Source organism: Dermochelys coriacea, chromosome 2 (assembly GCF_009764565.3).
Source record: "Dermochelys coriacea isolate rDerCor1 chromosome 2, rDerCor1.pri.v4, whole genome shotgun sequence".
Classification (NCBI taxonomy): domain Eukaryota; kingdom Metazoa; phylum Chordata; order Testudines; family Dermochelyidae; genus Dermochelys; species Dermochelys coriacea.
The window spans coordinates 136222001-136294089 of NC_050069.1; positions in this window are offsets into that span (position 1 = coordinate 136222001).

A 72089-nucleotide genomic window follows, 5' to 3' on the forward strand; every position below is an offset into this window, starting at 1 on the left:
AATTATGCAAAGAAAGCAGATATTAAAAAGGTACATTTTAAAGGAAAACAAGAAGTAGTGTAACAGGAAAAGAGAAATAGCATGTGTTGTACTTTTGTAAATATTGTGTCAACAAACCAATAACTTTTGTTCTAGTCACTCCCCCATGTAAAGAGATGTTTGTTTCGCTCCTGACACATTGTTAGCGTAGATTCAGCCATTTCCCTTGCACTGTTGAACTAGAACAAATACAGCTCTACTGCTGGTAGTAACATTGGGAGTACTAATGTAGACCATCCACTGGGGTTTAGCTATGGTCGCAGCAAATCAAAACAACACGACTAAAACACTGATTGCCCTTAGCATTCTGTTCACAAACAAAAGAGCTGCACGTGTAGTAGTGAAGAGTGGAAAACTTCAAGAAAAATGCGAGTGTAGACATGGCCATTGAGATCAAGTCCAAGATCCTTTTACATAAGTTGTGTTTTCCAAGGCTAGAGGCAGTTATCTAAAGAGATACCACTTCCAAGGAAAACTTCAGATAAGGGGTACTTTGTTTCAGACTCAATTATTATCAGTTTTCAGACTGAAGCCCAGAAAAACAAGGGAAGTCCATCCTAAAATGTACAATTTATCCACAGCATATAATTCAGATAAACTTCAAACTGATTTCTGCATCTCTATTTGTTAAATTCAAGTAGTCACCAAATACCATGTGAGAAGAAACTTCAGCTATTGGGTTGTCTGCAAACTGTTATTTCAACTACTGGTTATTTATGATCTGTGATTAGTTACATAATGTTGTTTCTGCTCTCTGATCAGAGGACTAAAGCTTGTAAAACAAGAGAATAATGAAGTATGGCTAGCAAAGAATGCACTTCCACCATGAATTTAAGACTAAGAACCACACTTGCTACAAAGTATAAAACACTTTCAGGACTTGCAAACATTTTCATGAAATAACTGGCAAGCCTCCAAATACTCATGAACAACAAATAAAATCCCACAAATCACAGTGAGCTCACCATGTTTATATGTGAAACTATTTGCAAGCCACATCTGTAAAATTTAACAAGCTCTACCCAAATATTAGGTTATTAAAGAATAAATATTTAAAAAGAACCTGATAGTTTATGTACTAGAAGCAAAAAAGGGCACAAACCCAATATTTTAAATCTATTAGGCAGGTCAACTTTAAGAACAGTTTTTTTCTGATGCACAAGATGAAGGTCCCCAAAACACTAGCAATGCCATATCAACAGATTAACTATTCTTCGAAATGAGCAAGAGACAGTAAAAAAGCATAGAACAAAAGCATGTTTTTTGTACATCCTGTTCTATCTATCTTTCCCTCCCCTAATCAGAGGGCTTTGCCTTTTCTTGTAGCTTTATCATTCAAGAGCTCTATACAGACCAATTCTCTGTAGATAATCGAATGACCCACTCTACTTGTGCAAAGAACACTACAATCACCAAGCCATTGGCTTGTCTCCCCTTTGCTCTTCTTTATTTGTGGATCTGATCAATTAGCTCTTGGACAGGGGGATGGAAAAGGAAGTGAAGGTTGGGCTGCTATTAGATCAAAGTTCTCTTTCCAGTTTCAATGGCTTTCTTTATATTGAAAAAGGCATTGTAAAACAGCATAGGTCCTGCCTTTTCACAAGCACTGCAGGGTCTGAACAACCGCTCATTGGAAAATGAGGTTTTACCCATAAAAAAAACTACAAAATGAACACTTTGGGACAAGAACTTTCAGATGAAAGGCAAAAACTGGATTTGGAAATGGTGTCACTGTGCTTCATGGGAGTCATAGTTTGGGAGCCTCATGCCCTCATTCTCCTCTAGGGCTGGCCTCTCTAGCCAGATTGCATCTCATGATTCACCACAGTCCACGCTCTTCCTGAGCCACCACATTTCATTGTGGGAGTTCCTGGCTGCTGTGAATCAGAGAAGATGTAGCCTGAATAGGCAACCTGGCCTACAGGGGAGAAGAGAGGCATCAGGCACCTGAACTACAACTCCCATAAGGCAATGCGGTAAAGCTTCTGAACTGAAATCTTTTGGTAATTTCATGAAGCATGTAGCTCTCGATGGAATGCATTTTCTGATGGAAAATAGTTCCATCAAAGATTTTCTGACCAGCTCTTGTGGAGAGCAATATGCACTAGTCCAGGGATCGGCAATCTTTGGCATGGGGCTCACCAGGCAAAGCCCTTGGCGGGCCGGGTCGGTTTGTTTACCTTCAGCATCCACAGGTTCAGCTGATCGCAGCTCCCACTGGCCACGGTTCATTATCCCAGGCCAATGGGGGCTGTGGGAAGCGGTGTGGGCCGAGGGATGTGCTGGCTGCCCTTCCCGCAGCCCCATTGGCCTGGGACAGCGAACCGTGGCCAGTGGGAGCTGGGATCAGTGCAGACGCTGTAGGTAAACAAACCGGGCCAAAGATTGTTGATCCCTGCACTAGTCTGAGTGACTGAAAAACATGCCAAGCAGCATATTTCCCCTTCCTGCTGACTAACCTGAACTGTCTGGCTTGCATTGGCAGGATGGCTCTCGACAGGACTACTTCACTTCTACTATTGGACTGAGCTGTATGAAAGTAAGGACAGGACTCTTTCCCCTAAGCCTTTAAAAAGGAAGGTGGGAAAAGATCCAAGATGACCTTCAGTCTTGAGTAAATAAAAATCTTGCAAGTCTACTAATGAGTCCACTGTTAAGTACATAATCTGAAAACAACTCTTCTCTACACCTTATAAACTATCTGTGGACAAAATATTCAAGGCACCCTAAAAAAACAACAGGAAGATTTATAAGCCCCATGCAAGTTGTGCAAGTTCTCATGTACAACTTGTTACACTTAGAACATGTTAGTGCATTCTTAGTGGACTCTTGTCTTTTACAGTTTAATTTTACTCATTTCTGTAGATTCACCATTGTTACATGACAACAAGGGCTAGAGAACGGATATCTCCACCTCCTAAAAACAGGGCATCAGATCCTCAGCTGGTATAAACTGGAATAGCTTGATTGGCTTCAAAGGAGCTATGCTGATGTATACGTGCTGAGATCTAATATCCAGTTGCCAGAAGAAAAGCATATGCTAAATTGTACCGAGAATAATGAGAGCCCATGTAATATATGATCAGAAAAGCATTGAGTAGGGGTGAATGAAACAGTTCTGCTAAACTAAGTACTAGGCTGAATTTTAACTCAAAAAACTTCATCCAGAAACAAAAATATCAAAATGCTGCAAGTAAGACTTTCCAAATAGGATTTCCCTCTGGACATTATAGTGCTCCAGTTTACTATGGAGCTCTTTATATCAAAGCACAATCTCTTGATGGAGGTACTCAATATAAACTTTCAGGTTCAGAGTATCCACGCAGCACTGACTATACTCCCAAAGTTATATCCCCACATGCACTGAACTCTGTAAAATCTGGGAGGGGACTATTACAAATAGCTTGTACTTCCAATAGTATTCCAACCTGCATTGGATTTCCTGGAAGGAATATCATCTTTTGTTCCAAAGTCTTGGTGAGGAGTCTGAAAGGGATACACCCACTGTGTTGGAGTCAAATCGGGAAATTGGAGGATTTAATTAGAAATTGCATGAGAGTTCCTGCCCAATTTCAAGATAAGAAAGTTTAAAACAAGTTTGGAATCATGTCAGATATAGCAGCCTGGATTTCTACATAGAGTGCTTCCGCCGACGTGCACGAGCTGAAATTGTGGAAAAGCAAAAAGAAAAGGAGTACTGGTGGCACCTTAGAGACTAACAAATTTATTAGAGCATAAGCTTTCGTGAGCTACAGCTCACTTCATCGGATGCATTTGGTGGAAAAAAACAGAGGAGAGATTTATATACGCACACACAGAGAACATGAAACAATGGGTTTATCATACACACTGTAAGGAGAGTGATCACTTAAGATAAGCCATCACCAGCAGCAGGGGGGGGAAAGGAGGAAAACCTTTCATGGTGACAAGCAAGGTAGGCTAATTCCAGCAGTTAACAAGAATATCAGAGGAACAGTGGGGGGTGGGGTGGGAGGGAGAAATACCATGGGGAAATAGTTTTACTTTGTGTAATGACTCATCCATTCCCAGTCTCTATTCAAGCCTAACTTAATTGTATCCAGTTTGCAAATTAATTCCAATTCAGCAGTCTCTCTTTGGAGTCTGTTTTTGAAGCTTTTTTTGTTGAAGTATAGCCACTCTAAGATCTGTGATCGAGTGACCAGAGAGATTGAAGTGTTCTCCAACTGGTTTTTGAATGTTATAATTCTTGACGTCTGATTTGTGTCCATTCATTCTTTTACGTAGAGACTGTCCAGTTTGGCCAATGTACATGGCAGAGGGGCATTGCTGGCACATGATGGCATATATCACATTGGTAGATGCGCAGGTGAACGAGCCTCTGATAGTGTGGCTGATGTGATTAGGCCCTATGATGGTATCCCCTGAATAGATATGTGGACAGAGTTGGCAACGGGCTTTGTTGCAAGGATAGGTTCCTGGGTTAGTGGTTCTGTTGTGTGGTGTGTGGTTGCTGGTGAGTATTTGCTTCAGATTGGGGGGCTGTCTGTAAGCAAGGACTGGTCTGTCTCCCAAGATCTGTGAGAGTGATGACTCGTCCTTCAGGATAGGTTGTAGATCCTTGATGATGCGTTGGAGAGGTAGACAGACCAGTAGGTTGGAGACAGACCAGTCCTTGCTTACAGACAGCCCCCCAATCTGAAGCAAAAACTCTGACATCATAATCAAAAAGGCTGACAAAGGAGGTGCTGTCGTCATCATGAATAGGTCGGAGTATGAACAAGAGGCTACTAGGCAGCTCTCCAACACCACTTTCTACAAGCCATTACCCTCTGATCCCACTGAGAGTTACCAAAAGAAACTACAGCATTTGCTCAAGAAACTCCCTGAAAAAGCACAAGAACAAATCCGCACAGACACACCCCTAGAACCCCGACCTGGGGCATTCTATCTGCTACCCAAGATCCATAAACCTGGAAATCCTGGACACCCCATCATCTCAGGCATTGGCACCCTGACAGCAGGATTGTCTGGCTATGTAGACTCCCTCCTCAGGCCCTTCGTTACCAGCACTCCCAGCTATCTTCGAGACACCACTGACTTCCTGAGGAAACTACAGTCCATTGGTGATCTTCCTAAAAACACCATCCTAGCCACTATGGATGTAGAAGCCCTCTACACCAACATTCCACACAAAGATGGACTACAAGCCGTCAGGAACAGTATCCCCGATACTGTCACGGCTAACCTGGTGGCAGAACTTTGTGACTTTGTCCTGACCCATAACTATTTCACATTTGGTGACAATGTATACCTTCAAATCAGCGGCACTGCGATGGGTACCCGCATGGCCCCACAGTATGCCAACATTTTTATGGCTGACTTAGAACAACGCTTCCTCAGCTCTCGTCCCCTAATGCCCCTACTCTACTTGCGCTACATTGATGACATCTTCATCATCTGGACCCATGGAAAAGAACCCTTGAGGAATTCCACCATGATTTCAACAATTTCCATCCCACCATCAACCTCAGCCTGGACCAGTCCACACAAGAGATCCACTTCCTGGACACTACGGTGCTAATAAGTGATGGTCACATAAACACCACCCTATATTGGAAACCTACTGACCGCTATTCCTACCTACATGCCTCTAGCTTTCATCCAGATCATACCACTCGATCCATTGTCTACAGCCAAGCTCTACGATATAACCGCATTTGCTCCAACCCCTCAGACAGAGACAAACACCTACAAGATCTCTATCATGCATTCCTACAACTACAATACCCACCTGCTGAAGTGAAGAAACAGGTTGACAGAGCCAGAAGAGTACCCAGAAGTCACCTACTACAGGACAGGCCCAACAAAGAAAAGAACAGAACGCCACTAGCCATCACCTTCAGCCCCCAACTAAAACCTCTCCAACGCATCATCAAGGATCTACAACCTATCCTGAAGGACGACCCATCACTCTCACAGATCTTGGGAGACAGGCCAGTCCTTGCTTACAGACAGCCCCCCAATCTGAAGCAAATACTCACCAGCAACCACACACCTCACAACAGAACCACTAACCCAGGAACCTATCCTTGCAACAAAGCCCGCTGCCAACTCTGTCCACATATCTATTCAGGGGATACCATCATAGGGCTTAATCACATCAGCCACACTATCAGAGGCTCCTTCACCTGCGCATCTACCAATGTGATATATGCCATCATGTGCCAGCAATGCCCCTCTGCCATATACATTGGCCAAACTGGACAGTCTCTACGTAAAAGAATGAATGGACACAAATCAGACGTCAAGAATTATAACATTCAAAAACCAGTTGGAGAACACTTCAATCTCTCTGGTCACTCGATCACAGACCTAAGAGTGGCTATCCTTCAACAAAAAAGCTTCAAAAACAGACTCCAACGAGAGACTGCTGAATTGGAATTAATTTGCAAACTGGATACAATTAACTTAGGCTTGAATAGAGACTGGGAATGGATGAGTCATTAAACAAAGTAAAACTATTTCCCCATGGTATTTCTCCCCCCCACCCTACCCCCCACGGTTCCTCTGATATTCTTGTTAACTGCTGGAATTAGCCTACCTTGCTTGTCACCATGAAAGGTTTTCCTCCTTTCCCCCCCCCCCCCCCCCCCGCTGCTGGTGATGGCTTATCTTAAGTGATCACTCTCCTTACAGTGTGTATGATAAACCCATTGTTTCATGTTCTCTGTGTGTGCGTATATAAATCTCTCCTCTGTTTTTTCCACCAAATGCATCCGATGAAGTGAGCTGTAGCTCACGAAAGCTTATGCTCTAATAAATTTGTTAGTCTCTAAGGTGCCACCAGTACTCCTTTTCTTTTTGCGAATATAGACTAACACGGCTGCTACTCTGAAACCATTCTAAAGCAGTGGTTCTCAACCAGGGGTATGCAGAGGTCTTTTCATTGAGTGCATCAACTCTAGATATTTGCTCAATTTACAACAGGCTACATGAAAGCACTAGCAAAGTCAGCACAAACTAAAATGTCATTCAGACAATGACTTGTTTATACTGCTCTATATGCTATACACTGAAATGTAAGGACAATATTTATATTCCAATTGATTTATTTTATAATTATATGGTAAAAATGGGAAAGTAAACAATTTTTCAGTAACAGAGACTTTTGTATTTTTATTCCTGATTTTGTAAGCAAGTAGTTTTTAAGTGAGGTGTAACTTGCAGGTATGCAAGACAAATCAGACTCCTGAAAGGGGAGCAGTAGTCTGGAAAGGTTGAGAGCCACTGTTCTAAAGCAGGGGTTTCTGTCTCTGTGCCACATTCTCTGGAGAGTCTGAAAGGGCTTCCCTAGGGATCTACAGCACTACCGCTGCCCCTGTACTACTGTGACTGAGCTCCATGCAGCTCTGGCAACCTGTAAATCCTCATTTATACAACTCCCTTCCATTCCATTGAACAGAGAAGGGAAGAGGCTGGAACCAGAGGTCATCCTGATTTCAAATCTTCTCTCCTTTCCTTGACAGGCAAGGAAGAGCAAAAGAAGTCACAAGCTTAACGCCACACAGCATTGTTTTCTGGCAGTAGCCATGATTACAGGCTCCAGAGAATGCACTGAGAGCTAGTCCTGTGAGCACTTCCTAAGTAGGCAGTAGTCAGACCTGGAGAAGGAAAGAAAAGTAGGGTACAGCTGGTATTGGGGAGGGGGAAATACAATAGCTAAATTTTCCCAACTCAGTTTGACAAACAGTCACATAGAGTAGATATAATAAGGCTTGGTGTCAGTGATGGAGTGAATAATAGCCTGGTACTGGAAGTGTATAATGCAGATGATGAAATCCCTCACTGTTGTATAAAGAGAAGGGATGGAAGGAGGGGTGGTAATGGTGAATCAGAGGTCATTTTTACAAGTGCAGGAAGGCGAGGGAGAAATTAGAGTGAGGAGAAATACAGAAACAAATGGGAATGAGGAACAGAAGAGAATGAGGGATGGAAAAAAAGAAAGGAACATTAGACACAGAGAAGGAGGAGATCCAAGATATGTAACTGGAGAGAAAGCAGGAAAAAACTTAAAGCACATGGATGTATTTAAAGATTGATAGCTTTATTGTCAAGAACTCAGAAGCCCTGTAGTCAGTAACAGCTCATATCCCCTTGTAATCTAACAGACAGATTACACCTAAAACAATACAACAGACAAAATGGGTTGCCTATAGCCACCCCACAGATAGATATAGATATATATAGATATATATTCCTATATCTCCATTTGCAAAGAGGAAAAACGAGTATAGTAGCAAAATTAACTACTCTAAGGAGAGCTTGAGCCTGAAGTGCAATGCTCCAAACACTTATCTGGAGTTTGTGTATGTGAGAAACAGAAGGAGAGAGACCCGCAGGTACACTTTCTCACCTCAACTGCTAGAAGACAGCCTCATCCTCCCTGATCGAACTAACCTCATTATCCCTAGCCTGATTCTTGCTTGCATATTTATACCTGCCTCTGGAAATTTCCACTACATGCCTCCGACGAAGTGGGTATTCACCCACAAAAGCTTATGCTCCAATACGTCTGTTAATCTATAAAGTGCCACAGGACTCTTTGCCGCTTTCTCATTATGAACTCCTTTAGTTACAGTTCCCTACCAGGCAAGGACAAGACAGACAGTAACAGGAAAAACATTTCATTTAGATACATTTCCAGCCTAAACTACTATAATGCACCAGTTAACGTAGAAAACAAATTTTGAATACTGTAACCCAGTCATATAAAAGAGAGATCAATTTAGAATGGTATTACATAGAAATTTCCATACTGCATCGAAATCATGATCCATCTGCTCCAGCACCCTGTCTTTGATAGTTGCTAGCACTAGCTACTTCAGAGAAAGGTAGAAGAAGCCCCACACTTGACAGATGTAGGATAAACTGCCCCCCACCCATGAATTTCTCATCCTAATCCCTATTTAGAGATTGTTTTAAACCCTCAAACATAATGGTTTATAGCCTTTTCCAAACTTCTTAGCTTTAACTATTATAATTCTATCTATTCTTGTTACCCATATATGTATCCAATCCTCTTTGAATCTTGCTGTGTTCTTGGCACCAGTAACATGTGGCAATAAGTTCCATACTTTAAATCACATTCTGTGAAATAGTGTTTCCTTTTACCAAGGTTTTGAATTTGCTGCCTTACCATTTCATTGCATATCTCCTAGGCCCTATATTATGAGAGACAGAGAACAGAAACTCCAGCTCTACCTTCTCTAGACTATTCATTATTTTGTATACTGCTACCATGCAGCCTCTTATGTCCTTTTTGAAGAAAGCTCCCAATATTTTCAAATCTCTTTTCATTAGACTATTTCTATTCCCCTAATCATTCTCTGCCCTTCTCTGAACCCCCTCTAATTCTGCAATATTAAGGAAATGGTCCAGCAAACAGCATTAAAAAAAAGTCACTAAAACTCATGCATATAGGGTATGACCCAGTCATCAATGAAATCAATGAGAACACTGTCATTAACTTCAATGGATTGAATCAATTCTTAATTTTGCAAACTATATATATAAAAAAAAAATATCCTCCAGCCTATTTCTTGGACTACTAAAGCCTCAATCATGCAAATACTCGTCCACATGCTTAATTTAATCATATGAATCTTCCCATTAACTTCAGCTGGACTACACACACAAATAAAAAGTTAAGCATGTATGTGTTTGTCTATTTAGACCCTGTTGAGAAAGGGTTGCCTGAACAAGAGGAAATGAGAACCAAAATCCCCAAAGGGTTCGATACTGTTTTAACATTTTGTGTGTAAAGTTTGTTTCTCACTGACACAAACACTAATTATTGTTTATTCACCAAGTTTCTAAAAGTTGGGGAAGCATTCCATGCCCCAGTGACCCTCCAATCTGAAGTTTAGACAACACATAATAAATAAATAAAACCAGGGGTGAGAAGCAGCATAAGAAATGATGTAGTTATTTGTCATACATGCTACATGTGCAAGTCTTGAAGTTTTGACTAGGAGAATAAGTGATAGAAAAGGATAGTAAATTTATAGTTCAGGGTTTAGGCCAATCTCTAATTATAGCTCAGGATGAGACCTAATGTGGGGGACAGATTATCCAACATCTGTCAACTGCAGGGTTCTTACACCTTTGACTGAAGCATCTGGTGTTGGAAGCTGTTGAAAACGAGATACTGTGCTACATGGATCTCAGGTTTGAACCAGTCTGGAAATTACTATGTACCTAAAACACAAATATCAACTTCTAGGTACAGATATACATACTTTTAAAAAAAACCCAAAGCTTAATGACTTGGATAGCTGAGGTCAATCCAGAGCAGACTGTCTACTTTTGAAATGGAGGACAAGGAAGTGAAGAGACAGGGGAAATGGGGGAAAGCAAGTCTCCTTCAGATACAGGAGACATGATTATGAACATAAACAGAGGACTTCAGTCTCCATAATCAACAATCCTTTCAACCTTTCATGAGGAATACATTCACACTTTTTAAAAAAGGTAAAGTAAGTCAATGAGAGTTACTTCAGAGTTTATACTGTTAATCTTATCTGATCTGGATGTGCAGAACCATCAGTTATATGCTCCTAAATACAAAGATCTGATCAATGTGTGGTCCGAGTATGCTGTCCTCCAGGACTTCTCCTGGAGCGGCAGGAAACACTCATGAAAATAAGAGTATTGTACTATTTTTGTTATGTCTTCCATAGAAAATGCTTAAATATTCTGCTGTATAGTTTGGCAAAAAATTAAGTGTTGAAAAGGTAAAACTGAAAACAAACATGAATGTTTTAGTATATATGATTGATAGCATTAGAATTCAGTCTTGTAACTATAATGTAGCCACTCTTGTGGCTAGCAAATTACATTTGCAAAGATTTGAAAAGATGCATCAATACAGTTTTATATTCATTATTTAAAATTGCAATGCCTATATCAATGTAGCTTCTGCACAAAGTGAATCAATAAATCCTCTTCAGTGAAAAATATTGATTTTCTGCCAAAAACAACTCAGCAGGCATAGTTGTGTTATGAAAAAAGCATACAATTTAACATGGGTGCAAAAAAAAAAATATCTTTCCTGGGATGTCCTGAATTTAACTTCTGACACACCCAGCAACAATTTCAGATTACCCTAATTCAGAGGCTGTTTATAGAGTACATTGTGACGTTGCACCCCATAATACTTTATAGAAATATGCTTATGAATGTAAATATGACATAACTGGAATATGTTTTATTCTAGATATGCCATGTAACATATCTGTGCAAAGGTTATGTTCTTCTGCATGTATTCATCCTATTTGTATGAATTTATCATTCTTGTATCTGAAACTAGAAATATGAACTATAACTCTGAGGTCCTACTGTAGTTATGCAAAGTGTGGGCCATTAATGGTGGTTTGGAATCTTGATGGCTCCCATTAACCAGGACAATTGACTGTAGATGGCTCTGTTTACTTGAAAACCTTCCTGTGAGACAGGCCAGGAAGAATGAAGGCTTGGGGTCTCACAGGACATGTGATAATGTCACCTGGTCCTGGAATCCATCTTAAACCTGGTGCTTTTCCATTTAGAAGGAGGGGTGGGAATCCAGAGAGGGACAAAGGATTCCTGCCTTGTACAAAAGATATATAAGTGGGGGAACAGAACAAAGGAGGCTGCAGTCATGAGAAATCCCCTAGCTACCACCTGAGCTGGAACAAGAACTGTACCGGGGAAAGGATTGGGCCCAGGCTAGAAGGAGGCTAGTCTGTCAAAGAAGCTCATTGGAACATTTCTGAGGGTGAGATTTACCTGCATTTAGCTTCCTATTGTATTAGGTTTAGACTTGCATGTTTTATTTTATTTTGTTTGTTAATTTACTTTGTTCTGTCTGTTATTACTTAGAACCACTTAAATCCTACTTTTTGTATTTAATAAAATCACTTTTTACTTATTAATTAACCCAGAGTAAGTATTAATAGCTAGGGGAGCAAAGAACTGTGCATATCTCTCTATCAGTGTTATAGAGGTCAAATAATTTTTGAGTTTACCCTGTGTAAACTTTATACAGGGAAAAACAGATTTATTTGGGGTTTGGACCCCATTGGGAACTGGGTATCTGAGTGCTGGAGATAGGAGCACTTCTTAAACTGTTTTCAGTTAAGCCAGCAGCTTGTGGGGGACGTGGTTCAAACTTGGATCTGTGTTTGCAGCAGGCAAGCGTGTCTAGCTCAAACAAGGCAAGGTACTGAAGTCCCAAGCTGGCAGGGAAAATGGGCTCAGAGGTAGTCTAGGCACATCAGGTGGCATTCCCAAAGGGGTTTCTGTGACCCAACCCATCACATACATTTTCAAAGATCATCTTGATTATGGTAATGTGGGAAACATAGAAAAGATTTGGAGGTTTGGCTTGGTTCAGATAAGGTCATCTGAACCTCATTCAAACTTCTTGAGTCCAAAACATTGAGTTGGAAATTTTGGGAGAACAAGTTTCCATAATATTTCTGGGAGTTTCTGCTTCACCTCACACTGGAAATACAAATTCAAACAGCTTTTTGCTTAGTATTTTGGCCTTTCCCATTTTGATCCTGGTTGGAACCAGAAAGTGCAGATGAGCCAAAAATGGAAAGATATTGTAACAAGTCATTGGTAATCTATGGTGCCACAGTTGTCATTGCTGCACATCACTTCTTAGCAACATCAGGGACAGAATTTATATCCTCTTTCTCCAAAAGCAGAGCCTCTGCTGCTTGAGCTACAAGAGAATCTTCTTTAGCTTTTGGCAATATGTGGCCTGAGCAATCCTGACCCCATCCGGTGGTCACTATACACACTAGCTGGTTCATTTTTATGATATGTATTGTATCAGCTTGGTGACAGTGTTTTTATTCTGAAGATGTTTGTTGAGTAAGTCAGCTAGAAAGTACATGTCATACCATGTTTGGAATTCATGCTCAGCCCCAATTTGAGACTCCGTCCCTGAAGTCCCATTGGCAGAGTTCCAGAGCAGCTGATTGGGCCACTGGCCCTACTTAAGCCAGGAATCTGTCCAAACAATACTTGCTTTGGACTGTGTACCTTGTGCTCCCTGCTCCCGTAGCTTGACTTCGTGGCAGCCCAACCTGGCTTGGCTCCAGATCTCCAATTGTGGTTGTGATCTCCAGGTTGTCTCCTGCTTCTGACCTGCTGGTATTCTTACCTTGGATTCCTTACTCTTGACTCCTGACTGTAGACTCTGGCTCTGACCACTAGGGCTGGCTGCTTATGACCCAGCCCTGACATCATGTGAGCTGAATCTCCCATAGCTAATGTCTAAATTCACAGCCATTATTTTAATTTCTAATAAAAAACACCCCTGTAAAATAGCAACACACTGCATTTCATTGTTTAAGTTTACAAAATAATATTCTCTTACAAACAGATCCAAAGCTCTCTGAAGTCATTTGGAGTCTATTGACTTTTATGGGCTTTGGAGCAGACCAATAAAAAGGATAGACCAGCCAAGACCAGAACCTTGAATCCAGATGTCCTCAAATTGAAGCCATTTCAAACCAAAACCTAAAACTTAATTCAAAGGTCATGGTTAGTGGAAGTTACTGCAGTTGTAGACAGGCCATGCATAGGAGATGTGGAGAGGGAAGCTTGCATTGGAAGAAGACCCTATATGTTCCATACCAAATCATTTACCCCACTTTAGTGGGGAGGCAGACAGTAGTAGGATCTGTATTGTTCAATACATGAATCACCAGCTAGCATGGTAAACTGGCACAGAGTCCAGCACAGCACAAGAAGAGACTGCAGACCCACCATCTCAACAAAGCCTACCCTACACCAGCCTCCTTCTGCTGCCCCCTGAGTAGACACTGGCCCTTCTGCAAAACATCTTCTGCACTGCCAGCAGTCACAGTTCTCTCCATCAATGCCTGATCCCATGCTGCCAGAATTTACATAGCCCTTCAATTGCCTTCTCTCTGCACCTGAGGTCCCAGTCACAGGTCCTTCTCCATCACCACTGTGCCTGACACTACAGCAGTCTTCATCCTCTGGCGGTGGTGGTCCTGTTAGCATTCCCTCTGTTGTTCAACCCTGGTGCCTGGAAGCTCAACCAGTGCTTGTGGCATGGACAGCAGTGACTCCTCTGGTTGGATGTAATGCAGCATAAGCCTCTGAATGCAATTTCTAAAAATTGGTTGCAGGGGGTCTAGTTGTTCCTCCTTCTCACAGCCTGGATATACTCCAGGCATACAGCTGGATGACTAGATGCACCTCACCGTGCCTGAAGTGCTGCCATGACTTAAAGCCTCTCCTGGTTATGGTTGCACCCCTCATCCACCTGATTACTGCTGCACATTTTATTTAGTGGATTTGTTCATTATTCTCTGCAAGAAACTTCATCCTCATGCTTCTAAATCCCCAAACATACTTTTCAAAATGACCATGCAAATATGCAACTATCTTGTAGACATGTTTCCTATCTCACCACAGCTGAGGACTAATGCATTCTTACATCTAGTCTGAGTCATTTATTTTTTTAAAGGTGAGTGCAGGTGTACACACTTCAGCAGCAAATGTCTATTCATCCTAGTAGTCACAACACCTTTGAGTCCTATGATCCGGTTTGTAAATACAACCTTGTACGCTCACACTTCAAGTGCGTATTGGGTGTGGGGGAAGGGTGGGGAGTGTCACAAATATCAGCAAAGCAAATTCATGGATTTTGTTTTTAAGAATAGTTGTGAATAATTTTTGCTGTATTTGCCCAGCTCTCCTGCGATCTTTACCAGAGGCACCGGCACCAGTCATCTCTCCCATCCTGAAAGCTGTGAGCACTGAGGATTCCAAGCAGCTGTTGCAGAGCTCTTGCTGAACCTAAACCTATATTTTAACAGAATTGGGAAATCAGCCAGATTTCCACTGCCACCCCCAGGGAATTTAGTACGACATCCTGTGCCCTCCCCCTGCTTCCCTACCACCTCTTGTTTTTTTATGCCAGAAACAGATAATCATCAAAATAGCCTGGTGTAGAAAGTGTGCAGGTTTTTGAGAAAATGTTAATTCCATTTCTCTGCATGTTAGTTACTGTTCAGTGGCCTATTACAGACCTCCTCTTGATGCATGTCTCAGATAACACCCCTCCCAAAGCACAGAATAATCATCTCTCTTAAATAAAAAGCTGTAGTGCAGCAGTCTTCCAGAGACTAATGCACACGTAGGTTAAGATGTCTGCACTGCCAGCCTTGTTTAAGGACAGCCAAGAAGGGAAATCAATATTCCTCAGGAGAACATTTTGCTGGTACAGCTGCAATTTGCAGATATTGGTTCAGTGCAGTGCTTTCATTAATAGAGTCCAATGGCCACCATAAGATTGAGAATGTGCAGACAGACACAGCATATTAAAATAAAAAACATATAGAAGGTCTGACTGGCTTTGTCTGATTGGGCCCTTTATATCTTCAGAGGATCATGTTTATAAAGTAGAGCCTAATGATATTTATGAATTGCAAAATTAAGCACATCCCTGTAGCAATCATTAGCATGAAAGCAACTGCTGTTCCTTTTTTGCCTCCTTTAGAGCTTCAGTAAAAAGCAACTGACTGAATCTGAAGCAGTAGTGTATTTTAGGGCAAATTACAGTATTGAAAAGAAAATACAATTTTGATTGCATAAAGATAAAACCACATCTTTTGCTAACATTAGTATATCTCTTCCCATCTAAATGTCTCTCACAATAGAGAAAGATGCAAATATTGTAGCCTACCATTTATATCAAGAAAAAATGTTTTTTGTATTCATTGTTATCAGACTCTCTCACTCTTCCTTCAAACACACTCTCTGTCATGTATGCCATTTGCAGTGTTGTTGTGTCTGTGTTGGTCCCAGGATATGAGAACACAAGATAAGTGAGATACAAATTTTTCAAGTTTTTCAGCAAAGAAGAACTCTGTGTAGCTCAAAAGCTTGTACATTCCAGCAACAAAAGTTGCTCCAATAAAAGATATTACCTCACCTATCTTCTCTCTCTCATGTATGTCATTTGTCATTCAGCTATTAGTTTGTCTGCCTGTGCTGTTGAAGTCTGCAAGATGTAGGTGGGAAGCATACAAGAAGCTACTGGAGGAAGTTTGAAAGAAGCAGCCACAGGGAGTTTGAGTAGAGAAAGCAAGATGACTGAGAAATAACATCAAGGGAGTAAAGGAATGGGGGAAGAGAGCTGAAAAGACTAAAAATGACTGAGGATCAAACCCAAGTTACTATTTCCAGACAGACGGCTTAAGGTGGAATGTGACACTTATCTCTAAGAAATGACTATCAAGAAAATTTACTTGGTGAGGTTATTTACTTAACTATAGCCCCAGTCCTGAAATAAGATGTGCATAAGTGTACATCTGTGCCTGCACAGTGCCCCATTGGCTTCACAGGCATGCAACACTTGCCTGTATCAACAATTATTACTGTGATTTGTGTACATTTGTTCAGTTGTGATAGAACTGAAAATCATTTTGGAAAAAGAATTTTTTGCACCTTTATATCTTGAACACCAGTCACCAGCATCACAGAACTCCACATAACACCTTATTTCTATGGACTATTAAAAATGTATGTAAACCTAAGGAGTAATAGTCTCCCAACGTGTTGACAAAAACAGGTGGTATGTTAGCGTTGTATCAATTGAATGTCATGCAGATGTTTTCAATATGGCTTACATTTAAAGAACGTTAAGTTTGCAAAGAGAGACACTTGAAATTGGGAAATGCCAGAATTAAGGTTGCTTGTGGAACTTTAATTAAACACCCTTCTGTATATGCATTAGGATACAGTTTTGAATTACATGATCACATATTTCCTCTCCCCTAGATCCCCTGCCTCACTCAATGTATGGGAACGATAGTGCTCAGGGAACAAATCATAGTTGTGTAACAAAGGAGGTCATTGTCTGTGGTATCCCTACCTCTGCTGTTACACAAGTTGGAAGGCAGATAGCGAAGGAGTCTAGGGACTGCAGGGAGAGAAAGGATGGTCTTGTGATTAAGGCAGTTAAACACCACCCTGAAGAACTGGATCAATACAATGGATGATGGGGAGAGATAGGCACCTAACAATAGGATCAACAAAAGCCAGAATACCAGGTGATTCCCTGGCTAAGCTATGCAATGGAAGATGCTGACAAGAGGTGTGTATTCTAAGCTCTGATCCTTTCATGGAGATAGGTGCCTAAATACAGGCTGTAGGGGAAAGCTCATCTCTGCTGGCGATCCACAACCAGGGACCCCTCACATAGTTAAGGGCACTGAGCATTAACAATACAGCTAATAAAAGTGCATGAAGCTATACAATGAAAGTACTCGCTCACATATCCTGGGACCAACCCCGCTGCAATAGCACTGCAGAATTCTCCCTTCACTAAATCTGGGGAGTTAATTTTTAAAATGCAGGCTTTTAAATTAAGGGATCTAAATCCGATGCCTAAATGGCTATTTGGTGCATACATGACCATTTGAATATCCAAAGTGGAATTCAGCAGCCAAAATTAGGCTTCTAAGTTTCAATATTGGCTTGGAAGAAACACTGGTCCCAGTGTACCCCAACCAAGAATAAATATGAGTTTTTAGACTTAATTCAACCTTGGTAGGAACCTCTGGGAGCCTCTGTTAGAGGTGTCATTCAGCTAATAGCCTCCACTTGTGTGGCAAAGGTAGCACTTAAAAAAATGCTCCCTGTTTGGCAAAATGGGGTGGGGGGGGATTTAAAAATTTATAGGCCAGATTTTCATGTCAGATACAACTATGTAAAGGCACATCACTTCACTGAAGAGACTGACAGCGAAGCATGGCTCACATCTTCACATACAAATAATCAAGTAGCGAAAATTGGTGCTGTAATTTCACGGGGGATAGGCGATCGTGTGCTGTGACTGCGACTTATTGTAGTAAAAAATGACTGTTTTCCTGTTTCTTCTACCCCCCTTTTCCCCACCCATTTGTTTGGTGTATCTACCTGTTATGTCTAATTATATGCTAAGATTGTAAGATCTTTGAAACAAGGGGCTGCTTTTTAATTGTTTGCGTTCAGTTCTTGATAGGGGCCTCTAGGGCTTATCATAATACAAATAATTACTAATACTATAGACAGCTCTGCTTGCAGTTTGTCCCTGAATTCTGTAGGGCTGTTTCTAATAAAACATGAAGGAGTGAGTGAGTTCTTCATGTTCTTTGTTAGGAAAAATCCTTAGTACGTGTTGAAGGATTATTTGATGAAGTTCTAGAAAGCTCAGAGTAATTAATGTTGACGAGTGGCCAAGAAGGAGTAAATGGGTGTGTTATCAAGGCTGCATTATGTTGATTGTGTGTACATGAGAGTGTCAGGGTCTAAAAAAACATTAATGCACTTTAATAATGTTAAGTGTTTGCAGTTCCCTGGCCTCTTTCAAATCTACCACTGAGTGACTGTCCTTCACTCTTACTGCAACAAAGGAGATTCAGAGCAAAATGCTAGAGGGGTAATACAAAGAGGTACAGTAATTGAAACCTCCACGGATACTTCTTTCTAGATATACAGTGTTCAAAGCTACAGCAATATAAACGTTTATTTTTTATCTGTTTGTAATTGAGTAGGAAAAGACAACTGACTCACCAACATGTCTCTAGTGAATATTTTGTCAGCCTGTCCTTTCTAAAGGATTCCAGCAAGATATTCAGTAAACTTGACATGGTCTTTATTTTAACTTGGAGTATTAGGGATACATTTTCAACCCCAGCCTCCTAATGTGTGCATGAAAAATTGCATATATGACCACATATTTTGCAAGTACAAATGTGGACTGTGGACTTGAACTTGAAGAAAGTCAAGTGGCTTTACAAAACCCAGAGCATCATCAGGTTTTCCTATTCGCGTTAAAAAGGAGCATGTTCTTCCTTCAACGTGTACAGTCATTCCCTTTAGTATTAGATTAATTATAGTGGAACCATATGTAGCACTGACACAAGAAATTGGAGCGAGTCTAAAGCATTTTGATAATCTGGGCCTGATTCTCCCATGCCTCACTCCTTGTGGAGTTATTTATACCCACTGTGCAAAGTGGGTATAAAACATCATCTTTCGGATATGGCAGCATTTTACACTCACTTTGTATTCATTTTGCACAGGAGTAACTGGCAAAGAGCTAGGCAGTGGGGAAATCCGGCCTATGATATTATCTAGGTATGCATTAATTATCATGTCTGTATCCTACCAGAATATTATATACTGTTGCTTAAATGAAGTAGCTCTGTGTTTCTATGCCTGTGGCAGAGCCAATATATGGCCATGGAGATTTCAGTCCTTCCAACTGTGGCACATGCAACTCAGCAACTCCATTAATCCGCCTTAGTCACAGATGTCCTGGTACCTGCCAGCCATGATGTCAGCTTTCCAGACATTCAAATGTGCCTGGATATGTCTCCTTCCTGCAAAGACTTGCAACTATCTTGGGGCACAGGAATCAAAATCCCTACTAGAGAGCACCAACAGCTCTTGATCATAAGGACAAGCTCCTTTGCATTTGGATCTCATTGTCAGCAATGTTACCACTTTGCTTTTTGAAGCCAGGGTGCTTCTGAATATGCATGTTCAGCTCTTTTAAAGCAGGACGTAACTCTGTTTTGGCTGATTCACTCCATTGTTAGATTGTGCTCCGCTCAGGATCGGATGCTGGTGAGTCAGTCATTTGTAAATAGAAGGGAAAAAACCACCAGTGAATAGAGAAAACCACAGGCTCCATTTTTTGTGATCAAAGGCTCCAGTGTCTCCATGTAAAAAGAGCACAATTATTTATTAAACAAAACTCATAGTATGATCTTTTCTGCAGAGTCTCACCAGTTGCCTCTGCGTCTGCTGGGGCCCACTCTCTGCAGAGCTGAGAAAAGATTTACTGTTCAAAAAAAAAAAAAAAAAAGACTTGCTTATTTTGGGGGATTTCCTGAGCAGAGATCGAATTTGTAAATTCTGCTGTCAGCTACTCCCACAGTGACTGATCTGAGGGCACCACAATTAACTCAATTATGAGACCAAAAATAAGATTCCCACTGCGTTTCAGGAGTGCAAGGCCAGACCTTCTGAACCAGCCTAAGTAAAGAAGGTGATGTAAATGTATAGGATTTGCAGGTTTGAACACACGAACAAAAACAAAATCACTACTGATATAAGAAATACCAATTTACTGTCTAAGCAGACAGACTCTATTGGAAGATGCTTCAATAATAAATAATAATGCTTATCATACATGAAATTAAAGTAAAAAACAAATTTTGCAAAGAAACCCTCATTAGCATGAAGCAAAGGAGTCATTTTCTCTACAGTGTTCAAGCTGGAGAGGCATAGTGGTATTAAGTCAGGCATATGAAGTGTCAGTGCATTGTTTTTGTGCAGGAAGTTGAGGGACTGGTTGGTTTCTCTGGGCAGTGGGCCCAGTTTTTGTTTAGTTTTCTGTAAGCCCAGATACTGCATACAGAGATGGTCAGTTTAGAAATAAACAAATACCTCATTGCATATAGTAAATTTACACTTCTCAGACTGCTGAATGCACAATGACTATGTAAGGCATCTTCCTGCATTGCTTAGCAGAAAAAATTCCCATTGATTTCATTGGGAATTTTGCCTTTGTAAAGACCATAAGACTACACCTCAAAAAAGGTTATTAAAAAACACCAAAACAGTAAAACTTCAGCCATCAAAAAACTAAGTAGGTCCTGATAGTGCAATGAACTTTGAGCACTTGCATGAGATGCCCTATAGGAGCAGGAGCTATGATGCCTAAAGTTAGGTACTGAAATAATTAGCTTGATTTTTAAGAGGTGCTGGGAACCAACAACAATAAGAACATACGAACGGCCATACTGGGCCAGACCAAAGATTCATGTAGCCCAGTGTCCTGTCTTCCAACAGTGGCCAATGCCAGGTGCTTCAGAGGGAATGAACAGAACAGGTAATCATCAAGTGATCCAGCTGCTGTCAAATCCTCATAGACTTTAGGCAACTTAAATATATGTCTAAAAGTAGATTTAGGTGTCTAACCATAGTCACCCAGGTTTGAATTGAGGACAGTTGGTTCTCAGCACCACTGAAAATAAGACCATTGGGCCATATATACAGTTTTGTGGCTATAATGATTTCCAGTAGGCCAAAGTGCACAATTAGATTTGGGTGAATACTTGCAAAACATTTCTCACAGATAGTCATTTGTTCACCACGACTACGCCGCTTTTGCATTAGCTTTCTGTGACTATTGAAGCGATTGAGTTTTACTGGTACAAATGTTTGTGAATAGTGCTATCTGACTGTTCATAGAAACTGAAATCTAAAGGTGCATGAAGAACAATTGGCACCAGAAATGCTTGCACAGTCATTCAGTCAAAGAACAAACAACATTAGATAACTTCTCTGACCAATCACAACCAAGCCATACAGTCTCTACTAAATACAAACAATTAATAGACTTGGAGAAATGTTGAACTGCGTGTTTATATTTTCAGAGCAGACAGAGGTTAAATTCATATATGCAAACTGTGATGAGAATATTGGTGCCATAATTTCATGTAGCTATCAGTTGGTATGCGGTAACTGCTGCTTATACTAAATATAATCATTTCACTGTTCCCTTGCCACCCACCTCCTTCTCTACCCATTTATTTGTTGAATATAATTGTTGCTCCTCATCATATGCTTAGATTGTTTGAGGCAGGGCCCATCACTTTCACAACGTATGTGTGTGCAGTGCATATGGGGCCCTGTCAAAAATATAAAGGGAAGGGTAAACATCTTTAAAATCCCTCCTGGCCAGAGGAAAAACCCTTTCACCTGTAAAGGGTTAAGAAGCTAGGACAACCTCGCTGGCACCTGACCACAATGACCAATGAGGAGACAAGATACTTTCAAAGCTGGAAGGGGGGAGAAACAAAGGGTCTGGGTCTGTCTGTGTGATGCTTTTGCCGGGGACAGAACAGGAGTGGAGTCTTAGAACTTAGTAAGTAATTTAGCTAGATATGTGTCAGATTCTGTTTGTTTAAATAGCTGAGAAAATAAGCTGTGCTGAATGGAATGGATATTCCTGTCTTTGTGTCTTTTTGTAACTTAAGGTTTTGCCCAGAGGGATTCTCTATGTTTTGAATCTGATTACCCTGTAAGGTATTTACCATCCTGATTTTACAGAGGTGATTCTTTTTTGCTTTTTTCTTCTATTAAAATTCTTCTTTTAAGAAACTGATTGTTCTTAAGATCCAAGGGTTTGGGTCTGTGGTCACCTATGCAAATTGGTGAGGATTTTTATCAAGCCTTCTCCAGGAAGGGGGGTGTAAGGTTTTGGTGAGGATTTTGGGGGGAAAGACATTTCCAAATGAGCTCTTTCCCAATAATAAATACCAGTTAGACGTTCGGTGGTGGCAGCGGAAGTCCAAGGGCAAAAGGTAAAATAGTTTGTACCTTGGGGAAGTTTTAACCTTAGCTGGTAAAAGTAAGGAGGTTTTCATGCAGGTCCCCACATCTGTACCCTAGAGTTCAGAGTGGGAAAGGAACCTTGACAGGTCCTGACTTCTGATGCTCAGTTCATCATAGAATAAACTGAGTCTCATTCTCCTCTCACACGAGTGAGAATTGCAATTAATTCTATTGAAATGAATGGAGTTACACTGGTACAAGAGAGCAGAGAATGAGGCCCATTGCTTTTCTAACCCAAACAGATTGCAACAGGCTGCTAGGAGTACATCAGGAAATTCTCACTCTCCTGCACTAACATGCATTGGATAAAAAAAATTTTATCTCCCCAATATAACAAATGAAAATCATTACAACAATGTATTAAAGCAGTGGTGCTCAAACTCTCCAGATTACTGTACCCTTTTCAGAAGTCTGATCTGTCTTGCATATCCTTATGTTCACTTAAAAATGACTTGCTTACAAAATCAAACATAAAAAAACAGGTGTCACAGCACACTATTACTGAATAACTGCTTACTTTCTCATTCCTACCATATAATTATAAATAAAGCAATTGGAATATAAATATTGTACTTATATTTGAGTGTATAGAGCAGTATAAACAAGTCATTGTCTGTGTGACATTTTAGTTTGTACTGACTTCGCTAGTGCTTTTTATGTAGCTGGTTGTAAAATTAGGCATATCTCTAGATAAGTTGATGTACCTCCTGGAAAACCTCTGTGTACCACTGTGTTAAAGGATCAATCTCTGTGGCTATGAAATGTCTTTCCTTCATCTTGATATTCATGTTGCAGCCAGAGACCATTATCCTAAGACAACATTCAAAATCCATGGGGTCTCTCTTAATTTTGCTCTTAGTTTTTCTATCTCACTATATATGTTTTTGTGTTGTTGGCAGAACCAGGTGCCAGCTCATGCCAAGGTCCTCATGTCTCAACTATACAGACACATGGCTGGAATCCATCTGGCTCAATTGTAGATTAATATTGATAAACTGAGTATGGGAATTATAAGAAAGTGTTTAGTGTTTGCAATCTCGAGTGATTGTGAGTTGTTGCATGTATTACTCTTACTTGTAATATCTGTGTTCCATACTGTAATGTATTATTTGAGCCGTTGCATTGTGAGCTTCTGTGACTCTGTCCTTTGATATTAGTAGTAAAATGAATATTGGTTTCAGAATAGCAGCCGTGTTAGTTTGTATTCACAAAAAGAAAAGGAGTATTTGTGGCACCTTAGAGACTAAACAATGGACTGAATGCATCCGATGAAGTGAGCTGTAGCTCACGAAAGCTTATGCTCAAATAAATTTGTTAGTCTCTAAGGTGCCACAAGTACTCCTTTTCTTTTTATAAATGTTGGTATGATTCTTGATGTAAGGGGCCATCTGTCACAGAGATATGATCACCTGGGTGGCAAGACAGACCAGAGTACCCAAGGGGATGTCTGTGATTCTGTATCCAGGCTGTTAAAATGCCTGAGGAGTTTGCACTTGGGACAGTTGGTTGAGTGAAATCTCAGTTTAGAAAAAACAACCAATTTGAGGTTTGTGCCCTAGGTTTGTCAGTCTGTCTTGAGGTTGGTACTCACACTCTTTTCTCATAGTTTAATTGACCAAAATAAAGACTGACAACAAGAAAACCAAGGAAGCATGTTCAATCTTCCATTCCCGAGATCCAGGTCCTCACATTACATTTCAGAAAACTCTTATCAAGAAGATAGTCAAAGAAATTTCTCATGGAAAGAGCAAGGGTAATTAACAATGGGAACAACCTCCCTAGGCATGTGGTGGATTTGCCATCACCTGAAATCTTTAAATCAAGAGTGGATGTTTTTCTAAAAGATATGCTCTAGCTCAATCAGAAGCTATGGGTTTGATGCAGGAATCACTTGTTGAAATTCCATGGCTGGTGCAATGTAAGAGATCAGACTATCTGATCAGAATAATTTCTTCTGGCCTTAAAGGCTATAAAATCTACGAAAGGTTAAAACTTGAGCTGTGAGCAATATAAAGCACTGGGTCAGTAGGAACCAAGAATCATTGGCTCTCTCAGCCCATTTTATTATGGCAAGGCATTCTGATCATGAAACTCGCCATCACAATTAGCACTAATGGGCACCCTTGTTGACAGCCTCAGAAGAGAGGCCAAGGACTGACTGGAAAGGGACAGTGAATTATGGTTACTGTCTGACCCCACCAGGTCAGGGATGAGGCACAAGGCAGTACTGGGAAGTGGCACTTCCCCTGCCTGTGTGGTCTGCACTAGTTCTATTAACAGGGGACTTCAATTTCAATTGCAGTGCCATCAATCAATGTACTAAATTCAATTAAAAATAAAAATAGAGCTGTGAAAACTTGAAAACATCCCCTGGCAGGCAAGTTCTCTCTCATTTTAAAATCTTAATTAAACTTGATGGGTAAAATTTCCGGAAGGGAAAACAGTATTTATACAAAAGTTATTTTTGTCAGAGCTCACACAGTCTCAATTTAAACTTCACAAACTTGGCTATCTTGACAAGGGGGGCAAAGAAGAAGAGTCTGGCTTTTGCTAATGTAAGTTGCACCCATTCTACCACCTTTACTCTTGCATAATCTAGGCCCTTATTCCACAAGTAGTCCCACTGAAATCAACGAGCGCGTTCGTGGTACTATTCAAAAGATGGAAGAATTAGGCCCTTTTGATTCATTGTTTTCCGGAATTATGGATCAGTCTGATTAGAGCACTTGTATGGACGGGGGCTGGCATTTCTGGCTTCTCTGGAGATTCCATTTATTTTTGTCTCCTCGGATACTTAAGAATAAAACTGGGAAGCATCTCCCTGTTTCTTGCACTCTGAAAATCTGAGAGAAGATGAGTACTGCTCTTAGACTTAATACTAAGCATTTATCCCTGATTATCCAGACTGTAGTTTTGTGTTTGGTTTAAACATAAAGAACCTTCCATTAAAAAAAAAAAAAGCAGCTTTGGCCATGATATTCAAAAACTATTGCTGATTTGGGGGTTCCTCAGTTTTGGCTGTCTAGCTTGAGAGAATTTAGAGAGGCCTGGTTTTTAGAAAGAGCAGAGCACTGTTCCCTCCAAAAGCCCCTCAAGCAGTCTCTTTTTTAAGGTGTCTCAAGATGGGCAACCAAAATCTGAAGAACCCCAAATCACCAGTCATTTCTGAAAAATCTTGGCTGTGAGCTTTGATTCTTTTACTCAACATCTGGTGCCAGAAAAAAAAAAGGGGGGGGGGAGAGTGGAGACCCTCCTTTCCTCACAAACCAAATAAAAGATAGAGACAAAAACAGAAATATATTATGGTGCTCATGGGCAGCAGGTGAACCCTGGGCCAGGGGTGCTGGAACAATTTTTAGAGTGGGGGGTGCTGAGAGCCATTGACTCAAACTGTGAACTCTGTATATAATGGAAACCACTTCAATCCACAGAGTGCTGCAGCACCCCCCACACCCCTAGTTCCAACATCTATGCCCCGAGCTTGGGGAGGCTAGCCCCTGGCCTGGGCCACACCTTCTGCCTGAGGCCTCGTCCCTCCCACCGAAGCCCAGAGGCCCCCTCACATGTCCACCAGCCCCCACAACACGCCAGGAGGGTGGCGCGGCCCCCTTCCCCCAGCCCCAGAGCACCGGGAGGGTGGGCAGCGCGCCCCCCCCCAGCCCTGGTGCACAGGCTAGCCCTCATTAGTCCCAGTCTGGGGCCCCAGCCCGAGGGGGAACAGCCCCCCACCACACAGTGCTGCGAAGTAGGAAGGGGCCTGGGGGTGAAGTTTGGGTGGGGCCACGCAACTTGTGTAGGAAGGCTCAGCCTTCCCCTGCCTTTGATACCCACGGCCCATGATGCCATTTGCTCTGATGATGCCGCATATATAATACACTGTGTGGAGAAAGAGTTATCGATACAGTATAACTTTAGAGTGTGGGTTCACGAATGCAGAAAGTGTTCTCTGGACTCTACCACAACATTAATTACTTTAGAATCTCAATGGAAAATTTTGCTTTTTCCAGAATTGTCCATTGCTTGGAGAGTCTAACAAGACAAAAGCATCTTTATTTTGTATAACATCTTTTATGCAAACTAGGTGACTGGAGGAGTGAGGGGATTTATAATTAGATATAGTGCCTGTAACAGGGTGTGCTCCATCCCCATCCCCTGATGCCCCAGAAACCACACAGAATCTGTTCAGTAAGTGGCAGCTTCATGTGAATGTATTTATATTCCCATCACCAAACACCAGTACAGTCTCATGCAGCAAAGTATTTACAGTGTTTCTTGCCCTCTAACCCTTCCCCACTGGGGTTGGAGATCTCTTCCTTGCAATCTACAAGCATAGTGCATTCAGCTAGCCCAGGTCCTCCTGCTCACATCTTCTTTTATAGCTCACATTCCAAAAAACACCATCACAACCAACACTATCTGGCATCCTTGTTACCAATCCCATCAGAAGCACCAAGAAGTGAAAGAGAGGGAAGACTGAATTACAGTAACCTCCAGCCCGTAAGAGTGGTTCCTTCAGGACAGCATTGTGGAGTGTGGATGGGAAGCGTGGAGAAAACCCATAACAATGTTCCATGAAGAAGTCAGTCTCTAGGGCACTCAAGCAAATTTCACAAACAAGACATTTCCTCTTAAAAATCCACACTAACCAAATGTTTTACAGAATTAACTTCATGGTGCCAGGAGTTAACTATTTCTCAGCTGAGGCACCGAGGAGTTTGCTTGCAGTTGACCTGACATTTATTTATACCTCCCAAATTTAAGAAAGGAGCTCCTTGTCTTTGTACTCTTGCAACTGATTGGAAGAGATGCCAGTTCTCTAAGCAGCCCGTTAAAACCCCTCACTTCCAGCTATTAAAGCACTGATTTTTTACAATATCAAACCAACACACAACTCTAATTAATCTCAGCACATGGCTGGGAACAGTGTTAGTGAGTAGAATGGAAAATTAAGGTATGTTTAGTCATTCGTTATTAAAGTTGTAACAACTGTTAAAAAGAACTGACCCTCACTAGCGAGAGTTTGAAAGAAGGAAGCACAGAACACACTAGATTGCCAGTTAGGCACTGCTGTGAGTAAGGGTTAATGTGGAAATGCACCATCCCTAAGGGGAGTTCAAGTACGTATTGTGCCTCAGGGGAGTGTGCAAGATGAAAAATACTAGAAGCGCCATAGACCAATATAGTGGGGTGGATAGGGCTTGGCTCTGCTTCCCCCAACCCTTTAAGAGCAAAGCGTAGGGTGCATGGAAGGAGCATAACCTTTATAAATAACTTTCATTGTATTCCTCGCTACAAGGGCTGAGTGGTTCAGATTTAGGAAGATGAGAAGATTTGTAAAATACTTTAGGCAGATTTAATGATCTACAGGAAGAGGCTTCTCTGCTTATGAAATCCAATTATTTTCCAGTCTAGACAGCCCATAACTTTTCTTCCCCTGCATGTTACTGGAACTCAGAAGTCATAGCACAAAATAGTTCTCTGGTCACACAGATAATGAATAAACTCATTTGTCAGATTAATAAATAGACACATGCATCATTCAGACTGAGGATGCTTGAGGGATGCAAAGTTAGATGGAGCCCAAAAATATGTCTTGCTTTTAAAAAGGATATAGGATCTGGATGCTTCGAAGAACAGGCACCTACATACAGAGCATTTCACCGCTAGTTTGACGGTTCAGTCCACCACAAGAGGGCACCAGACTAAAATTTAATACCATCTGATGGGCCTTAGAGGACTTATTTGAAATGAGTTATTCCCACTCCAGTTTCTCTTGGGCAAATGTTCATATCACTAAACCATCACATTTGAGATTAATTGACTATCTTGTTGCACTGTGTTTGTTCTCACCCCTACAGGTGATCTTTTCCCATCAGCACTGAAGCATTTGGCATGTCAAAATAGTTAAGCTTGTACCACTGCACTCATTCTGTGGTAAAATTATGTTTATGTCACTACGGTAGGGTTACCATATTTGAACATTCAAAAAAAGAGGACAATCGAGGGGGGGGGGGATTTTCTCATGCCCCACCACACCTCCACCCCTTCCCCACCCTCATTGCAACCCCTTCCCTAAAGTCCCTTCCCCAGCCCCACCTCCTCCCTTGAGCATGCCCTGTTTCCCCTCCTCCCCCCTCCCTCCCAGCTGCGCAAAACAGCTGTTTCACAGTGCAAGCACTGGGAGCTAGGGCGGGAAATCAGGCACTCTCTCAAGTGATCAACATTCATTCTCTTTCTTGAATGATCAACTCTTCTTCAGGGAAAAATAATAATGGCAAAATCCTGGATGTTTTTAGATATTTAAAAATTCCTCCCAGACAGCAGTTTAAGAACCAAAAAGCCGGACATGTCTGGGAAAATATGGATGTATGGTAACCCTACACCTTTTAGCAGCACTAAATTCACATGAAAAAAATTAAATTCAAGAAAAACCCAGAGTCAATAGTTCCTGTGAATGATTTTAAAAATGGATCAAAAACCAGGAGAGAAGAACAAACGAATAAGTTGTTTCTCTCAAAGCTGTGCAGTTAAACAAACTTGGACTGTTCTTCCTTTGGCTTCTAATTTATGTCGAAGAGATTCTTAGGATCAAATTTAGCCCTGGTGGAAAGAGAGACAATTCTATTGAAGTCAATGCAATTGTTCCCACTTATGCCAGGGCTGATCCAACTCCCACTGAAGCCAATGGAAATACTCTGACTTCAGTGGGAATTGAATAAGACCCTGGAAGGGGAAAGAGGGATAATGCCACATGTTGTACTGGAGATGCCAAAGATGGAAACAAAATCTGGTCAATAGTTTATATATCTGAGATTCTTTGTCTGCACAACAGTTTAGTTAGATCCTCCAGGGCTCTATGAGCAGAAGCGTGATGGCTAAAACGACCACTGATGCAATGGAAGAATTTGCTGTCTTCTGCTCAAAAAGCAGCACTCATGAGCTAAAAGCAGAAATTACTAGGTTTAAAAAACAAAATAAATTAAGCTGTCTCCTGTGGTCTTGTTTCTTTGGACTCCGAATTTGACTAGCTGGTCACTGGAATCAATAGAAAAGTCATTCAAGAAGCAAACTGCCTCACTTAGTTTTAAGTCTGAAAATAGTAGGGAATTAAAATGATCTCATCTCAGAGTTATTTTAATGCAATTAAGAATAATAATACAGTAGCAGAGAGTCAGGAAAATCAGATACCTACAGTCAATGCTGCTGTCCTGAACAATTTTCCTCCAAGATCCTGTCTACACTGGAATTAAGCCATATTTTAAGAATGGTTCACCAAGTCAATGAAAACCAGGCTTTACGGAATAACTGGGATAGAGATAAAAATCAATATTCTCAAACCCCCTGAGGACAGAGGTAAATTGAACACTTTAGTTAGGGATAAATTCTAACATTTTTATTAACAATGAGTAGTACCTTACTCATTGTTAATAAAATGAGTTCAGTAGGATCTCCTGCGGAGAAGGGTATTTCTCAGTGTGAGTATGGTATCATAGGCAGGTTTTTAGAGATGAAGGGCTTGATTGTGACTGGATCTGTACAGGTGTTCGAGAGAGAGAGAGAGAGAGAGAGAGAGTGCGAGCAAGAGCACGAGTCTTTTCCCATATTGTGATCCTATGCAGGGCCAGTCACAGTCCTCATTTCCTGTTCTAGCAATGCCACACGGGTTAGGCAGGGTTGGAGTAAGAGCAGGACCACATATGTGACTTCTCCAAGCCTCTTCCCCAGCCAGTAAAGCCAAACTAAAATTGACAGAGAAAAATCAAAGCTTCACATTTGGAAGAAGAAAAGCAGGAAACTTATTAATGAAGTGGACAGTCAGACTTGATAAATATTTACAGTTAGACCATGTCATTGTCTTACTTAGCTAAGCAGGAGAGTGAGGCTAGCATGCACACGTACACACACATGTGCACACCCACGCACACACACACATACCCAGACCCGGGTAAGACCAACGCTGATCTTGCCTGATGTGGAGCACTGTCCCTGCTCTATGGATACTCTCTCCTCCATTAAGATAAGATGCAAACTTTGGGTCATGCTGATGACTGTCACCCAAAGTGCTTTCTCTATCTAGAAAGAATCCATCTGTTCCTCTCTGAGGATAACCTGTCAAGGAGATGCATGCATTTGTCACCTCTCCACTGAACTATTGTAATTCCCTATACCTTGTTCTAAGTGAAAAGTTCACAAACAAGCAACTGCTAGTGCATATGGCCATGATTCAACTCATATCTGATAAGCCAAAGAGAACATAAGATGCTGGGCTTCACAACCTGCTTCCCATTCACTACCTGATCCGCTTTGAAATCTGCTACTGATCTAAAAATCTCCGAATGAAATAGGGCCACCTTCCCTTTTGGGACCGACCACAGTAACTATGATCATCTGGCATACTGCACCTAACAAGGGTACAGATAGAAACTGGAGGGAGACAGAGGAAGAGCCTGCACAATAGTAGCCCTGGGGCTCTGAAACCTCCACCCTGACAAAAGGACATCAGAAGTTGCCCCGCCCTTACCATCAGCTAATCACTCTTCAAGAGTCTTCACCAAACATCATGAGTAGAAGAGAAGAAAATGCCAGCAGCATGCACAAAATTAGAAGCCAAAGGCTATACCACACAGCAGGATGGAGGAGAGAGAGATGTACTATTTTCTGTCAAAAGTTAATAATTAGATACAGTTTCTTCCTTAATTTATTCTCATTAGTTTTCTTCTATTTAACAACAAAACTATACTGAGCTTTTTAAACAGAGAATGAAGTAACTGATATCCCGAGACTGTTGGGGATCCTTCACCATATAATTTTTATTCTCCAGTTTCACTATCAAGTTGCTCTATTAAATTAAATCACAGTACAGCTCTTAGCTAGTCCAGCTAGAGTCTGACTTATAATACCTGTCTCGCCAGAAACCACTAAAATATTTTGCTGGAAATGCAGCCAATCCAGATGTACTTGCACAGCTAAGAAAACTTGGATAACAATACTCTTTGTGCCCTCACATATTGTGTGTGGTTTGTGTCACTGTGCTATCATCTGCAGTGATATAAATTACATTCCATTTGAAAGAAAGACTTCTCCATCCTCTCTCTTTTTCTCAGCAGTAGGAGATGTATTTATAGTAGTTGCCTAGGAACCAGGTTATTTTTTAAAAGAAAAAAACTACCTTATTATTAAAAAAATAACCTTAGAAACCAAATTCTACGCACAGCAAATACAGGGCTGCTGGCTTTTCATCTTTGATATGATAATTATCCAAGCACAAGTGAAGGTGCAATGTACAGAGGTGAGATAAATACACGCTACTTGTTCTATCAGTGGGAACTCCCTTTATCTGCGTATCCAGCACATGGTGATGTAGTATAACCTTGAGCAGCATATAGAGCTCTGCAGAAATGTTTGTACCCACAGCACAACTGATAAGAATACTTTTAATTTGTTTCATTCAGTGCTTCCTAAGTGTTTTGCAAATATTAGCTAAACCTTGTACTGCAATGTCAAGGTAGGTAGTGGACCCAATCCTCCCCACGTGATCAAGCAAGGCTTCCATTGATTTCAGTGGGAACTTTGGCTGAGTAAGACAACCAGGATCAGACTTGTTACGTATTACCACAAAATGAACCAGAATGTGATTTTAAGAAGTTGCTTGAAAAACCCTGAAAACAAAGTTAGGTGCTGCAGTACTTTTGAGTATCCCACCAGGTGCCTATCTGCATCTTTAGGTACCTAAACACTTGAACCAATCTGACCCCTAGTTTTGTAAATATTTATCTGATTACACTGTAGCCTTTCATTTCACACGTGAACTTATTCTGGGAATTTAACTGGTTTTACTGGGATTTCACTGATTACTAAGGGAAGAACTTGATCCAAGATCTTCAATGTGCAGGTACCTTAAAAAAAAAAAGGCCATTGGGAATCAAGTAAATACATGTAGTTATGAGGATTTGGGAAGTTAGCTGGCAACTTCCAAGCTTTTTTTATTCCATTAAAGAGTTTTTTTAAAACTGATGGAAGGGATATGATCCTACATGAATTTCATCCACGATGGAAGGGAAAGCTACTTGTCTATACTTAGCTACGAGGAGGCAATACTTTCTTATTCAGACAATGTTCGCAAATTCTAATCAAACTTTTGGCAGATCCATAGATCCAACAAACTGTACACTAAGCTCTCTATCAGGCAAACACCTACATGTTCAATGGAACAATGTGCCAAAGTTAATACTTATGTGTCTGTAGGATTGGGGCCTAAAGTTTACAAATATTTTGACAGCAACAATTGAAAACTATATTCTGCAAATTCAAATGCAGACCAAGGGGCTAAGTTGGCCCTAGTATAAATGGCTGCAAGTCCTTTGAACTCAGTGTAATAGTGACCCCTTCACACAAGGTCTGAATTATTTGATCCGAGGTCTTAAAGGTAGATTGCAAATATATTGAACATATTGCAAAATAGCAACTATACAAAAATTGAGAAGGCCAGATGATCCTCAGATGGTGTAAAACTGATGCAGTCAATAGAGCTATGCTGATTTACTCCAGCTAAGGATCTGGCCCATATTTTTTAAATAATGTGGAATTTTTACCTGAGATGTAGATGTCTCGCAAATAGTCAGGAATGTCATGTACGGAAGCTTTCCTGCAAATTCTTCCTAAGGGGGTAGATCCACAAAAGGCCTAACTTCAACATTTAGGCACCATTGAGGTTCTCAGATACCCTAGGTGCCACCAAACTTTGTAGGATCCTGAGTTTCTACCCGCAAGCACGTGCATAGCCACATCAATCTACATACCCAGGTGCCTATATCATGCCAAAGCTCCAGGGGATCCTCAAACCAGATGTTGCCTTGTCTATTTTGCTGAATTATGCAATGCATAAATTATTTTGTGAATCGTGCCCTAGATTTAGATCTGAAACAACATCACATAGGGTTTATCTAAACAAGCACTTAGTTTGCAACAAGCTAGGATAGGGAATCTACCCCACACTAGCCTGGCATGCTCTAACTATTTATGTGAACCCTGTTGGCGAGCATTAATAGTTCATTAATGCATTTTGGTTTAGTCCTGTTTCTAAGAGGACTAGACAAAAATGCACTAAAACTGTTAATGTACCTCAGTGGGGTCAATATGGACAATTAGTCCACAGCAGACTACTGCAGGGTGGATTCACACCCCAGCTTGCCATAAACTAAGGGTATGTCTATACTACCCACTGGATCGGTGGGCAGCGATCGATTCAGTGGGGGTCGATTTATTGCATCTAGTCTAGACATGATAAATCGACCCCCGAGCGCTCTCCTGTCGACTCCTGTACTCCACCACCATGAGAGGCGCAGGCAGTTGACGGGGGAGTGGCAGCAGTTGACTCACCACAGTGAAGACACTGCAGTGAATAGATCTAAATACATTGACTTCAGCTACGTTATTCATGTAGCTGAAGTTGTGTAACTTAGATCTATTCCCCCCCCCCGTGTAGACCAGGCCTAAGTGTTTGTGTAGACAAGCCCTCAATGGGACTATTTGTGGGACCAGACTTTTAAAATAGTCAGATTGTAGAAGTAGTTAGTACCCAAAAGCTCCCATTGTAACACTTAAGGCCAGATTTTCACATTGCTCAGCATACTGGGTTTTGTCAGGTTTCAGAGTAGCAGTCGTGTTAGTCTGTATTCGCTTCCACCAAATGCATCCGATGAAGTGAGCTGTAGCTCACGAAAGCTTATGCTCTAATAAATTTGTTAGTCTCTAAGGTGCCACAAGTACTCTTTTTCTTTTTGGGTTTTGTCAGTTTCACTCTTCTGATAATCTGGCCATGTATTTCAGAACCTAAATGGTTGCCGATCACTTTTGAAAATCTGGACAACCATTACCAGAATACAACATAGCATGATATATTGTGCTTTGAGTCAACTGAGAAGATAACTCTTGTGTCACAACTTGAATCTGCAAATTACTACCAGGGAAAGGTCATCTTAAATTCTTGATCTGTAGTTATAAAAAAAAAAAAAAAAAAATCTGTCTATATGTGCAAGTAAGGGCACAATTTAGGCAGACACTGAATTCTGCCCCTGTATTAAGCAGAAAGAAATTCAAATCAAAACAGTCTTTAGGGTTAATAGACATATTTAAATCATTAGAGAAAAAGTGTGAAGTGATATAGAATAAATGTCTATAATCAGTAAGCATCTTGCTGCTTTTGCAAGGTGACTTTGACTAGAAGCCAAAAACGCCTCTAAATGTTTTTCTATTTGTTTGATGTTTTTATTTGAAAGGCCTTCTCCCAGTTGTAATATAATCTGAGACAGATGCTGATATTTTATATCTGGTTTGATTTTCAGAGCACTTCATCAAGCTCCTTATATTGTTTCTTTTTTTCTTCTTCTAAGAGTGATACATTAAAGCTCCTTCGGAGGCAAATAAATAAATAAATCCTTCCTCCATTGTAAAATTTCCCTGTTTCTCCAGAGAGAATCCTGGCCCAGCTAGCTGCTATTTTGAGGTTTTAAAGATTCACCCCCACAGGCTGCAATTATTATTTGGATCCCCATTTGAATTGAAACATTGTCTCTCAAGGTATAATCCCCCCTTTTTGGCTATGACCACATATGCTTCATGGAAAGAAGAGTTAGAATGTGTCTCTATCTCAGAAAAACCTCAATACACAACTCCAATTTCTTTCTTTTTTTTGTAGCTCCATACCCACAAAACACCCTCAACAACTTGTTTTATTATTATAATAAAAATTTATTATGATAGAAATCTGAGTGCAACCATAGCTGAATAATTATAGCAACATGACAGAGCTGACCAGCCATAAGCCTATTACTTAATATGGGAAATATTATGTAAGGAATGTGTTCTTTGCTACAAGCCCATGAGTAGAGTGTTGCGGGGGTCACTGAGGTATGCTAGCTCGAGATATGGAGTTAAAACTCCCCATTTGGCTTACTATACTCAGAAAACTCATTTCTTTGATTAATAAATAAAGCATGCAACTTCCCTTTATTTAATATATGGAGACCAGTGTCTTTTTAAATATGGCTTTTCCCCCATAGAGTATCAAAAAGTATCAAAGGAAAAGGGAACAAAAATGATTTTAAAAGTCTTTCGTTCATGAAGTACTTTGGCATTGCAATTACTTTTTCCTTCCTCCTTTTCCTTTTAAATGAACTTATCAGTGGTGAAATGATCCAAATTGATAGCACAGGAACCAGAAATCTTATTTATCCACTGCATGGGCAGCTCAAACTTTACTCCATTGTTCAAACAACGTGCCTCAACTCTCACCTTGATGGACCATCCCTGGGGCAAAAGGGCAATTAAAATTTCCATGTCTCCTCAATTTGTGGCCTCACTGAGACTGTCAGTAAGGATGCCAGTTAGGCCCTATTTTCACTGCAGCACTCAACCTACAAAATGTTTTAACATAGCTTGATCTTGTATACTCTAGCCAGCCAGATTGTGCCATAAGCTATTCTAAAATTATATATAATCTTAGTTGTTAAGCATTGGCATAGATCTGCCTTTCTGATGTGTTTAAATTTGCATTTATCAACCCTGAAAGTAATGCACATTGGAAAACATAATCCCAGCTATACATACAAAATGATGAGGTCTAAATTAGCTGTTACCACTCAAGAAAGAGACCTTGGAGTCATTGTGGATAGTTCTCTGAAAACATCCACTCAATGTGCACCAGCAGTCAAAAAAGTGACCAGAATATTATGAATCATTAGGAAAGGGATAAACAACAAGACAGTAAATATCATAATGACATTATATAAATCCATTGTATGCCCACACCTTGAATACTGTGTGCAGTTCTAGTCATCCCATCTGGAAAAAAAAAGATATATTAGAATTGGACATGGTACAGAGAAGGGCAAAAGAAATTATTAGGGTATGGAACAGCTTCCACATGAGGAGAGATTAAAAAGACTGGGACTTTTCAGCTTGGAAAAGAGATGACTAAGGGGCGTTATGATAGAGATCTATAAAAATCATGATTGGTGAGGAGAAAGTAAATAAGGAAGTGTTATTTACTCCTTCTCATAAAACATAAGAACCAATTAATTTCATTTCACCCAATGAAATTAATAGAGGTTTAAAAACAAACAAAAGGAAGTATTTCTTCACACACTGCACAGTCAACCTGTGGAACTCATTGCCAAGGGATGTTGTGAGGCCCAAAACTATAACAGGGTTCAAAAAAGAATTAGATAGGTTAGGCAGAATATGTCCAGCAATGGCTATTAGCCACCCCATGCTCTGGATGTCCCTAGCCTCTGACTGTCAGAAACTGGGAGTGAACAACAGGGGATGGATCCCTCAATAATTACCCTGTTCTCTTTGTTACCTCTGAAGCATCCGACAGTGGCCACTGTCGGAAGACAGGATACTGGGCTAGAAAGACCACTGGTTTGACCCAGTACGGCCATTCTTATACATTTACCATAACCTGAAGTGGAGTTACATCTTACTGTCAGGACATATGTACCCCATCCAGTGGTCCCCAACAGGATGGGCACCGGATGTCTGCTGTAACAGCAAGCATTGCAGTGTGACTCAGCCATGGTCAATGATACAAACAAACCGGGAATAATTTCTTCATCACAAAGCAATATAAAGGCAAATGTTCAGAAATTCTCTCTCACACACAAAGGGTTAATGTGAGAAAACAAAACAAGACCAAGATAAAACCCTCCATTTTTCTTCCCTTCAAAGATTCTGGCTTCAGAAAATTGTATTCTGGGCTGAAATGACTCAGGCCCCAGGAAGCTACATTCCTTTTGGTTGTTTTGAACCTCAAGATGCAAGAAACCCTTTGCTTTGTATTCTGACTACAACCCCAGGATATCAGTTTTCACTGACCCCCAAGCCCGCAAGGAGCATGGGCCAGATAATTCTTGATGTAGGCTGACATTGGCTCGGTCAAGCATTTACATTGGACTAAGAACAGCAATTCATTTCACAAACCTACTGAACAGCCTTCAATAGTAATGAGTCTTGGACATGGGAAGCCCAGGGTAGGAACTAAAAAGAAATGTCTCCATATCCAGTTACCAGTTCACAGGTTATATGTTGCAGTTCCCCAACGTTTTAGCTGTATGTTTTAAAAACACTAGGTAACTGGTTTTCTTCACAGCTGACATCAGGGCTATACCATGACAGAAAAGTTTGACATTGACTTAAGGCCTCACATTTCATAATCCAAACCTCATTGGCTCAAGTTAGAGGGTCTCAAGAAATGAAAAATCTGAAATAGTGTTAAAATGTTGCCTTAATTTACCACTAGCCATTTATGAAGGAGGGTAGCAGGACTGTGGCTTAATCAATAGATCACCTTTGAATCTGATTCACTGATTCAAGATATTGGAGTAAGCCAGATATAGGATGGTTGGATTATTGAAAATACCAGCCAAGGATTACCTCTCTTAAACCCACACACAACCCCGAATGCAGTGAAATGGAATATTGCATACCAAAGAACTGCAGGATTGGGCCATTAATGTTGTGACATTATCAAGGAAAAGGAAAGTAAGAGCAGAGTTGGCACTGCTGCAGAATATAGCTGGAAAGATACATACAACCGCTAAACCCACAAAAGGAGGACTGGAGGACCAATAGCGATGCGGCATGAATACAGTCAGAGGGAGGTATGGCAATCATAATAGGAGCTGAGTAGCTAAACCCCGAACCCCATTTGTACGGTAAATGTGATTTTTTTGTTTGTCTGTTTCCCAAGTGAAATTTTTTTTTAAAGTAATCAGGGGACCATCAAGTTGAAAAGGTCTTAAATTTCACAAGAGGAAAACCAAGTAATGTGAATGCCCTTGTTGGATTCAGTACTTCTGATGTAACTGGAATAGTGGTGGCCCAAGAGACCCAGGAGCTTAGGGTCACCAATCATTTCAGAGTGAGTTAAATGCCATGTTGCAAAATTTTCATATAAATTAGGCTAAAAGTCCCAGACTGCAATCTGCTCCTGGAAAATTTCCTCTGGACTTCAATGAGAGCAGGAATAGGCCCTCACTGTAGTGAGTAATATTAGGAGGGTAAGGCCTTCAAAGTAGATTACTACAGTTACAAATAAATTTGCAGTAAAATAAGTAAAAATCATGCTAGAACAGCAGTAAGCAGCAGCAGTAATTTTAATGAAAATTAAATGCACAAAAGAATCTTTGGCTACTGTAAATTTTCTCTGCACACTGTGTATAGTGGTTGTGAATTTCAGCCCTTTTTAAGTATCAGAGGGGTAGCCTTGTTAGTCTGTATCCACAAAAACAACGAAGAGTCTGGTGGCACCTTAAAGACTAACAGCTTTATTTGGTCACAAGCTTTCATGGGTTAAAAAAAAAAAAAAAAAACACAACCCACGACACTTCTTCAGATGCATGGAGTCTGAAGAAGTCCATGCATCTGAAGAAGTGTTTGAGTTTTTTTACCCATGAAAGCTTATGACCAAATAAATGCGTTAATCTTTCAGGTGCCACCGGACTCCTCGTAGCCCTTTTTAAGTTATTCACCTCCCCCTACCCCCAAAAAGAGAGAGAGAGAGAGAGAGAGAGACTAGGGAAAAAATATAAATTGTCACAGTCACATTAATCAAAAGGAACTTAATGGGTTAAAAAAAGAGAGTTAGGCTTGAAGCCAAGTTTATGAAATTTCAACCAGAAAGATTATGTTAAAGTTACAAAACCTTGCTTTTCAGTTGCTTGTAACGTACTAGCCACATCACTCTACCCTCAACCATGGGATCTCTGATGATGACAAAACAACATTCTTTGGACAGGTTTCAGTGGTAGCCGTGTTAGTCTGTATCAGCAAAAAAAAACAGGGAATCCTTGTGGCACCTTAGAGGCTAACAAATTTATTTGGGCATAAATTTTCGTGGACTAGAACCCACTTCATCGGATGTATGAAGTAAAAGATAAAGGAGCAGGTATAAATACATGAAAGAATGTGGGTTGCTTTACCAAGTGTTAGGTCAATCTAATGAGATAAATCAATTAACAGCAGGATACCAAGCTGGAAGAAATAACTTTTGAAGTGGTAAGAGAGTGGCCCATTACAGACGATTGACAAGAAGGTGTGAGCAACAGTAGGGAGAAGTTAGTATTGGGGAAATTAAGTTTAGGTTTTGTAATGACCCAACCACTCCCAGTCTTTATTCAGGCCTAATTTGATGGTATCTAGTTTGCAAATTAATTCCAGTTCTGCAGCTTCACGTTGGAAGTTTTTTTTTTTGTTGAAGAATTGCCACTTTGAGGTCTGTTATTAAGTGACCAGAGAGATTGAAGTGTTCTCCTACTGGTTTTTGAATACTTGTGGCACCTTAGAGACTAACAAATTTATTTGAGCATAGGCTTTTGTGAGCTACAGCTCACTTCATCGGATGCATCCGATGAAGTGAGCTGTAGCTCACGAAAGCCTATGCTCAAATAAATTTGTTAGTCTTTAAGGTGCCACAAGTACTCCTTTTCTTTTTGCGAATACAGACTAACACGGCTGCTACTCTGAAACCTGGTTTTTGAATGTTATGATTCCTGGATGTCAGATTTGTGTCCATTTGTTCTTTTGCATAGAGACTGTCGGGTTTGGCCAATGTACATGGGAGAGGGACATTGCTCGCACATGATGGCATATATCACATTGGTAGATTTGCAGCTGAACGAGCCCTGGATAGTGTGGCTCATTCACCTGCACATCTATCAATGTGATCATATTAGGCCTGAATAAAGACTGGGAGTGGTTGGATCATTACAAAACCTAAACTTAATTTCCCCAATACTAATTTCTCTCTACTGTTACTCACACCTTCTTGCCAACTGTCTGTAATGGGCCACTCTCTTACCACTTCAAAAGAGATTTCTCCTCCCTTGGTATCCTGCCGTTAATTGATTTATCACGTTAAACTGACCTAACACTTGGTAAAGCAACCCACCTCTGCTCACGTATCTTTTACTTCATACATCTGATGAAGTGGGTTCTAGCCCACAAAAGCTTATGCCCAAATAAATTTGTTAGTCTCTAAGATGCCACAAGGACTCCTCATTTTTTTTATTCTTTGGACAAGTACCTTTTCGCTTCCAAATTATAGTCTGAAACAAATAGTGATGTAATGGATCTTTTAAAGAAATCCCTGGAAAGATATAGATGTATGATCTTTTGATTATAAGGGGCTGATCCTGCAATAAGATCCATGTGATTACACCCTGGCACACATAGATTCATAGATACTAAGGTCAGAAGGGACCATTCTGATCATCTAGTCTGACCTCCTGCACAGTGCAGGCCACAGAATCTCACCCATCTACTCCTATGAAAAACCTCACCCATGTCTGAGCTATTGAAGTCCTTAAATCATGGTTTAAAGACTTCAAGGAGCAGAGAAGCCTCCCTCAAGTCAACCATGCCCCATGCTACAGAGGAAGGCGAAAAACCTCCAGGACCTCTCCAATCTGCCCTGGAGGAAAATTCCTACCCGACCCCAGATATGGCAATCAGCTAAACCCAGAGCATATGGGCAAGATTCACCAGCCACATATTGCAGAAAATTCTTTCCTGGGTAACTCAGATCCCATCCATCTAATATCCCATCTCAGGGGATTTGGCCTATTTACCCTGAATATTTAAAGATCAATTACTTACCAAAATCCCATTATCCCATCATACCATCTCCTCCATAAACTTATCAAGTAGAATCTTAAAACCAGATAGATCTTTTGCCCCCACTGCTTCCCTTGGAAGGCTATTCCAAAACTTCACTCCTCTGATGGTTAAAAACCTTCGTCTGATTTCAAGTCTAAACTTCCTGGTGGCCAGTTTATACCCATTTGTTCTTGTGTCCACATTGGTGCTGAGCTGAAATATTCCTCTCCCTCTCCTGTATTTATCCCTCTGATATATTTAGAGAGAGCAATCATATCTCCCCTCAACCTTCTTTTAGTTAGGCTAAACAAGCCAAGCTCCTTAAGTCTCCTTTCGTAAGACAAGTTTTCCATTCCTCGGATCATCCTAGTAGCCCTTCTCTGTACCTGCTCCAGCTTGAATTCATGCTTTTTAAACATGGGAGACCAGAACTGCACACAGTATTCTAGGTGAGGTCTCACCAGTGCCTTGTATAATGGTACTAAATCCTCCTTATCCCTACTGGAAATGCCTCTCCTGATGCATCCCAAAACCGCATTAGCTTTTTTCACAGCCATATCACATTGGCAGCTCATAGTCATCCTATGATCAACCAATACTCCAAGGTCCTTCTCCTCTTCCGTTACTTCTAATTGATGCGTCCCCAACTTATAACTAAAATTCTTGTTATTAATCCCTAAATGCATAACCTTACACTTCTCACTATTAAATTTCATCCTATTACTATTACTCCAGTTTACAAGGTCATCCAGATCCTCCTGTATAATATCCCGATCCTTCTCCGTATTGGCAATACCTCCCAGCTTTGTATCATCTGCAAACTTTATTAGCACACTCCCACTTTTTGTGCCAAGGTCAGTAATAAAAAGATTAAATAAGATTGGTCCCAAAACCGATCCCTGAGGAACTCCACTGGTAACCTCCCTCCAACCTGACAGTTCGCCTTTCAGTAGGACCCGTTGCAGTCTCCCCTTTAACCAATTCCTTATCCACCTTTTGATGTTCATATTGATCCCCATCTTCTCCAATTTAACTAATAACTCCCCATGTGGCATGGTATCTAATGCCTTACTGAAATCTAGGTAAATTAGATCCACTGCATTTCCTTTATCTAAAAAATCTGTTACTTTTTCAAAAAAGGAGATTAGGTTGGTTTGGCACGATCTACCTTTTGTAAAACCATGTTGTATTTTGTCCCATTTACCATTGACTTCAATGTCCTTAACTAATTTCTCCTTCAAAATTTTTTCCAGGACCTTGCATACTACAGATGTCAAACTAACTGGCCTGTAGTTACCCGGATCACTTTTTTTTCCTTTCTTAAAAATAGGAACTATATTAGCAATTCTCCAATCATTCAGTGCTACTCCTGAGTTTACAGATTCATTAAAAATTCTTGCTAATGGGCTTGCAATTTCAGGTGCCAATTCCTTTAATATTCTTGGATGAAGATTATCTGGGCCCCCCGATTTAGTCCCATTAAGCTGTTGGAGTTTCGCTTCTACCTCAGATATGGTAATATCTACCTCTATATCCTCATTCCCATTTGTCATGCTACCATTATCCCCAAGATCCTCTTTAGCCTTATTAAAGACTGAGGCAAAGTATTTGTTTAGATATTGGGCCATGCCTAGATTATCTTTAACCTCCACTCCATCCTCAGTGTTAAGCGGCCCCACTTCTTCTTTCTTAGTTTTCTTCTTATTTATATGGCTATAGAACCTTTTACTATTGGTTTTAATTCCCTTTGCAAGGTCCAACTCTACTCGACTTTTAGCCTGTCTCACTTTATCCCTACATGTTCTGACCTCAATTAGGTAGCTTTCCTTGCTGATCCCTCCCATCTTCCACTCCCTGTATGCTTTCTGCTTCTTCTTAATCACCTCTCTAAGATTCTTGCTCATCCAGCTTGGTCTACAACTCCTTCCTATGAATTTTTTCCCCTTTCTTGGGATACAGGCTTCCGATAGCTTCTGCAGCTTTGATTTAAAGTAATCCCAGGCCTCCTCTACCTTTAGATCCACAAGTTCTTCAGTCCAATCCACTTCCCTAACTAATTTCCTTAATTTTTGAAAGTCAGCCCTTTTGAAATCAAAAACCCTAGTTGCAGATTTATTTTTGTTAATCCTTCCATTTAGTTTGAACTCAATTAGCTCATGATCACTTGAGCCAAGATTGTCCCCTACAACCATTTCTTCTATGAGGTCCTCGCTACTCACCAAAATTAAATCTAAAATGGCATCCCCTCTAGACGGTTCAGCAACTACTTGATGAAGGAATCCATCAGCTATCGCATCTAGGAAAATCTGAGCCCTATTATTATTACTAGCACTGGTCCTCCAGTCTATATCTGGGAAGTTAAAGTCTCCCATGATCATGCAGTTTCCATTAGTATTTACTTTAATAAAGACATTAAAAAGGGCTCTATCCATATCCAAATTAGATCCCTATAGGAGGTCTATAGCACACCCCAAGCACTATCGTAGGAGAGGCTTTACTAGTTTTCTTCCTGAATGTAATTTTTGCCCAGACGGACTCTGTCTTATCCATTGCATCGCTTCTTATTTCTTTACATTCTACCTCATCATTGATATACAATGCTACTCCACCCCCTTTACCTTTGTTTCTGTCTTTCCTAAAGAGCACATACCCTTCAATACCTGTAGTCCAGTCATGACTACTATTTCACCATGTTTCTGTTATCCCTATAATATCTGGTTTCACTTCCTGCACCAGTAGCTCTAGTTCCTCCATTTTGTTACCTAGGCTCCTCGCATTGGTGTATAAACATCTTAATTTTTGCTGTTTGGCCTCGCTCACATTTTGTACCCTATTAGGCACAGTCATTCTATAGCCAGTATAACCTATTAGAATAGTATCCACACCGCCCTCACTCCTTATATACATTCTCCTACCCACGGCTGTATCCTTTCTTACTTCGTCTTCTTCCCTCTCAATGCTAAAATCTGGCGTGGAGATTTTCTGGACATCTCCCATCCATCTCCCCCTAATTCCTAGTTTAAAGCTCTCTTTATCAGTTGTGCCAGCCTTGATCCTAGAAGTCTATTTCCTTCCCTACTCAGATGAAGTCCATCCCGAGAGAACTGTCCTCTGTCCGTGAATGCCTCCCAGTGGCCATACATCCCAAAGCCCTCCTTATAGCACCACTGCCTAAGCCATCTGTTGACAGTCATAATCTTGTCACACCTTTGTTGCCCTTCTCTAGGAACAGGAAGGATCCCGCTAAAGATCACCTGAGACTCAATTTCCTTAAGCGTCTTCCCCAGCCTAGCATAGTCTCCCTTAATACTTTCCAGTGAGAATCTAGCCGTATCATTTGTTCCCACATAAAGGATAATTAAGGGATTCTTTCCCGCTCCCTTTAGGATCCTTTTCAACCTCAGGTCTACATCCCGTATCTTAGCATCCGGAAGACAGCACACCCTTCTATTCTCAGGATCAGCTCTAGTTACAGGCCTGTCTATTCTTCTCAATAAAGAGTCCCCGATCACATAGACCTGCCTTTTCCTGGTGACGGTGCTATTCTCCAGTCTCTCCCCTGTTCCCTCTGGCTGCAAGTTCTTTCCATTCCTATTTTTCCTTATAATCTTCTTCAACCTATCCTGTATCCTCCTGGGGCTCATATTTGGTGTAGTCTCCCTTGACTCTTCCCCTTTTCCTATAGGACTAGCCTCTCTTCTCTTCTTCCTTACCCTTCCACCTTCAACAAGTACCTGCTGAGCCCCTTCTTCATTTTCCAACTTTGCAAACTGTTCCTAAGCTCTATTTCTCCTTCACTAGCCCGTCTTTTCCTCTGCCTGGTTCTTTGAGTCACATGTTTCCACTGACCACTTTCCTCACCCAGTCTCTCCTCAAAATTCCCCAGCCCTGCTTCCATCTGTGAGTCTGAGCTTTTCCCTTCAGATACCTCATATCTTTGCTCCATCATCTGCTCAAACCCCTTCCTAAACTCAACCAGACTTTCCACCTGCATCTCCAAACCTCGGATCTTTTCCTCCATCAGCTCTATCAGATGACATTTCATGCAGAAAAAACTCTTACCGGTTCCCCCCTCCAGGATAATGTACATACCAAAGCTTCCACATCCAGTCATCCTCAATGTGTCTTCCACTACAGGAGTCACTCCCACAGCTGCCTCCATATCTGTCATCACCTTCCCACCTAAATCCTGTTAATCTGGGAAACACAAGGCACACCAAAAAGATCACCCCCTCCCCCAGCAAAAGCAAACCCCAAACAAGCACCACAATAAAAACTCCCACTCAAACTCCCCTGTTTAGAGCTCTGTTTGCTAGCTCCTGTGCCGCTGCAACTGTCTGTGCCGCTGCCTGGCTGGCTGGCTACCTTTATAGGACCCCTAGTCAGAAGCCCCACCCCCTAAGCAGGGCTCAGCTGCTCTCCCAGCACAAAACCCCTACACACACACACAAATACTAAAAATACAAAACCAAGTACAACTACCTTCTCCTCCAACAGAACTCCCACTCAAACTCCCCTGTTTAGAGCTCTGTTTTCTAGCTCCTGTGCCGCTGCAACACATGCAGAGTTCATTTCAGGATTGGGGTCTAAGTATCCCTATTAACTTGTGGTTTTGTTCTGCTTTTATAATCACCATGTCCAGCACCACACTCCAACTGCACAGCAAAATAAATTATTCTTAAAATTGTTTCTGCCTAAAATAATAACATTTCATATCACCCAAGTCCAAGAACACTGAATTGAGGGCGCTGAAATATCATTTGGACTATATCTGAATAGGAATTTCCTGTGGCCAAGACTTATTTTCCCCCATCTATTTTTTTTAAAGTGGATACAATCTTGTCTCTTGGATAAGGATTTTGTTATAGATATCTCCACTTGCCACCATTGTAATACACACCTTAAACCACTCAAATATTTAATTCAGGGACCATCTGAAAGCCCACTGAAGTTAACAGGAGTCCTCCCTTTCCACTGGAGCAGGCCCTTGTGCAGAGTGATGCTGCCTACTTGTTAAGAAGAATATTTTGCCATAAGCATCTTGCTTCATAGTCTGTGTTGGATGTTCACTTCTGGTTGAAATTTAAGGTATTGTTTTTTGACTTTTATATTTGTTTTATAAATTAAGATTATTTAATTAAATAAAACCTCCAAATTCAGTCTCTCTCTGGGCTTCCCATGTCTCCTCTGTTTATTACACATAGTATGCTGTTTCAGGAAGGGGAACATTGTGTCTTCTACAGGGTTGACCACTTGGGTGGCACTTAGTAAATAACAGTAAATACCCTCAGGAAAGAGGGTACCACAAAGGCAGATGTGCTCACATATACCCTATCTATTCTTATAAACTTTTTTTGGAGGGGGAGAAGGGACGAAGGTTGTGGATGTGTAAATAAAAATGTGTATAAATAAAAAAAAAGCATTTATCTTTAGTTAATAAACTAGCTGGGGAAATGTTTTCATTTATAAGACATCTCATCTACAAACCAAAGTTATTAAACCCTTCTCAGGTTACACAAATGATAAATGAAGATCCAGCTATAGAAACCTTGGCACATATGCAAGTATTCCAGCTCAATTTGATATGTGGTAATTTACTATTTATGTTTCGTAGGTCAGAATGACATAGAAAATATAGGAGACTTTAATTGTATTAAGTAGCAGACATTCCCCTACAAAAGCATGCTGCTTTTCCAACATCCTCATAAGACAACATTTCACTGGAAAAGAAGGATAAGAGAATCAACTAAGAATGAGTGAATCTTAAGAGATCCGGGGATTCAATATGGATAAACATTCAGAAGTTCAGATACTTGTTACTTATCCAAGCTTACCGAGGTTTGCACCTTCCATCTCCAACATCTGCAAGGACTTTTGCTCCCTGTACTCCCCTCCCCACAATTTCCACAGTGAAAGCACTATGTACTGTATTTCTTTTCTGCTTTGTGAACCTCTAGGGAGGGAAACCACAGAGTGCAGAGAAATCTGAAAGAAGCAGTAACAGGGCTTTTTTCATGCAGTCACAAGTTGTGTAGGAGGTTCCATGAAAGAAAGAAAGAAACAGAGACCTAAATAAAGAAGTGGGGGAATGCTGGAAGCTAGAACATTTGTTTAAATTCCTGTATCTTGTAAACTAATGCAAATTTGTAAAAATGAAGAACAAGAGAGAAAAATAATGTAATGTTATTTTATTCAAACCACTTCTCAGATTCAGATTTCATTCTGGGGTTGAGCATGACTTGGGCCTATCCTTAATGCATTATACATCCCACCAAACTTTTTGAACATATTCTATGCATGTTATCTAAATTTACATCTGTACAAAACAAAAAGGGACATTAAATGCCTTTGCCTAATGCCACAGAGCAAAGTCTGCAGCAGAAGTGGGAAACAAATTTAGGTTTTGCTGACTTTCCCTATTGAGTGGCCCAGGCTGTCTTTTGTACTAATATATTGGAATTTTTTGAATCTAGTTGTACTAGGAAGAATTATATAAATAACATTAATTAAATACTTATAAAACACTGAAACTCTTGGTTGGAAGTGACTAAACTGTGTAAGGGCTAAGTAGTGGCATTATATTATTTCAAAATTAATTATAATAGCACTACTGATTTCCAAATAATTTTTTTATTATATGAAAGTCTTATCCTCTCATCTAGAATTAGTCCATTCTCTACAGCTGAAGAAAGCTTATGATACCATAGCAAATGCTGCATACTGTATATTTCAGGAGCCATGATACAGAACTTTTAAACTGGAAAGAGCAGAAATATAGAGATTAAGCAGTAGCTTTAACACACACTCCCTATCTGTGATAACAGCTTGGGTCATAACTGGCTGAACTGAGAGAGATACTCGGAAGTATCACCAAGTAAGGAAGATTTTTACATGAATCTAAACTATGTGCAGTGTTAGTCCCAGAATATTAGGGAGACAAAATGGGTGAGAATCTCTTTTTTTGGACCAACTTCTATTTGTGAGAGAGAGGAGCTTTCACAGAGCTTCTTCAAGTCTGGGAAATGTACTCAGACAATATGTCTACATTTCAATTAAAAACCCATTGCTGGTCCATGCCAGCTGATGGAGGCTCATGTGCTCAGGTTAAGGAGTTGTTTGATGGCGGTGTAGATGTTCGGCTTACGGCTGGAGCCCAGGATCTAGGACCCTGTAAGGTGGGAGGGTTCTAGAGCTCAGACACCACAATTAAACACACCTGAGCCCGTCTCCTCCTCCCCCCGGAAGCCCAAGTCTTCTGGCATGGGCCAGCTGAAGATGTCAAACAGTAGTGTAGACATACCTAGATCACCACAACTAAATACAGGGTGAAACAGATTGTTTAGCATAAGGAATTAACACATATTTCAAGGCACCATTCAAGGTGATGGGGCCCATTAATACTCCTCCAGTATGGTGGGGGGAAAGGGGTGGATGTCAGTTTGAGGGGGTGATTGTTAGTAGGTTATAGATTGTTGTAATAAACCATAAATACAGTGTGTCTATTCAGTCCATGATTTTTTGTGTCTCGCAAAATTATAAATTTAAGCTCCCAGCTCAGCTTTTGAAAGCGTTGTGCAGGTTTCCTTTGAGGACAAGGACTGATAGGTCAGATATAGAGTGATCATTTTTATCGTGTGTGTGTGTGTGTGTGTATGTTACTTCATTCAAGAGTATTGTGATTATCTGGTTTTACCCACATAGTTGTTATTGATGAGTTTAGTACACTGGATAAGGTACACCTCATGTTGTAACAGGCATGCATAGGACCCATGGATCTTGAAAGGTGTGTTATGGGGAGTGTTGATCATTGTAGCAATCAAGATGTGCCTACAGGTTTTGCATCTGTTATTCTGGCATGGTCTGGTGCTACTTTGAGTTGGTGTGTCTTGCTTTGTAGGAAGCTTGCTTCTGATTATGAGTTTGGAGAGGTAGGGGGATTGTTTGAAGGCCAAAAGAGGGGTTTCAGGAAAATTTCTTTCAGGATGTGGTCATCACAGAGTATGGGTTGTAACAGTTTAATGATACTCTGAATGGGTTCCAGTGTGGGGCAGTAGGTGACAACTAGTACGTATCTGGTTTTTCTCTTTGGAATTATATAATGAAATGTTAATGTCATAAATAAAACAAACAACAACAAATCATACATTGTATGCTCATTACAGCAACCGTAATCTGAAGAGGATGGATAGGGATAGTGGGCACTATCCCAGGATTTTGGAAACGTAGATTCCATCCCCTGTACTACCAGACTTCCTGTGTGATGGGCAAGTCACTTAGCCACTCTGTGCCTCAGTTCCTCAGATATTTTAAAAATTATTATAATAGCACTTCCCTATCACACAAAGGTATTGTGAGGATAAATCCATGAAACAGTGGGAGGCACTATTGGGGAGCATAGAAATATGCAAGCTAGACTATTCCGTTTACACTGGAACAAATTTTGAAATGTATTATTCAAAATAATAATAGTAAACAACAACAACAGGCACTTAAATGCTTATTTTAGGTACCAATGGTGGGATCCACAAAAGTAGTTAGGCACCCAAGTCCCAATTTTGGCACCACTACAATCCACAAAATTTCTGTCGAACTCCAGGGGTGCCTAAATTCCCTTGGTGCCCAACTTTTTCATGGTCAAAGTTCCTTCGGCACCTATGTTTCTGCCTCTGAGCATGCACACTGCTGCCTCCCCCTCAGTGTCCAGACACCTCACCCCAGAGTGACTCACAAACCAGAGAATCACGGGCATTTGGCTGCCTATGTTGCATGCAAGGTCCAATCCAGTAGGTGTGCTCAGAAGCTGCTTACCAGATCAGGTCCCATTCAAAATCCAGTCACAGGAGAAAAAGGAGGTGGTCCCCTTATAACTTTAGCCATGTGGTTAGATCACTCCTGGGGGATGTGGAAGACCCATATTCAGTTGCCAAAGCGTGACAAAGGAATTGAAATGGGGTCTCCCACTTTTCAGGAGTGTTCTCTAGCCTCTGAGTTACCCGGCACTCTGATGTGCGAATCCCTCAATTTCTCCTGTTAGAGCTGTTCCGCTGTGAATAATTATTGAAAGAGTTATTGGAGCAGGGGGCCTGGACCAGACCCAGGGTCTCACCTCCCAAATGGGTACCCTAAACACTAGGCTACAGAGTCATTCTTATTTTCTCTGTGTATCTCTGGCCCAATGATTGTTCCCTTGTGGAGAAGCACCCCTTGAGCTGATTTCAGCACCTAAATAGTAATCCAGACACCTAAATAGCCATGTAGGTACCTGAAATGAATATTTAGTGCCAAAGGGCAACATTTAAAAGTGGAGTTAATCTACTATATAGTATTGGCATTGCACCACGCCACAGCCTTTGGCATTAGATCTCAGGCATTGCAAGCAAGACTTTGTGAGCGATTGCTTTCAGGTCACACACAGGTTTCCTAAACCTGCCAAAAGTTTGTAGAAAAATACCAGTTGAATACCAGTTTGCAGAAATGTAATATTTTGTATAATGGCCGTAAATATAAATGGATTTTCTTAATTTGCATGGACCTTGAAAGAGAGACAGAATGAAAAGGAGAAAGCAGGAGGGGAGAGAGAACAAGAAAGGGGAGCGCACGAACAAGAAGAGAGGGACGGAGTGAGACCCAGATATTTTATTCACTTTTCCCCTTTCCCTAGCATCAGCTTTGCAATCCCCCACCACAACCCATCCCAAAGCATTTCACTCTAATTCCCAACACACACACCCCTTGAGAAACCTGGGGGCAAGATAAGCAGCTCCTGGACATAGCATGGACAGCTGCGAAAGGGGAAGTAGGGCCTGCAGGGAGCAGCTGCTCCCTGCAGCGATGCAGCACTCTAGAGTACTCCCAGCTCCTCAGGAGGAATCGAGAAAGAAGCAATTTAGGTTTTGGATAGCCTGGAAATAAGCCTACTGCACATCACCAGAGCTCAGAGGTATCCCACAGAGCCTGTGCTAGCCCACTGGGGGCCTTACGCAGGAATATTGCCCCCCCATCCAATACTAAAGTAGGCATGTTGTTATCATAAAAAGCAAATAGGGGGGCCACTTGAGTTGCTCAGAGCCCTAAGCAATCGCTTAGTCTACTTATGCCTAGCGCTGGCTCTGGGGGAGAACAAAGATTGCCTGCACACCCTTAAAACAGGACAGAAGTGATGCATCAGCTGGTCCTCTGTATGGGGTGAAGAGTAAATCCCCAGAGTGGGGAGTCAGAGGTTTCTGAACCTAAACAGGAAATTCACTTGAACCTATAAATATTTTGCTTCCTTAACAAAACCATGCAGTTTTACCATGAACAGTTCACAAACCTCTAAGTAGTAGCAGCCTCAGGGAAGGCTGTAAATGAGTCCTTTCTTCCCATTCTGACCAGAGAGTAGCACCCATCCCAGGAGTCTATTAGGAAGGTATAAGTCAATTGGGTGATGATTTACCAATAATGGATTGACTATGCTAATAACTTTTGAGCATGCCCAATATGAAGCAGGTGCTTCCAGAAGCCTATGCAGCCTGCCTGACTCAGTTTGAGCTGAATACTCCTGCAACTAATACAAAATATGCTTCACCTTTTCTCCAGCCAACCTGATTCTTAGTGCTTTACCGAATGTTCCAACACCCGCATGGAAACACCAAAATGCTTTCTTTCTTCAAAGTCTTATGTAGGATTGAAAGGGGAAAATATAAAGTGAAAACAATCACTTGGGCTGTTTCTTGCTGATATCTACAGTATGCTAGCGTCACACATTTCTGTGGCATCAGCTTTATGATTATTATTCCATATTTTAAGGCAACTTTCTCTCTTTGGTCGGCAAATGGAGACATAATCACCTCTCAGTTGTTACACTCTAAAATTTAAGGGATTTTTAAAGTTCACAATTACAGGAGGAAAGGACTAGTTCCTGTTGCTGCAGAAAATGAACTTTGCACATTAAAAACCCACATCTCCAATACTATGAGGAACTTCCAAGAGACTGTATGGAAGCTGCTACCAAAGGTTTAAATGCAAGTTCCTTAAATGCAAAAAGCTAAAAACGTATAAGTCTAGTAAAAAAAAAAGCAGAAGTAAAATCAGCTGATGTATATCTATAGCACCAGCAGTGTTTGTCAGGGTTTATTTCTGCATTTGAATTGAAAAAGGATGTAAAGAAGTAAAAAAAGAAGGCATGATCATTGCTTCATCTATTGCATGCTAAAAGTTCCCTCACTCCATCTGCACTCAATCATGCTCCCATTAAATATGATTTTTCCCCAGTAATTTTAATAAGCAATGGATAGGGCCCTCTTATTGTGGAGTCTCTTAACTAGAAGTAAACAAACACTGTATATTGCCACTTAACTTCTTGTCCCTTACTTTGGGATGAGTAGGTACTAGAACCAGACAATTAGCTCAATTATCTGGGAGTCAGAATTCATTAACCTGACCTTGGCTTTAACTAGAAACAGAGAAACAAATAGTATTATTCCGTGGCCAGGATAAGTTTATGATTCTGTATGTTATAGTGTATGTGAAAGCTTCGTCCTCCCTAAGGTTTCTGTGGTTCTAACAGATTGCTTGGTGCTGAGGGCAGGAGTGAGCTAGGTGAACATTTAGCTTCAGTTTGAAATATAATACTTGAATTTGTGATGTTCAAGTGGGCACAGCAATCTCCCTGTATAATTCATCCAGCTGCAGACTGACATGGTTCAGTAACCAATAGGCAAATTGTATTTACTAAGGTATGACTAATGCTGTGCTCAGCAAAGCTATTTATGCAAAGAACAGCATTAGTCATACCTTAGAAAATATAAAAAGAAAAGGAGTACTTGTGGCACCTTAGAGACTAACAAATTTATTAGAGCATAAGCTTTCGTGAGCTACAGCTCACTTCATCGAATGCATCCGATGAAGTGAGCTGTAGCTCACGAAAGCTTATGCTCTAATAAATTTGTTAGTCTCTAAGGTGCCACAAGTACTCCTTTTCTTTTTGCGAATACAGACTAACACGGCTGCTACTCTGAAACCTTAGAAAATGTATATGCTATCTTTGCAGAAATTACACTATTTAGCTGGTCACCCAATTGCATGATGGAGAATTAAATTTTCTCAAGCAGTCCAATGACAAATATCACTTAGCAAGTAACAGCATCATTGCCATAATGCAATTTTATGACATTATCATATGGCTGATTAGATTTGACAAAGTCCATCTGATAGGCTATTCTGTTGCAAGATGCTGACTGGTGTCACTCTCGATCTGATGTGTCTGCACAGCCATTCCAGTATGTGGAATATTGATTTCCACCACCTCCTTCATCATCTGATGGAAGGGTAATTGATTCTTACATCCCTCATAAGTTGCCATGATGTGTAACTGATGCAGCTCCAAATCTCCCTGACTATGGTACATATCTGCTGCGTTTCTGCAGCTGCTGCTCTGCCTTAACATCAGAGGCACTTGTCCTGATACATTATTTCTTTCAAACCTACTGCCCATCCATTTTCTGAATTTGTTCATAGTACACAATGCAGTGTTTGTGGCTTATGTGGGTGCTGACAAATGTGGTTCTAAAAGTTTTGATATTTACCTATCTATGGTAAATATTTTTCCTCATTCCCATAGTCTCTGAACACTTCACAGTCTTTAATATATTTATTCTCAAAATATCCCTGTGACGTAGGAAAATGCAGTCATCCCCATGTTAGAGATAAACCCTGACCAAAAGAAAATGAATTCAGACACAGAGGCACAGATCTTCAAGGGCATTTCAGTGCCTAATTCCTATTGATATCAACTGTGATTGATTTAAGTGGGAGTTACATACTAAATATCTTTTAGGTTCTGGCCCAGAGAGACTATGTGGCTTCCCCAATTACACAGTATGTTTTTAGAGAAGCAGGGATTGGCCCCAAGGTCTCTCAAGTCCTAGGCTAGTTCCCTATTCACTGGACTATCCTTCCTCATAATATCATCATTCCTTTCAACTGTCAACATAGTTAATCAATGGCACACATCAAACTACTGGGGGGGGGGAAAATCTCCTAGGCCATGATTTCTGCTTGACTACTTTACAGGAGATATACTTACTGCTGCAACCCAATGCAAACCCCTTTTGGGGTACAAGTCCAACAGGGGCCTCTCTCAGTACCCTCTGTGATGTCTCTCTGTTTGTCCCTGCTCTAGAATAGATCAGTGCCCCGGGGCTCCTTTCCTGGAGGCAGCGTCTTTGCCCTCTCAGGGCCTTTCTGGTCCCAGCTCTTCAGATGTGCTACTACAGTTCAGTTCCCCTTCTGGGGTGCCTCAAAGTCCAGGCCACTTTCCCAGTGGCCGTGGGGAGGAGGGGAAAAGACCCAGGCCTACCCTCTACTCTGGGTCCCAACCCAGTGACCCTATAGATAGCAGCTGTCCATAACATCCTTTTAAATAAACTGTGTTGCTGCTATGACAGGTTTCAGAGTAGCAGCCGCGTTGGTCTGTATTCACAAAAAGAAGAGTACTTGTGGCACCGTAGAAACTAACAAATTCCCTGGGCCACTTCCCCATGACTCCTGCACGTTCTTCACCCTTACCTAAGGTAGAGTTGCCAACTCTGACTGAAGCTATTCTGGGAGATTTTTTTCCCCCCCAACATGACATAATGTCATTTTCTTTAAATATACTATTAAAGTCTCCCAGATTGCTTTCAATAATCACCAGGAGCTTGATGCCAATTCCGTGAGACTCCAGGCCAATCCTGGAGGGTTGTCAACCCTAACTAGGGCCTTGTCCTTGGGACATCTCAGTAGCCAGCCTGGAGCCCCCATCCACTCTCCTCCAGCTCTAGGGAGGAACTGAACTCACTCTGTCCCTGTGGCTCTTCTTATACTGACCTGCTGGGCCCTGATTGGCTGCTTCCCTCAAAGCCTCTCTAGGCATCTTGGAGGACCTCTCTACTGCCCTTTTCTGGGGTGGGGTGTGGGAGGGCCACAAGGGCCTCCAGCAGGGGGGGCCATAGACTCCTTGCTATCTGAGGTATCCTCAGGAAGAGCTATCTGGAGAGCTGATTCTTCTTAATGGCCATCAAGCTTGAATAGTCCATCACAATGACCTGGCAAGACTGGCATGTAAACTACCATGTGGGTGTCACCTCGAGGACAAACACATATGAGATACAAATACATAGCCAATATTCATAACTTTAGATACAAAGATGATACCTCGATGTAACCAGGAGAATCATACTTGACAGATTGTAACTTTACTATTGACACATTACATGATACATTTTGTATAAGATTTGTTGCTATTGTAGAACAGTGGCAGCAACAGTGATACAAATGGTCATTTTCAATCATATGGCATCACAATAGGTACCTACCTATAAATACATACTTTATATGCTTCATTTTTCTTTAACTGTTAAAGTGAAAGATTTTTAAAGCTAACTGTTGAATTTATTACTGGAATAACATATGATAAGATCGAGCCATTTTCCAACTGCACCAGTATGTGAATCATAAGGTACAATCAAAGGGAAAAATCGAATAGTTAAACTAAATGTCTTACAAATGTGTTTAGTGGCCCTAAAATGGAAGTAAATGGCTGAAAATGCATCTTGTGCTTTGTGAACAGCACAACGCTATTTGCAAATATTTCTATAATAGCAAACCAATTTTTTTCTTGAATTCACACAAATTCCACATAAAAATTCTGCTCAAATAGACTTTAGTGGTAGTGTAACATTATTGTTTGTTCAGTTACTTCAGCTCAGAGAGAGAGAGAGAGAGAGAGAGAGAGAGAATGGCCTACTAATAATATCACTTCTGTCCTAGTTGTTTTCCTAACATTTTTTGTGCTTGCATAGATGAATGGCGTGTAGGGTGATAAATGTTGTGGTCAAAACTTAGCTGCAGAATTTCTTGACAGTGATATCAATGCTTCATTTGATAAAGAGCTGACGCTTGAGTCCAACATTCTTTTTTATGCATACAAAACCGTAACCACATTAGCATGGGAGGATTTCATAATAAATCTATTTTGCGACATTTTGTACATGTTGTAATTTTTTCATGAAATCTAAGCCAAATAGTAATTTTACTTTAAAAATTGAGCAACAAACTCACATGCACTCTCCTCTACCTACGGAAAATAAGCCACTGTAAGCTTTTGGTATCTGTACCACCATTCTGTTTCTACTGAATTCAATGGGAGTTTTGCCAGCATAAGGACTTTGGGATTTGGCCATTTGTCAACTAAAACAAACTTTTCTGTAGAAAATCTCTCAGTGATTATCTGAGACAGAAATTTCTAGAATGTCTTGTATGTAGTTGGACAAATTCTGAAGTGAAGTCAATGGGAGTTTACCTGAGTAACAACTGAATAAAACCTTCAGACTTTGACCTATTAGTGGTATAGGTCATTGAAGGAAGAAATATCATGCAATTCTAAATATGACTAATATGATTTGAAACAAAGAGTAAGCTTTTGGATTTTAAGGCATTATTGTGCTTCCACTCTTCACTGGTGTAAATCTGAAGTAATTCCACTGAAGTCAGTGGCGTGATGCAAGTGTAAAACTGGTGTAAGTGAGACTGTCACACTCATAGTTGAATGGTGCACATTTTTGATGAGATTTATTACATTTTTGTTACATTCATATTGCTGCCAGAGTAATGCTAACTGTAGTTAAATGCTTGAGTCTGTTTATGTGTGAAGGTATATCTCCATTTAGAAATCTGAATAGAATAGCCTCGACACCTTTTCTGCCAGTGCACTTCTACTGAGGAATTCACAGGCTCCAGCTCCCAATTGGCTTCTGGGCATAGAGGCATTCTTGTGAAATGTTTAGATTTTGTTGAATCAGCATTTTCCAACAGAAAAACATTCCATAGGAATATTTTCAACCAACTCTAGCAATTAGCACAGGGACAGGCTCATCTTGATCAGAGCCTCTCAATGCTACTGTAAAAATATAGCATTTCCTGTGCATTTCCTGTGCAAAGTAGCTGCAGGAATACTGAAGTACTGAATTGACACCATTGTTAACATTCCCACTCATATTTTGCTGTGGTTTAGGTTACTGGGAATTTTAAAATCTTAACACAATGTGATGATAGCCAACACTAAAATAAAACAGGGAGTTAAAGCTAATTTCCTCATGTCACTCTTTTGGGGCTAAATTTCCCATCTATAAGCCTTGGCAGATTCAGAGGTATGGACCCTGTAGTATATGTGCCAGTTAAAAGAGAAAAGAATATTGAAAAGGGTGTGAACTAATGTACCAACACAACTGCATTGCTTTAAGAATGGATGTGATAAATACACTCATGAAAATTGGAGTAAATTGTACATCACAATATAAGGGTAAATGAGTAAAAATAAGATACTTTAAGCTTTTGGTATCTGGTATCAGTCCTTAATCCTGAGGGGACTTAAACATGCTTACCATTATGTACTATGAGTAGCCCCACTGAAGCCAATGGGGCTACTTGCAATATGCAAAGGTAAGAATGTGTGTAAATCTTTGCAGCAGTGGGGCCTTAGTGGGCAGATATACCCATCCCACTATTTTTGTATAGGTGATACTATGTCATCTGATATGTTAGTTTCTGTTATACTTCTAAAAAAGATACCACAGTATCAGCCAAACGTTTTTCAGTTGCCAGGGGAAGTACATCTGGAAGCAATAATGTACTGCAATGGTCCGTGTTATCTGTAGGTAAAGGGGAGGGGGAAAGATAAGTTCTCATAGCACATGTTCAGGTAACTAGTAAATGTGTTTAACTACTAGGAAAGTTCTAGGCAGTGTGTTGTTTGAATAATTTTCTAGGGATTTGCTATAATATGCATCAGCCGCTCTGAAACCTTATCTCTTGGAGCACTGTCAGAGAAGGAAGTTTTGAAAGGAAATTCAGCTGCAGTGATTACAAGAATCATTCACACTAACATAAAAGCAGGTATCTGGAGATTTAGCACAGCACTACGGTGCACCATCGAAAAGAAATTCATGAAAGGGCAATTAAAAAGACACTGTCAAAAAGCTTGTCAACCTTACTGGCCTATCAAAATTTTAAAAAGTTTATTCAAAAATTAATTATAAATAGCCTCCTTTCACAGCATTATGGTTGGTGGTTGATTAAAAGAAAGAACTACAGTAAGGGAGACAAGAGTTTGCGCATAAATCCTCTTTCAAGAACAATGCTACAGGCTCTAAGATAGAAAAGCGCAGGGAGGAAAGGTTTCAGAGTAGCAGCCGTGTTAGTCTGTTTTCGCAAAAAGAAAAGGAGTACTTGTGGCACCTTAGAGACTAACAAATTTATTAGAGCATAAGCTTTTGTGAGCTACAGCTCACTTCATCGGATGCAGGGAGGAAAGGGGTATTCTACAAAGCATCCATATTACTTCTGGAAGGAAACTACTGCTGAGGAAGTTTAGGGGAAATTGTTTTGTTGAAGCTTATCTATGTCTTCACAGATCTCATTCTATTATGATTATATACTGAACAATAATGCTGCCTAATAGCTTCTCGTCTGATTCCTTCTCACTGGTGAAATTCCATCAAGCAATTTGCCCTCTAACAATCCTTTCTCGCTCACTAGAGTATGCTGCTCATGCCCCAATGCCTGCTATAAGGGACTACATAAAAGAATGAGCTCCTATTATGTACTCTTTCATCCCCTCCTGCAATTGAATTTCATTAACTCCTATGGTGTTGGCATTACAGATTTGGATCTGTGTCATCTGTTAAATTCATGCAATAAAAAAATCCCTTTAAATGGGATTTTCTTTTAATAAAAATTCTTTCTAACATTCATAAAGATCAAGTGTCATAATCATCCCTTAACCAGATTTGGAGGCTGGTTGCCAAATGATAATACTTGTCAGTAACAAAAATATGCAATAGAGTGTCCTGGGGAACATTATGCAAATTGTCATAAAGACATCAATATATGAGCTAACTCCTGTCAGTATATCTACTAAGGCCAGATTGTACTGAGGCCTCTAGAGCTGGGTGGGGACAAAGACACAAAGAGACTGCTCTGCCCTTGCAATTTCAGACAGGGAAGAGGGGCCATTCCACCACCAGAAGCAGAAGCAAGATGGTCAGGCCAAGAAGGCCAGAAGAGCTGCTTGGCCTAAGCACTTGAATGAAACCCAGGCTTCACAGCGATAGTGCGGATCCTAAGGGGGACTGTGTTCAGAGGTCTGTTGGTTTCCATAGACCTGTAACTCACCTGTGCTTTTTAAGAGTAAACGTATGTGTCAGAGACCAGGACATGGGTGATCATGCCTAGTGGTTAGGGCTGGAGTTGGTAGCCAGGAATCAAAGTTGAAGGTTAGAGCTGGAGTCAGAAGTCAGATGCCAGAGCCAAAAGTCAGGTGTCAGAGACAGCTAAGAACCAGGTTACCTGGAGTGAGGCAAGGCAGAGGCAGGGCTGGGTCTGAGGTAGAACCGGGGCTGGGAAGAAGCAGGCACAGAAGCTATCACAGCAATGAGCAAACACTTTGGGACACTGCTGAACTGCTGCTGCAACTGTTGGGCTTAAGAGCGGTTTTACTGACCCTTCCAACACCCAGGCGAGGTGTTCCCTTCCATCAGGTGGTCTAGTGCAGAGGTTCTCAAACCGTGGTCTGGGGACCACCAGTGATCCGCGAGCTCCATTCAGGTGGTCCGCAGATAGTTCTCTAAAATGTGCACCTGGGCGGCCTCACATGAGAATGAAGGGCCATCCACTAATTAGGTGCCTGAACCCTGGAGAAGACACACATGTAAGGTGAGGTGGTGGCTTTGAGGGGAATAGGGGATAGGTGGGAGGGGACAGTGGGGTGAGAAAAAGGGGGTGGGGGAAATTCGTAACATGCAGTGCTGTGGTGTCCAGAGAAAGAGGCAACTTTCCCCAGCTCCAGGGCTGCGGCTGCTGGGAGAGATGGCCCTCCTTCCCAGTCTCAGCTCTGTGGCTGCTGTGGTGGGGGAGAGAGGGCACATCCATCGCTTTAGAAAGGTAAGACTACTGATATTAAAATATGAGTTGTGTGCTTTTATTTGTAGAACAAAAATACATTAATTATTATTAAGATTTTTTTTATATAGCACTTTTATACAAAGTACTTTACAATAGTTAGCTAATGGTACAAGCAACATTTGGAAAGATCATTAAGTGGCCACCGAGACCCTCAGCAATTTGCAAGTGGTCCATGAAAAAAAAAAGTTTGAGAACCACTGGTCTAGTGCGTGCAGCACAGCTGTGCTCATTAGGCCGTCAGGAGACTGAGCAAGCACAGCTGCAGGACCTTATTCCTGACAGTACCCACACTTCAGAGGCACCATCTTGGCATCCCAGACCCAACTTCTTGGAGTAGGCTCTGTGAAAAGTTCACAACAGATTCAGGGCATGGATGCATTACAACAGTTCCCAGGACCATTTGTTTGGGCCCTAACTCTCTCAATCCACAAAGTGTTAGTGCTGTCCCCTAGTCAGGAGTCAAGGATTAGTCACACTATCTACTCATCTTGCCTTTGGACAATGGTGGGGGTGAAGGTCTGGAATAGTGCAGGAAGGGATTCTAGCTATATGGTTGCAGGAGGGTGACATGAAACATGGGATGAATCTTCAGGGATTTAGATAATTGCAATTTGAATGGGTTGATCTGTGCATCAATCTTGAAAAGGCTCAGCTTTTGGTAGTCCAGTATGGCCAAGGGGCATTTCCATTTAAGAGTGTGGGTGGGCACCCAGACTTTGTCTCTTACAGCAAGGTCGGGGAGGCCTGACAGCCCTGGTCAGTGTGATGCTAATAACTTTCTTACCAGTTTGCAATTGCTCCTTGAGCTTGTCCTGAACTTGGTGGAGATGGGCGGCTAGATCTGCAACAGTGGGTGCCAGGGATGTTCGTATGAAAACAAGGATGAAACCTGTAGTTGGCCCTAAAAAAGGGTGTTTACTAGATGGAAGCATGGGTGACATTATTATTAGCAAACTTGGCATATGGAAGCAGAGACAATCAGTCATCCTGATGATAATTCAGGAAGCAGCAAAGGTATTGCTCAAGAATCTGGCTGACCTGCTCCATCTCTCCATTAGTATATAGATGGGAGGAGGGGCTCAATCCTCAGAACCCTTAGAAATTCCCACCAGAACAGGGAAATGAACTGAGAACCATTGTTTGACACAAAAGCCTGTTGATAATCTGTGGAGACAAAAGATGTTCTCCAAGAAGAGGAGAGACATTTTTGGGCAGTGGAGACGTCACAGCATAACACAAAGTATACCATCTTATTTAAGAGATCGACGACAACTAGATAGCTATATGCCCCGGGGAATGTGGCAGCTCCATGGTGAAGTTGATGGGTATGGTAGCCCATGGCTGAGATAGAACGGACATGATCTGGAGAAGGCAGAGTGGTTTTGAGCATGGACATTTGGTCTGGGGACAAAGGTCACAGGATCTTATGTAGTTCTTGACTGAGGTGTGCAAGCCTGGTAACCAGAAACTCTCTTCAATTAGGGCCCAAGTCTTGAGATGGCCAAAGTGCCCCGCATAGGGCATGTCATAGCTTCAGAACTTGACTGTTTCTCCTGTGTGTATAGAGCTCTTATGGTAGAGAACCCCACACTGGAACCTGAACTCAGGGGATGGTGAGAAGCCAGCATTATCCAGGGTCTGACAGATCCAAATGGTAAAAGTATCACAAAGTAACAAAGGATGGATTGACATCATTAGGCTGTTGTCAACTGTGACATTCATCTCTACCCCTTGGCTCTGGCATCTGGCCTCTGACTCTGGCTCTGATCCTCAGCTCCAATTCCTGGCTACCAACTCCTGTTCTAACCACTAGGCATGACTGCCTATGTCCCATTCCTGGCAGTCTGAACAGCTCCACCCAAAAAAGGGAACAAGAGTTGGTAAGTGGTCCAGCCTGGTGACTAGTATGGATTCCTCCCAGACCAATATTTCCTGGCCAGAGATAGTGGGTGCCTGACAGACCCTACAGGTACAAGTGTCCACCCTGCATGTGCAGACTGTGGCACCACCAGGGACAGGCAGTGCCATCCCCAACTCTGACCCCCATCCCTGTGAGCCAAAAATTCCCCTGCCTGACAACTTGAATTGTGATAGTGACACATTTAGAAGGTTTTTTAATCAGTGTTGGCTCCTGTTTCTGCTGGTCATTCTGCATGGACCAATCCGGGGTGGGACTGATCATCAGCCTACTGACTGGGGCAGCTCTGGCCTGGGCATCCCTACTCCTAAAGAAACCAAACCCACTCGTTGGCCAACTTGAGAACTTCATTCAAGCCATGGCTATGATCTTTAATGATCCGAGTGACGAGTGTACAGCTGAGGCCACGCTTCAGGTGTTGCTGCAGAGGCACTGACCTGTTGTGAACAGGGAGGGCTCTACCATTTTGCTGCTCCAAGCACTCGCCGCAGAATTGCCGCCACCGCAACAGCAGCGGAGCTGCCACCGAAAGCCGCCACAGCAGGAAGAGCAGTGGAGCTGCTGCCGAGTTGCTGCTGTGGGACACTGACTGCCGCCCCATTCTAAATGCCATCCCAAGCACCTGCTTGGAAAACTGGTGCCTGGAGCCGGCCCCTGGTTGTGAAGTATGCTGTGAAGTTCTGCTGTTTGGTAACAGACACTGAGTGGAACCACACCACACAGCACTATCATTTTTTGCCTGGCCCACATTTTCCTATTGAAACCTTGTTTTTCTGCCCAGTTGCTATGTGAAAGACCCACACAAACAATAGGGGAACCTGTCTAACTAACTGACCAACAGGAGAAAACAATAAAACTGACTACACACAAAGGGTGTGATTCTCAACCACGTGGTGAGTATCCGGAGTGGCATGAAGGGGACCTAAAAAGCACACACACACAGTTCTGGTGAGGGAAGAATTCCCCAGCCCAGATACAATGGAAGACAGCCATATGGCTACCTTCCAAGGACATCCTTGATTTGCAGGCCCTGTTGTGAGAAATGAGGTGGGAAAGACATGTCAAGGACAGGCCCTCAGCATGCAGCACTGCAGAAATTCTGGGCTGCGCTGCTGAACTTGGACAGCTGGGGACAGGCTGTCATAACATAGGCAGCTTCCCCGTGCTGTCTAAATTATGTCAGGAGCTACTCCTGTCTACAGAGCAGCCCGTAATTGGAAGAGCACAAAGCGCTTAAAGCCACCTTAGCCTCTTTCCTCCATAGCCAGAGAGTTCTGTGATATGTCTTAGCGGTGCAACACAGAATCTCACTCAAAATGCTATCAAATGAAGAAAGTGGAGGATCCCTCACAACAGAGAAGAGGTGGGATTCAGGTGTAATAAACACAAAGGGAATGCTATGTCTGGGATGCTGGGCAAACACAAACATTAGTGTCCCTGGATTCTCTAGCACTCACAGACTAAGGAACACTGCTTGTGCTGCAGAGTGGTCCTTTATGGGTTCTTCCTAAGGCCCTCACTATGCAATGACTTGCTCCCATACTTAACTTTACAAACTGAGTAGTCCCACTGAAGTCAACAGTAAAACTTCCATTGACTTCAGCAGAAGCAAAGTTAAGCCAACACCGGGCTTTTAAATTCCTACTCACAGAATTTAGATGTAATGCGTCCACAATGCCTAGGCTACTTTGCCTTTAGGAAACAGCAGGGCTATTTTAAATTCAAAAGCAGTTTGAGTTGTGTGGGTCATTTGGATTTTCCTTTCAGGTGAAGTTCATACATGCAATTTAATGTAGTAAGGTATCCAGAGAGTTGTTCTGTAGAGAATTATATATAGGAACAGAACAGTGACGTGTCTAGGTCGCCTCTTATGCATCAGCTAAGTGGAAATTTACAATGTCACTAAACAGATTGCTTGGGATTTGAGTTAGGGTGATTGAAGGTGGATTTTCTTTGGTCTGGGGATGAAGAATTTGGAAAAATTGAGTACGGCATGGATGCTCAGGACTCAGGGTTGTTTAGGACTTCATAGATGTTCATTACTATTTTATAGGAACAGAAGATAGGACATCTTTTTTAAAAAAAAAGTTATTTAATGGAAAATAAGGTAGTTCAGAAACACTATTTAAAAGGTTGTTATATTCAGTTAGGCTACACAAAATATATTCATCCAATAATCCCACTTAGACTCTGAAGTGGTAAACTTGAAAAGAAGAAAAGCAAGCCTATTTTTTATAGTCAATGACAGTCTAAAGGCACAATAATACTAATTAAAAGAAATGTAACTTTTCAATTTTTGAATAAAAAAAATAATGAAAAGCATAGATTTTGTGGATTTTAAAAATCTAAACGCTGGGTCCAGGTAACATAGATACATATAATCTCCACCAAACTTCTTTGTAAATGCGCAGACTGCATAGAATGTCAGTCCTTCATCAGTTGAGACTGAGCCAATCACAATACGTCTTCCAATCTTCTTTCACTCTGGCCATCCTTTGTCCATATCTCCTTGTTAGGAAATCATCCCACCTCTTTGGAGGCCGACTGCATGCCCGTTTCTGTTCTCACAGATACTACTTGGCTATAGCTGCGGTCCGTCTGTTGTCACTGAGTTGGGCCACATGTCCTTCCCACGGCATTTTGCTGAGCCTGCTTTCAACAACAACTTCTCACACTCCAGACTGCTGCCTAATTATTTCATTGGGGATGTGATCGTGGAGCGAAATGCCCCAAAATGTTCTTTCCATTGCCCTCTGTGTGACAGACAGTTGATGTTCTTCAATCTTTGTCAGCGACCATGTTTCACTGCCATATAACATCGCTGGAAGGACGGTTGAGTTAAAAAGATTCGCACAGGTTGTTTTGCTGATCTTTCCTTGGAGGATGTCCTTGATGTCATTGAATGCGCACCATCCAGCTTTTTTTCTGCACAACAGTTCGCCTTTCTGACCGTGGCGCATGTTGACTTCCTGGCCCAAATAAATATATTTATCAGCCTCTTGGATCTGCTCTCCTCCAGAAGTTATTTGGATTCTTGGCAGAACATCTGATTTAATGTATTTCATTTTCGACAGGTTCATTTTTATTCCGACTTGACAACTTTTCATGTTCAGTTCTTTAAGCATTCTCTCAAGCTGGGCTGTAATTTTGGCTATCAGCACTATATCATCTGTGAACCTGAGATGGTTTAGCCGCTCGCTGTTGATATTAATCCCACCTTTCAAGTCTGCTCATTGAAAAACCAATTCAAGACAGGCTGTGAATAATTTTGGTGAAATCGTATCTCCTTGTTTCACACCTTTCTTGATGGGGATTCGGAGGGGAGTATCGAACAGCGATATGTCCGTGCTGCAGCCAGAGTTTGCTTCCTTTAGTAATGTGATATATTTTGCACTGATGCTGAAAGAGCTTCTCTCTGTGCTGTTGAATGCCTTCTCATAGTCCACAAAGACAATGCACAAAGGGAACTTGTATTCCCTTCAATACTCCAGTAGTTGGTTTAGAGTGAAGATGTGGACTATCGTGCTGTAATTCCTTCGAAAGCCAGCCTGCTCTCTAGGTTGTTGTTCATCTACGTTTCACAACAGTTGATTTACTATTATTTTAGTGAACAACTTATAGATATGCAAAAGCAGGCAGATCGGACGATAGTTCTTTAGATTTTCTCGATTGCCTTTCTTTTGCGGCAAGATGGTATTGGACTCTTTCTATCTGGATGGTATCTTCTGGATTTCCAGGTAGTGTGTGAACCTTTGGGTGAGTTCCTGACCTCCTGCCGAAAGCACTTCTGCTGTCAGACCATCCTTGCCTGGAGCCTTCCCCTCTTTCATTTGATGGACTGCGTGACAGACTTCGCTGATGAGAACCGGGAGTATGTGTTCATCGGTTTGTTGAAGTGATGGCATTGGGACGTCTATATGGGAAGCAAACAGCTGCGTAAAGAAATCCCTGCAGGTTGCCTCCATGTCTGTTTGATCAGTTACTGATTCTCCATCCCTGTTCTTCAAAGCCGATAATGATGACCTGTACAACGCCAGTTCCTGTTTGCATTTTTTGAGATTTTTACGATCTTCAGCAGCCTTTAGGAGCTTTTTGGTTAGAAATTTCTCAACGTCTTCCTTCAACTTCATTTGTATGAGCTTGCAGAGAAGGGAGTACGCAAGCCTGCTGTTGCCATTTCTTTTCATTTTCCTCCCCATCTCCAATAAAGTCTTTGTACTCTCCGAGATTCTTCTGCTAACACTTCTTGGTCTTTCACGCTCAGCTGATTTCACACACCGTTTCAGTCTCTTACTGAAGTTCTCATAATCATTGTCGCAGTCATCCAGGAGGCTCCAATCTTCCCCGTAAATGTTTTCCTTCAGGATTGCCTCATCGAAAACTACCGATTGGTGCCTTCTGTTCACCATATACAGCGCCTTTTTCTCCACCTTCACAGTGAACATGAGTCTGGCTCTCAGTAGGCGATGATCGCTACTGATATTGAATGATGGCACTACTGAAATATCCTGCACAATTCATCGTCTATCGATCAGAAAGTAATAGATTTCATTTTTTGTCTTCTCGTTTGGTGCGATCCAGGTCCATCTTCTGTTGGCCTTCTTTCGGAACCAGATGTTACCAATGAATATTCTCCTCATCTTTGCCAATATAGCTAGTTGTTCTCCTCGCATGTTTCATTCTCTGATACTGTACCTTCCTATGAACTTTTTGCCCTCTCTCCCTCTTCCAACTTTGGCGTTAAAATATTCCATCACAATCGTATATGTGGAACTCTGAGCGAGGGTTTCCTCCAGTTCCTGATAGAATCCTTCCACATCATCTTCTTCGCATGCACTTAAAGGAGCATAGATCTGGATGATTTTGAGGGTACTATTTCGGTTCAATTGAAGGTAAAGCACCCTGATACGCGATGGCTTCAAATGGCATGAGACAATTTTCAAAGACCATTCCTTGTTTATGATGAATCCAACTCCTCTAATTGTCCTCGTGCCTTCTCCTTTTCCTAGAATGACTGTGCTTCCATCCCTCCAGCTGACCTCCATCTCCTTCTTTCAAAATGTTTTACAAGCACCCAGCACATTGCAGGCTGTTTTTGCCTTTTCCTCCATGAGATGGTTTATTGATTCTTTGTAAATATTTGATCCAAAACCCATTATAGTTAATGGGATTTGGATCAGACATTAAATGAAGTTATAATAACAATAATAATTTATTATTAATACTTACCTTGTATAGAGCACCTATCATCAGTAGATCTCAAAGTGTTTTACAAAGGAAGTCAGCTTCACCATCCCCATTTTATGGATAGGGAAATTGAGGCATGGAGAAGTGAAGCATTCAGCCCAAGATCACTCAGCAGGCTAGTAAAACAGAGTCAGGAATAGAACCCATGTTTCCTGAATCCCCATCCGGTGCTCTGTCCACAAGGTCATACTTTTTTGAAGTGAGATCAGAGTTCATAGGTAAATCAATACTGCAGGATTCATGAGGTTGAGCAATGAAGACAGACTAGATGATTTGAGAAGTTCCTTTCAACCTTAACTGTGAATCTCTATCATGACAGAACAAGCCAGTCGGGTGAAAGGATGAGTGAATCCATTTCATTAAATGAGATGGCACATTTTTACCACCACCACCCTCCACACCATAGCTTGTTTTTAGAATTGAACCTTGTTGAACATTCTGAAGTTTTTATTTGTTTGTGTTTTTTTAGTTAATTGCTTTCATTTTTGCCTGTTGCATTTCTAGTTTTGGGTTAGAAATGCAGCTGCTGGGAATCTCATGAGAAAACATACTGTGAACTTTACAGCACAATTTTGCAGACTCAAAAGAACAAATTCAGACCAGGTGTACATCAACTTCATTGAAATCAAAGTGTTCAGATAATTCACATACAGTTCCAAACAATTTTTTCCCCAAGACTTTTGTAGAAGACTGAGGTTCACCTACTAACAGTTGGGAGCTTATATTGGGCCTCATCAGTGGCAAAATTGCTGTTGACAGCAGGGGAAGTAGGATTGGAGATGCCATGCTAAAAAATATTAATTTAATTTGTACTGTCTTTGGTATCACAAAACAAAAATGACTGTTTTATGTTAAACCATTATTTAACTATATTATTAGTATAACGATATCACAATATATTATTATATTAATAATAATATTATAACATTATATTTAAATAATAATCTAAACACAATTATTATTGATTACTTGTACTTCAGTAGCACCTATAAGACCCAGTGATGGACCAAGACTCTACTGCATTAGGTACTGTACAAACACAGAACAAAAAGATGATCCCAGGTCTCAGACTTTGTTGGACCCATTTTTATTTAATTACAGTAGTGCATAATAGACTGTTGTTGTTGTTTTTTCAAACAAGGAAGAAAAACTAGTTCGCTTATATCTGTGACAGTGGAACCAATTCCATATCTGTTCTCTTGCTTTAAAGATTTTGGTAGTAGCTTAAATGAATTCTCCAAAATTGCATCTTACTATACCTGTTGTCAGTGCTGACTTCTGTAGTTAAGTACTTTTTATGCCAGATATGTTTTAGACTGTAAAATGTTGCTCCTATGAAAATTTCTGTTGTAACTGACTTGAACGAGATTCAGTGGAAAGAACTGAAAAGGCTGGTGAACCAGAATACTGACTGGTTTGCAGAGAAAACATGTATTTATTTATTTATTTATCGTAAACTAATTTTGCACCCCTGCAGTCAGATCTGATCAAGTTTCCACACTCTAAATTAAAGGCAGATATCTCACTTAAAAAAATAAGATTTTCTCATTGATGCCATAGTAGACATGGTGTTGCACTTTGCCAGGATATATTATTTCATGTCACAGCATAAGTTAATCTGACATGACATGTGATGCAATCCAACAAAAATGCATCCAGCATTTTCCTTTCTTTCTCTCTCTCTCTCTCTCTTCTTTTTTTTTAATGATTAAAAAAAATTGCCCACTCTCCAGTGGAGGTGACTGAAGTAGAATTGATTTGGGAGGTTGTGACACTAAGCACCTCTGTATTGCCACCCTACACACTATTTTAATGTACGTAGGTGCTGGGCATTAAGGGTTATGGATATATACTAGTATTATGACTAAAGTGTATATAAACTAGGCATGCCAGGGGAAGTTGTGAAACAGGTCTGCCTTAGACAAAGGAACATGTGTTTGATTCTCTGACCAGCCTGATCTTCAGGAAAAGACTGTGAAGGTTTAGTTTTACATATTAGGTAAACAAAGCTATTAAGCTAACAAGTGGAGGAAGAAAGAGCATAGAGGTTACTTCACCATCAGACTCCATGTCACCTTCCTCAGAACTTGAATACTCTTTACTTTGAGAGGTAACCCACAGAAGAATCCATTTCAAAGGTTTACTAGTCTATAAAGACAGGGGGGCTGAACTTCAAGTGATAAGCAATTGAATCAACTGATTATATACAATATGATGGTATTATGAGAGTGTACCGAGTGAGGTCTTTTTTGAAAGCTAATTACACATTGTGAAGTTTGAATGAGGAAATATGGATACTTTATGCCTTCAGTCTATGACCAAACAAAGGGAGAAATAGGCTTTTCCACAGCCAGGAGGGAAGGCAGCTATCTACTTCTCTCCAATGAAATTAAGCAAGAAGTGACCAGAAACAATGGAAGCCCTATTTACATAATAATCAACAAGAGAAGGAGAAGACCACAGGAAGGGGAAAAGAGCATGAGGTCATCCTGCCTCTTGAACAAAGTCATTGAGCTTTGGAAGATATATTCAAAGACAGAAGTCATCTGGACCTCCATCACTAGATAGACACAAAGGAATAGAGCTCTTGCAAGCTCAGAAAGAGGGGTCCTTCAACCAAGCAGGGGTTGAAGTCTCTGGAAACTGAATATAGATGAGTCACCTTCTTAGGCAAAGACCTTGCACCTAGGAAGACAAGGGAAGGCAGCCTCTTGTACTTCTGTGGAAGGTCCTGACTGACAAAAGTCAGCAATGGCTGGGAAGATGAATGATTCATGAGAGAAACCATCTTGAACAAAGCTTGTACTTCGCTAGATTAAATTTTAGACTTTTAGATGCATGTTTTCACTTTTAGTTGCTTGTAACCCTTTCAAACTTTAGTCCTTTTACTTGGCATCACTTAACCTATGTCCTATTGTTAATGAATTTGTTTTATTTTTACTATAAACCAACTCAGAGCAGTGTTTAAAGGGAACAATATATTTACCCCAGTTAAATTAATATGCTGGGATGTGCTTTTGTATCTTTAGAGGAACAAAAAAACATTATTTCTCTGAAGTGTCCAGAAGAGAGCTGGACATTGCAGAGCACATAGTTTCAGGAAAATTCAAGATTGAGAGTTTGTTGGGATCATCCTATCGGTTGTAACCAAGGGTGGTGGAAGCCAGAATGGGGCTTTGGGGTTGTATATAGGCTGTTGGTGTCAGAGATGCTGAACCAGGGCTGTGTAGCACACAGACACTCCGGGTGTGACCTGTGTGCTTATAGGCTGGGTGTGAGCCTCACAGGTTGGAAGTTACAGCAGTGAAGCATTAAGAGGAATCCAGGGTTACAGGGTAAGATGTGACACAAACCCCTTATTAGTCTGGATTGCAGCTGAACCCCATAAAAGTGCTCCTATCCCACTTCCTATTTGTGAATATCAAAAGACAGCCCCAGATATTGGCTTCTACTCAACCCAGATATTGAAATAATATGGGTATTTCAAGTCAGAGCTGAAATGCATTGGCAGAATTAGGATAGAGGAAGAGTGAATTCATATTGACTGCAAATGACTGCATTACCGCCAGTAGTTTTAATTTCTCACCTTCAATGTACATGGCCTACATATTTAAAAATAATCTACAAATATTAACAGAAGAACTTTGTATCCAAACTTGACAGCTGCCAGGAAGTCAGGTAGAAGATATACATAGTCCAGTTTAAGAATAATTAGGAAGAAGAATATTGTTTATCACTAGAAGCAGATGTGGTATTTCTTGAAAAGCTCATAGGCATTTCTGGATGTGAGGTATTAGCATGAAGACATGTCTTTAGTTTACAGTTTTGTAAAGACCTTCTTCAGCTCAGTTCAAAAACTTTCAGGCTGATTGGAGTCCTGCCAAAGTTTAGAGTCCATTGACACATTCAATCTATCTTGGAACTAACCTCATTTTAGCCTTATCACTGTCTCCACCATTAGACTGATGACAAGAAAAAGGGCAAGTCTTCTATCGATCAGAGAACAGAGGAATATATAATTTATCATCTCCATTGTTTATTTTTTCTTTCCTATATATATATGTAATTGATTAAAAATATGATATGTGCCCAGACACAATTTTTTTAAAATGTTGCTCAGATCAAATGTCTCTGTCACTTGTTGAGAACTGATTGTTTACCTTCAGCCTACCGAAAGGGGCAATGTCCAGCTGCACCATACTGAGGGCAGACCAAGAAGGGAATTGTAACTTTTGAGAGTCACAATTCTCTTTCTGGCTCCTACTTGCTCTAGGACAGGGGTTCCCAAACTTGGTTCGCGGCTTGTTCAGAGTAAGCCCCTGGCGGGCCGTGAGACGCTTTGTTTGCCTGAACGTCCGCAGATACGGCCACTCGTAGCTCCCAGTGGCCGTGGTTCACTGTTCCCGGCCAATGGACACTGCGGGAAGTGGCACAGGCAGGGCCACCGCTTCCTGCAGCTCCCATTGGCTGGGAAGGGCGAACTGCAGCCACTGGGCACTGTGAGCGGCCGGACCTGCAGATGCTCAGGTAAACAAAGTGTCTCGCACCCAGCCAGGTCTTACCCTGAACAAGCCGCAAATCAAGTTTGGGAACCCCTGCTCTAGGAGGATAATAATCTGCTGCTGGTATATTCCAGTAGCAGATTATTTCCCCTGCCAATTTGACTAAACTGTACTGGCCAGCACTTTGGTGGTACAGATCAAGGCTTCATCCTTTCCCATCCCTTCTCTCTCACTCCACACCCATGTGCAGCGCCTTGAAGGAGCTACTCTGCTAGCCATGA